Source organism: Lolium perenne, chromosome 2 (genome assembly GCF_019359855.2).
Source record: "Lolium perenne isolate Kyuss_39 chromosome 2, Kyuss_2.0, whole genome shotgun sequence".
In the NCBI taxonomy this organism is placed as follows: domain Eukaryota; kingdom Viridiplantae; phylum Streptophyta; class Magnoliopsida; order Poales; family Poaceae; genus Lolium; species Lolium perenne.
Window position 1 is genome coordinate 55,642,312 of NC_067245.2, and position 71,672 is coordinate 55,713,983.

The 71,672-nt window shown below is 44.9% G+C and overlaps 3 protein-coding genes across 14 annotated transcripts; 1 reads left to right on the forward strand and 2 right to left on the reverse strand.

Annotated features, from left to right (window-relative positions):
- The first annotated feature begins 12,503 nt into the window (after positions 1–12,503).
- LOC127332670 (3-oxoacyl-[acyl-carrier-protein] synthase II, chloroplastic) lies at positions 12,504–17,904 on the forward strand. The gene is made up of 13 exons (XM_051358989.2): positions 12,504–13,052; positions 14,099–14,304; positions 14,410–14,613; positions 14,730–14,840; positions 14,951–15,046; positions 15,119–15,164; positions 15,281–15,360; positions 15,614–15,682; positions 15,809–15,893; positions 15,982–16,136; positions 16,219–16,299; positions 16,959–17,018; positions 17,214–17,904. The coding sequence occupies exons 1-13, from the start codon at positions 12,857–12,859 to the stop codon at positions 17,328–17,330; spliced, it is 1,506 nt and encodes a 501-aa protein (XP_051214949.1). The 5' UTR covers positions 12,504–12,856; the 3' UTR covers positions 17,331–17,904.
- A 1,555-nt stretch (positions 17,905–19,459) lies between these two features.
- LOC127332673 (succinate dehydrogenase subunit 8A, mitochondrial) lies at positions 19,460–23,031 on the reverse strand. Its single transcript, XM_051358996.2, has 2 exons — positions 22,806–23,031; positions 19,460–19,756 (listed from the first exon to the last, which is right to left on the reverse strand). The coding sequence occupies exons 1-2, from the start codon at positions 22,902–22,904 to the stop codon at positions 19,679–19,681; spliced, it is 177 nt and encodes a 58-aa protein (XP_051214956.1). The 5' UTR covers positions 22,905–23,031; the 3' UTR covers positions 19,460–19,678.
- Positions 23,032–24,524: 1,493 nt separating this feature from the next.
- Positions 24,525–33,137, reverse strand: LOC127332671 (uncharacterized). 12 transcript variants are annotated; one of them, XR_007870601.2, is made up of 12 exons: positions 32,741–33,136; positions 32,489–32,668; positions 32,300–32,402; positions 32,187–32,208; positions 31,721–31,751; positions 30,841–30,993; positions 27,971–30,089; positions 26,426–27,728; positions 25,582–25,665; positions 25,305–25,421; positions 24,872–24,959; positions 24,525–24,660 (listed from the first exon to the last, which is right to left on the reverse strand). XR_007870601.2 is itself a non-coding variant. In XM_051358993.2 (10 exons), the coding sequence occupies exons 1-10, from the start codon at positions 32,797–32,799 to the stop codon at positions 25,357–25,359; spliced, it is 4,104 nt and encodes a 1,367-aa protein (XP_051214953.1). In that variant the 5' UTR covers positions 32,800–33,137; the 3' UTR covers positions 25,005–25,356. The 12 variants fall into 12 exon arrangements, 5 of the variants coding, with proteins under 5 accessions (XP_051214953.1, XP_051214954.1, XP_051214950.1 ...); XR_007870598.2 differs by having other exon boundaries at positions 25,285–25,421; XR_007870599.2 differs by lacking the exon at positions 24,872–24,959 and having other exon boundaries at positions 24,529–24,660; positions 25,285–25,421.
- Between the last annotated feature and the right edge of the window lie 38,535 nt (positions 33,138–71,672).

The following is a 71,672-nucleotide window of genomic DNA, read 5'->3' on the forward strand; positions in this document are numbered from 1 at the left end:
TCATGATCACGAAACCATGATCATCCATTAATCAACAAGCTAGTTATACAAGAGACTTACTAGGGACTCCTTATTGTTTACATTACACACATGTATCAATGTTTCGGTTAATACAATTATAGCATGGTATGCAAACATTATAATAAACACAAAGATATATTATAATAACCATCTTATTATTGCCTCTTGAGCATATCTCCAACATTTAACAATTGATGACAACTTAACATCGGTTTTTAAACTCAATAACTTGACTATTTGCCTACATAAGTCCACATGTGGGTAGGATATCAATATACCCACGGTATAAGGCTATACTCATATCCTATTCGTAACTTCACGGGTAGGGTATGTGTACAACTCATGGGTATAAAAGCATGCACATACCCAAACCATGCAGGTACGCTACCAGTAACCGTGGGTAAAATTGCCATCCTTAGAAGTGTGCTAGCGAGAGCATTTTCAACAATCTATCCATTTCTAGGTACCTAAAATGAAGTATGAGAAAAGAAGAATGAAGATTGCTACAAAAGATATGTTACCCTTCTACAACATCTTATCAAAAATTGATTACGCATAAGTCGATGTGCTTCTAGTTCTCAACTCATCGTGCATATATAGTCCGAACTTTCGAAGTGAACTTTCATGACATAATAATATGATAATTGAAACTTCCATATTCATGTCATACACATTTCCAATACATTTAAAATCCAAAAGTTTTGAATTTTGAGTCAAATCTAAGCCTAAAACCTCAAGCATAGTGTCTCATGAATACAAATGAAAGTCCATAACAAAAACATGAATAAAAACAAGCATACTAAACTGGAGTTCCCAAAGCATATAAATCCCCAATTTACATCAATTTTACAAGAGCCGTCTATTACACCCATCCGGTGAATGTCACATAAGGCTCCATTGCAATCATTGGGCCCATGTCACAATTAGTAGATTTTTGCTCAATTTTTCCATAGTAAAGTGGTGCGTCAAGGTGACTCGAGCTCCAGCTCTGCCCTACCTCCTTTCCTCCATGATATCCCTCCTCTCGTTGGTATCTTTGATATTCCAGTCATTCCTCTTGGTAACAAGCTCATTTCTTCCATATCATGTTGTCCGGTGATTCCTTGTGAGCATTGTCCCGTCCCTTCTTCAGCCCCTCATTCTCCGTCTTCCTCGCATTAGACTTAGTTCTTGATAGCGCAATAAAACTAGGAGTGTCACTCCTTCCCTCATCATCACTATAGTGTTCATCATCAATGTGAACGTGCAAAAAGTACCTAAAAGTCGCTTAGAGGGGTCAAAAATGAACATCCTTTTAAAATATTACAAAATTGGCTTGGATAAATAACAAAATACTCTTTTAGATTTCAAACATAAATCCTAAATATGCTAGGCTACACAAGAAGTGTACCGACGACTTAGGATAAACAAGACGTTCATAAGATATATATAAGAATTTTAATAACCTAAGTGATAAATAACATATACGAAGATAAAGTACTTCAATAAAAAGGTTATCACAACATAAAAAAGCACAATAGAGAATGAACTTGGGTGAAGGGAGAGGCACACAAAGTCAAGACTTATCCCGATGTTCACTACCTCGCAAGTAAACTAATCCCCGTTGGAGAGGTGGTGGTAACCACATATTTCTTTGAATGCCAACACATGCTCACCTTCTTCTCCTTAAGCCACCTCCACGAATTTAGGGCTCAATCACTATGGGTACCTTATTCCTCCACTCCAGAGATGTCAAGCTCCACAACCACTTCATGAACTCCACGAAGGAGAGGACCAACCTATTCACAATATCCACGAAGAGATCACCAGGGTAATAACTACCAAGCCTTCTAGGAGGTACACCATCCAAGAGTAACAAGCTCGCAAGCTCTCACTCTAACAAATCGACATGGATTGCTAGCTCTAGACCTACTCAAATGGTGTTTATGCCAGGACAACATATCCTGGAGTGGGTAGTCGTTTCACTTGAGACTATCTATGAACTCCATAGGAAGAAAATGAGGTTACTTTTAAATAAGAATTCAAAAAGACATATGAAAAAGTGAAACGACCTTGGGGGGTCTATATACAGTGGTTTTTTAGGTCAAGCCCGTCAGTCTGAGATCGAAACGGACGGCTGCGAATGATCGAGTAGGGAAAAAACATAGTGGCGCGGCCTAGGGAGGGCCCCGTGCCACTTGTGCTCATTCGGGCCTCGTGGGCCCTCTCTGGTACTTCTTCTTCTCATATTTTGTCTCCTGGAAAATATTGACTCCGGAAAAATCCTCGCTCCGTTTGAGTTCCGCAAGGTCCGTGAAACTTAAAAATGCACGAAACATGAATATGATATCTTATAACATGCAAATATGTTGGAATATATGACAATTAACTACAAAGTTCATATATGCATTTTACATGCATCAAGATCCCCAAGCTTAACCTATGCTCGTCCTTGAGCATAAAGGTGATAAAAACTAAACATAGACCTTGGAGTTTGTTGTTACTTGATACTTATTGAAGTTATGAACATTGTTTCGGAGAGTAGTATCATTTATAATCAAAACAAGAATAGCAAGTACTCATAACATAATGTTTCAGTGACATGTACTTTATGAATGTAAGAGGATAAGCAAAGCTTGCATAGAACTAAATGCATGAAGTAATATGCACAATTAAGCAAGAATGTCTATAAGCAAGCTTATGTAAGGAATTGTTTCTAACTTGGGTCAGAATAGATTCCTTTGACTCAGAAGGAATTGATACGTAGCATGTGCTAAATCTTCAAATTAAGATAAATATACTAGAACGAAAATAAACAATGGTATTTTGGGATATGCAGCTCATGTCAACGGATGGCAAGTGTGTGATCCCATTGCCCCTATCATATATACATCTTTATTTAGCACTTAACTTATTTATTTTCATTGACACTTTTTGCTTTTTTTTTCTCTCCAGGGACGCCGCTTATTTGATTGCACTTATTCATACAAATGCTACATTCTTTCTCCTTTTCATACCTATTTGTTTGCTTTTTTATGTTTATTTTTCTTTTGACTTTTGTTTTTTTAATCCTAACTTTCCACCCTTGGTTGGAGGGTTTTTACCTCATTTTTTTTGTGTGCAACTCTTTTTTTCTAACCTACAAGGGTTGTGATGCTTCAAGTTCGTGGATGACCCCCACTGCCTACTTCCCCATGAGCTTTGATCATACACAAAGAGATGATTTTGAAACAAACAAACACAACACATGCTGAATAATATGTAGGTATGGTGAACTCAAGTATAATATTAGTAATAACTTTTGCTCAAGGAGTTTGCAAAACAAACACCGCTTGTTATAGTGAAAGGCTAGCATGAGGAGAAAATTGGCCACTATAGGAAAATGTAATGCAGAAGTGTACATAGTACTTACACATTTACTAATATAAAAAATAAGACTTAAAGTAAACCTTCATGATGTTATACCACCATGCATTACACTTATACTACCATTGATCTCAAGTATAAACAATACAACCAAATGTAGCAACATGCATAGCTTTTTATGTAGCACTTTTAATCCCTTTACCCCTTTCTTTTACTATCATCCAAACTTAACTTTTTTTTATTCCAGTAGCTCATTAATATTCACTAAGAATACCTACAGGTGGTGGTCTCTTTATTCAAAACAAAATTGCAAAAAAAACATAAAAACTAAACATAGACGCTCCAAGTTTATGCAAAAGTAGAATGGTGCCCAAAATATAAAGTTAAAAGGTGTGCAAACCAAGAGTTTCATATGTTCAGTGGGGTGCTATGGGGGAATCCTAAGCTTATGGTGTTGAACATTACTTGAATGACTCCTTGTTTGATAGTCCTTCCTTCTTGTGAAAAAACTTCACCACAAAACTCTTTCCAGTCTCTTTTCTGAGTGGATGACATTAGTGGGCACAAAAGATAATATGCATGCTGCCATAAAACCTCCAAAATTTTGGTACTTGATATCCAGAGAGCGTATTAAGTTTCTATCATTCAAAAAAAATCAAAGGACTCATAAAGAATCAAATTGAAGCTCAAAAGAATGCTTAGAACAACAAAAGACAGAAAAAACAACAACAGTGTAACGACTTCATTTCGACCCCTTAAACATGTCACGATTTTTTTTCTGATTTTTGTGCTTACGGAGGACGTAAAATTGCAGCTTAAATATTTTTTCGGGATTTTAGGAGCTACCAAAAAAATTAGAAAAATCGCGCACTCAACAACAGCGTGCATAATTCAATAACTCCTCATATGTTTTATAACTTTAAAACATCTACGATGCGTAAAAATTGGCACTTTATTACTAACTATAGAGAACAAAATAAAACAAAATATCTTTCTACAAAAAGAACACAAAAGAAAACTCTCTTGCAAGAGCAAGAGAATAAAAGGAAACAAAAACACTGGGTTGCCCCCCCCCCCCCCCCCCCCCCCTAAAGTTATAGCCATATGGTTAGACTTCATACATTATTTCTTCATGATGAGGAAGTGTCATGAGGATACTTGTGCCTCTGTACTATAATATTCTTCATTGGAAAATGTTTCATACACTTCTTGTGTGGAAACTGAAACTTGACATTTCCTTCTTTGAAATCAATGACAACACTTGTTGTTCTCAAAATGGTATACCAAGGATTATAGGACTATAGGTTTTGCTCCCCATGTCCATAACAATAAAATCAACATGGAGAAATGTCATATGTAATTCAATCATAATATTATCAATTCTACCTAATGCATGCTTAGTAGAATCATCAGCAAGTAAGAGATCAATATCGCACTTTTCCATTTTCTCATCAAGATTGAGCAAATCATATAATTCTTTAGACAGAACATAAACACTTGATTCTAAATCTAATATAGCATGATACGTTTCTTTTCCAATAATAACTTGCAGTGACCAATTAGTCTTGTAGATCTTGGAAAATTTAGAGTACAACTACTCTCTAGTAAATTGTCATCCTTCCACCACTACAATGCCATATTTTTTGTTGAAGGAACTAGGGTTATCGCCACTTTAGGTCTTTCAATGTGTTGTAAAAGTCAAGACCACGTGCTCCCCTTTCCAATGTATTTTACCATCTGGTGAGGCCTTCGTCTCATCCACATGGTGAGTAGATGCCTTGCATATGAAACACACGTTGGGCAATATTGAATTGCAAATATCTTTGTATACAAATGCCAATTGACGCCAATAGAACCATCCCACATCCGAAATTCATGCTCAAGTCTCCTAGTCTCACATCACCTCTAACTTTTTTTTTGAGGGGGAATATGCTGTCTGCATCATACTCCCTTGTTTGTTTGTGTAACATTTTGTGGTGTGTATCTATACTTTTCCAAACCGGTTTCTAGACCGAGAGATCAACCAGATTGTGAACGGGGACTGCTGAGCGTCCCCCGGGGGATTAAACATCCGATCCCCCACCTAGCTAGCCGTTAGATGCGGTCAACCATGCGATTTCGTTCGTCGGATACGCCAATTACAACACGCATATACATGTTTGTCCATCTCTCACCACGTGGGTGGACCCAGCGCATCGTGCTCCAATTCTACCGGAAAAAAATAACAGAAGTCTGGCGTGACTGCTGCGCTGCCGACGCTGCCGCTACTCCGCCTGCTCGCAGTACCGTCACCGCCATCGCTCGTAGCACCTCCGGCAAGGCCTAGTAGCACTTCCGCTTGCCGCTTGCCGCTCGCATCATCGCTATTGTCGCCGGCAGCGCCGTCGCCCGCAGCACCTTCGGCCACGGCTCGCCGCACCACCGCCGCCTCTCAAAGCACCAACAGATTTTGCCGAAGCCGAAGAAGACGCCGGCGTGGTCGTTTGCAGCAACATCGCCGGCCGCTTGCAGCAGCGCCGGCGACCTCGAGTAGCAACGCCCACAGCCTAGAGTAGCAGTGCCGCTGGCCTATGGTAGCAGTGTCGTCGGCCTAGAGTACCAACGGCGATGGCCTAGAGTAGCAATGCATCCGCCCTATGGCAGCAACGTCGGCGGCCTAGAGTAGAAACGGCACCGGCCTATGGGAGCAACGCCGACCGCTCATGGGAGCAGCGCCGCCGGGAGGTTGTAGCAGCGGCGTCGCCTGCTCGTAGCAGCGCCGCCGGGCGGTTGTAGCAGCGGCATCGCCTGATTGTAGCAGCGCCGCCGGTGGATTGTAGCAGTGGTGCTAGGCGGTTGTAGCAGCGGCGCCAGGAGGTTGTAGCAACGCCGGCGGCGGCTTGTAGCAGCGCCGCCGCCAGCCGCTTCAAGGTGAGGAGGAGCAGGCCGTCGTGCGGCGAGAGAGGGAGCAGGCCGACTTCCGGCGAGGTGAGGAGGAGCAGGCCGTCGTGCGGCGAGAGAGGGAGCAGCTGGCCGACTTCCGGCGACGGAGGAACGGCAGCGTGTGGGAATCAGCAGGGGGCGCGGAGGAGTCTGCGAGGAATCGGAGTTGCGTCGCCGGAAGTCAGGGAAGAGATAGCGGTCTCGTTGGGGAAGAAAGAGCTAAGTCAGGGAAGAGATAGCGGTCTCGTTGGGAAAGAAAGAGCTAAGTCAGGGAAGAGATAGTGTGAACCCCACAGGGACACGCGTCTGGCGACGCGTCCGGAGGATCAGAACGCTGTTCCTCCGGAGGAACGTCAGCGTTTTCCATTGTGAACCACGAAGGGCCACATCACGTACGTTTCATGTTAAGCCCAAGCAAATGCGCTCACGGAAGGAAAATTTACCCTCAAAACTTCAATATGCTATATGCGCCTGTAGCTACCTTGCAAGCCCAAGCAAATGACACATGCTACGGCCGATATTTTCAGACACAGTTCCGGCCGGTCCGGCAAGCAACGCAGGCCACCACGCGTGCCCGTCCTACTTCATCCGTCGCAGAGACTCCTCCCTCCACGAACTCACAGCGGAGGCGAGGCCGTATCACACGTTGGTGATGGACGCACAGTAGGCGATTGTAGCAGCAGCCGGAGCGAATTGAATGCGGTCGGCCTCGTCTCCGATTAAGAGCATCTCCACTCGTCCCCCGAACAGGCCCCCGGCGAGCGTTTTTTCCATCCGGACGGCGAAATTCGGCCCAGTCGCGCCCCCGGTTCCTTGTTTTCGTCCGGATTTGGGCCTAAATCCATCCGGCGATCCCACGACATCCCCGGCCCCCCGGGGAGCGCTCGGGGACTCCGGACGAAACGAAAGCGCGCGAAACGGCGAGGAAACTTCCCGCGCGTCTGGTGGCCCCAACTTGTCGGCGAGAGAAACCGATCGTCGTCCTCATCGCATCGTCTTCCGCGCTTTGTAAAGCCTGCCGCCGGATGCATTCGCCGGCCACGCGGCGAGTTAATGTCGTCGTCTTCCGCGCACGCATCGTCTTCCGCGCGCACTAAAGGCCGCCGGGCCAGCTCGCCGCGGACGCGTCGCAATCCACGCGGCATTTAATCCCCGCGCCAGCCACGCCTATATACGCCGGTCCGCTCGCCGCGAGGCGTACCCCGTGCTTCACTCTCCCTCCACTCTCCCTCTACTCTCAAGATGGCGTTCTACGACGACGACGGCGCAGCCAACAACGGCTTCCCCCGCCGGTCGCTGCACGCGTGGGAGGGGCACCTCCTCCACCAGGCGGGGTACCCCTGCCCGCCGGACACGAGGCCTCCGGCGGCGGGTGGCGGCTTAGTGCTGGCGGCGTACCAATCCCGCCGCCGCCTCGGGGCCACGCCCTCGACGTCGCCATCGAGGAGGCGCGGATGACCTTGACGGACGAGGAACGCGCCGAGCCACGCCACCACCCCGACAACTACACGGCGTGGAACTCGTACTTCCTGCGGCGGTGGGAGCGGGAGCTGGCGGCCTACGACGGCCCGCCGCCTCCGCCTGCGCGCAACAACGCCGCGGGCCGCCGACGGTGGTGGAGCGCGCCGGGCCGGACACTCGAGGCCGTCGTCGAGCACATCGAGGGCGGCAACTCCCCGGTGCTCACGATGCCCCCTCTATCGGCATCGAGGGCATCGGCGAGCCGCCGTCGGGGAAGCGTCTGGCAGCCACGGCGCATGCCTGCCAGCTCGTCGTCTTCCGGATCGGCGTCAAGGTCATCCTTGGCGCCGGTGAAGAGGGAGGAGACGTCGTCGCCTTCGACGCCGGTGCGCGTCAAGAAGGAGCCAGCGTCTCCGCCGGCGACCAGAGGGCGCAGCAGCGGCGCCCTCGTCATCCGAGAACAGCCTTCCATCCGGACGGCGACGGCGAGCACGGTGTTCTACCGCCATTTGGGCATGTAGAGCGCCGTGTTTTAAAATTAGCGTTTGAATTCACCTTGCCGAATTCGAAATATAGTCGAATTCGGCCTCTATGTATGAACTCCGCCCGTTTTAGTCTAAATATCATTAAATTTAGTCTATATTCACCCGAATTTAGCCGAAGTTTGTCAAGTTTCCGTTTTTTAAATTCGCATCGTCGACTTCGCCTGGGCACGCGGCTGGGAAACTACTGCCCCCCACGCCAAACCTTCCTCCAATCCGGACGAAAATTTCTCCGGATTTGGGCGTGGGGAGCGCCAACGAGTGGGGATGCTCTAAGATCCATAGCGATACCACATCGGATCACTTCGACGGCCAAAGCTGAGCTTCTGCTTGCATTGGCATTGAAGCACCGGCCTACCGATCGATCCTATGGGGTGCAGACTGTGAATTCCGCTCGTGGCGCGGCGTACGTGCCATGTGAGGTGCCGGCCGGGGCTCCGCAAAAGAGAGGAAAGGAAACCCATGCTCGTGTTGCAGTTATTGCCTGTCCATGCTGCACTGCTGCCTGCCCCTAGCTGCTCTGAAGCTCCCAGGTCGTCGTCGTCGTCGTCGTCGTGCTCGTGCCCTCTGCCAAACAAACTCCCTGCGTACCTTTGGAGTGGAGGACCCCTGTCGCCAGGCCCCCCCTGCTAGCTGCGATTCAATGTGCAAGAAGATGCCAGGGACGATTGAATGCCGTTTAATTGACACACAACACGCCGGACACTATACATTAGGTTTTCTTCCAATGAAAGGAGATTACATGCACTGGCACTGTTGTACCAGCACGCCGCGCCTAGCTACTCGATCCGTCGATCCGCGCGGGCATTGATTCGGCTCGCGTACGTCAATGGAATGATACCTGTTCCTGCGTGTTAACTGCCATAGCCTCGGAGCTCCTAGCCATCCTACCATATATATGTCCATATGTGTGCTTGAGGGGAATCGTCAATCTGTCAATTGATGCTGAATACCAGTGCAGTACAGTCCCATCAATGTGGATATTGGCATTGAACCACCATTACTCGAGATTGACCTTAATCATCTCACCATTTTTGCTGTTGCTGAGAGAGTTGGAAAGGCACTCATAATTGGTGGGTTTTAGGTGGTGGCCATTCCGTCTCTCTCGCACGAAATTACTGCCAAGGCTGTCATCCGTAATCTTACCACGTGCATACCGTCTATTTCATCATCTATATGTACAGTATGCTGCTTGAATTCCATGGAGGAAAAAACGCTGTGCAGTCAGTCAGTAGGTTCACCAAATTAAGGACAGCCGATGTGATAAGTGGGTGAACCATAGGCCCATAAGCCCGCTGGTGCATGGCTCACAGGCCCATCAGCACGAACACGTATGCATCCACACTTCACTTCGTTCTCAAAAAAAAAATCCACACTTCACTTTTTTTTAAAAAAATGGGAGTGAAATCCTAGCATCATCAGTAGATGCACACGATGGCTTCATTTATTTTAATGTATGAGTTATTTAAAATCCTATATTTAACAACCAGATAAAGTTGAGACATGTATCAACCAAAGAAAAATGAGAAGTATCATAAAGCTATCCATTCTTAGTTCTACTAGTAGCCTAGAAAAAGAAGTCATGTGCAACCATCATTAGACGGTTGCATCCAGTAACCATATGCTTCTACTGATCTTAGGGGAATAGGAAAGCCCATAACATAATCTAGTGTGCAGCTCGACGAATAACGTACAAAATAATTTGTACCCTTCTACTTGTTAAAGATAATATCATTTTTCGCAAGTCCAAATGGACCAACATAAAGCTAAGACGTGTATACTAGCTTTATCCTTTGTATCCACCTTGTTTAACCTACCAAACATATTAGTAATATTAGTAGGTGGTGGAATATTATAGGTTAAATAAACTATACGCCAAACAACTTTTTACAAAAGGAGATGCAAAAAATATATGCTCAACAGTCTCATCTGAATCACAAAAACAACACTTCTGACATCCATTTCAATTCCGCTTCGCCAAGTTATCCTTAGTTAACAACACTTTGCTACGTAGGAACCACATAAAAAATTATTCTTTATGGAGATTTTCAGTTTACATAGATACTTGCGAAGAAACTTCGCATGATCATTCATCAAGTCCAAATACATAGATTTTACTGTAAATACACTGAATCTATGAGTTTTTAGACTTTATTAATAACTATCCACTGATTTAATACAACTTTGTACTAAATCAACAATATTTATTATATATCAGAGGGAGCATAGGAAATTAAGATTAAAATGATGGGCAGCAAATGCAGCAGTATAAAAATTGTTTGGCGTAAAAAGACACGCGACACCGGTCTCCGCCGCCCGATCCGGTGCGGCCACAGCTACAATACATGAGATCATGATGAGAACATCTCCGTGGCGAAGCTAGAGCAGGGTATCCCGATTGGGTTCATCTCTATTGCTTATGGTAAAACTTTCACTGAAGTCAATGACAGTACATATTTAATCAATGATTTGGTAAAAAAGAAAAAAATAGGTTCATTTGCAGCCAATGGTTGTATACCAGCTCCGTCACTGAAACATGGGTCAATGCATACATCCTTCGTCCTGTAGCACATCCCTCTATACTATCATATCGACTTATCGAGCGTTGTTCCGGTGGAAAAATAAACGAGTCGAGTATCGCCATCCATCCATCTTCTCACCAAGTAAAATGCCAAAGATAAAGCCATGGCAACAGAGTCTAAATCACAGCCCCCACCACAGCATCTCTCTCTCAAACGAAAGAAGACAACGTTGCTCCCTGTGGGCAATGTCTTCAGGCTTGACTAGAACAAAACGAAATCTGCCCCGCCCCCGCTGCATCACCCGCACGCAATCACTCTCTCGCAATCTCACCAACCAGAGGAAAACAATTATTTTAGTTCATGAGAAACAAACCCCCAAGTCACTGACACTTGCATATATTCTTTTGCCATGCTGGGGTCCCACTCTCGTCACCAGCTTCTTAATTTGTTACATCAACCCGACCATGGATTTGCAAAGATGTTCCAAGTTTTGGGACAAGGCGTTTTTTTTCACTCAGGTATATATGCTCCTGAATTTTGAAATGCATTTTAAATTTATTTTAAAATGCTAAAAAAAATCGACAAGAAAAGTAGCATGTATATCCTGACGTTCTAGACGTTCTATGTGCTCACAAAGTCGTTTCAAAAAAATTGATATATTTTGTATTATAATTTAAAAAACAAAATTCGGTGCTTAAAAAGACTATTCATGAAACATTTCTTTATCTTTTTTTTTTGCATAGGAGGACACACAAAAAAGTTGTTTGTCCACGAAACTTAGCCTGTGCACATAGAAATTTTTGTTGGAACTTTTTGACATTTTTAATTATTTTTTGTGGTGGCAGGAGCATATGTACATGGGTTCACAAGTGTATTTCTGCAAGTTTAGATGCCTTTTATATATAAATTGATACCCCTTCGCTCACTGATACAAGATGTTTCGGCAAGCTAATTTAATTTGTCAAAGTATTTTATATTAGTGAACAGAGAAAGCATATGCGTTCACAACCTTTGGCAAAGCGGTGATAGAGAGCTTATTTTTTCTCAATTAATTTAAATATTTTGATTCAATCTCTATGGTTAATGGTGTGTGTTGTAATTATCAAAGATACATGTTCGCATGATGTTAAGTTGGCTAACACGTACCACTCCAACTAGGGCAGGGCGCGGGGGGGTTCCTTTTGTCCCGTGCATGCTTGTGCCATCAAATTTATCACGTTTCATGGTTTGAGATCTATGCCGCTAGGTTTCACCCACCCCCCGCCGAGTTTCACGAATCTGAAATGAATTGGCACGCCAAGAAACCTAGTAATTTCGTGCATGAGAGGTCCCGTAGAACAAACACCACTCTCGAGGGAGGAAACCAAGTGATTTCGTGAACGAGAGGTCCCATACATGGAGCACTCTCGGTGTGATTTTTTTCAATATTGCCACGACTGTGTGTAGAAGAAACACACTATTAACGCCCGTCGTGGTGTAAATATGGTGCGTGTGAAGTGTGAACAATGTGCGTATTTCTTGTTTCTTTTTGGAAACAAACAACTAAAATGATTTATATAAATAAAATAATAAAGTCTTACCTGATAATGTATAGAATAAGAAAGTGGAAGAACTTGAAAAAATGGGAGAAGAAAACCCCAAAAAAATCTCCAAATTTTCTCCTCCTCCTATATTAAACTCCCCAACCCCCTCCCTCCTCTTCCTCCTCCGGAACACCACACCACAGCCAGCCTCCACTTCACACCTCGCTCCCGTCCCTCGAGCACCTGCCAATGTCGGCTCCCGCCCCCTCGACACGCCAGGCAATCCTCCTCCTCTCCTTCTGAGATCGCCGTGCTGCTCCCTGCTCCGCGTCGCGCCGCCAACTTCCTCCAATCGCGGCCCCTCGCCCCCGCATCTCGTCTCTCCTCCGTTCTTGTCTCCGACGTCCCGGCGCGGCTCTGTTTCCGCGCGGAATCTCAGCACCTCGCGTCTCCTTCGCCGTTCCGGGGATCCGCGAAGCCGCGAGCGGGTGCCAGGCATCGCCGGAGGGGGGGACGGACAATGGCGGCAGCTGCGCCACCGCTCTGCACGTGGCTCGTCGCCGCGGGCTCGCACGCCGACTGCGGCGCGGAGGAGAGCCGCAGCCACCAGCACCGCCAGACGCAGTGCCTTGATGGCGGCTCCGGCGCCTCCATGTTCGGCCCGCGCCGCGACCGCCGCCCCATCGGGGCCAGGCGCCACAGCTCGGCGCGCTCTGGTGAGATGCCAAGTCACCCTAAATCCCGCATTTGTCTCTTGTTACTCTTGCTTCACCATCGCACGCGAATCCGAGTAAATTTCCAGAGCATCGGTTGTATCGCCCGTGGTCAAGGTGCGGGTTTTATCCCGTTCTCGGCGTCACATTGTGCGTGTACACTCGTCATGATAAGGGGAGAGGGGAGATTATTCCTGTTTTGTGCCAAGGATCTTGGTGCAGTGGTTCATGTGGGGTTTTTGGTATCGCTGTCAGGATTCACACGTTTGTGCTGAATCGGCTGCATCGACATTGTTTTCCTTTATCTTGGCTGGCTCTGCTTGTTTGCACTTCGTACAAGCACAACGCGCCCGCAGGATTTGGGCCCTTGACTAGGGACAGAATGAGCTTGCATTAGTTAGTGTAAAAATTAAGTCCATTGTCTGAAAGCGTGTGAAAGACTCCAAAAAAAACTCCGAAAATTAGCCATAGAAACATAATACTGATTATCCACCAATCAGCAAACCAACTGTAATCCTACAATATTTTTCTTCTTCTGCATGAATTAAGTTGTCTATCAGTGGCTCATGTGTGCCTTTGATCTCGCTGTCAGCTTACATGCTTATGACTTGAATTCACACGATTCTGGTGAATTGACTGCCTCAACAATCAGCATTGTTTTGATTTAGCTTGGCTGGCTATGCTTGTTTTATGTTCTTATTAGCACAGGCTACACGATTCTTACTCTTGACCATATGTTTTTGAGTATTGACCTGAGTGTATAAAGAATGGGCTGCACTAGTACGAATATTGAGGCCATTAGTCAAGAGGTGCATGAAAGACTTTGAAAACCTGAAAACTATCGACTATTTTCTTCTTATAGCATGAAGTTAAGTTGTGTATGAGTGGGATGTGGCATGTAATGTCAAATGAGGCGCTTGACAGTATCTCTGTGGAGAATGTTACTTGTCTAACTAGGTCCGCTGGTTTTTGTTACATGTGCTGACTAAAGCAGAAATGGTCTTTTAAAAGTAGACAGGGCTCTAAATGAAATTCATTGCAATTTGCAGGAATGGCCATGGCTGTTGCTTTGCAGCCTGAAAGGGTAATCGTCGAGAAGAAGAGACCTGATGTTAAACAAAGGAGGGTGGTTGTCACTGGCATGGGTGTAGTGACGCCACTGGGCCATGATCCTGATGAGTTTTACAGCAACCTTCTGAACGGCAATAGTGGAATAAGCGAGATTGAGACTTTTGACTGCTCCAAATTCCCCACGGTAATACTTGGCTGACGGTTCCATTTATGTGCAATGGAGCAGGATCACTGTTGCAATCATGATGGATATTTTCATCCAGGGTTTGACATGTGGGTTTTTGTACAGAGAATTGCAGGAGAAATCAAATCATTTTCTACCGATGGTTGGGTTGCACCCAAGCTAGCTAAGAGGATGGACAAGTTCATGTTGTATTTGATTACTGCTGGTAAGAAGGCATTGGAAAACGGTGGGCTCACTGAAGAAGTCAGGAATGAGTTGGATAAAACCAGATGTGGGGTTCTTATTGGCTCTGCGATGGGCGGCATGAAGGTGTGAATTCCCATACTATAGTACTATACTAGTATAGTCATATCTGTAAAACGATGAGTACTTCTACAGATGCCTGTTTTCGATATTCATACAAGTTACGGTATGATATCATGCAGGTATTCAATGACGCCATTGAAGCGCTGAGGGTGTCTTACAGGAAAATGAACCCATTTTGTGTTCCCTTTGCAACTACTAATATGGGTTCTGCAATACTTGCAATGGATCTGGTAATATACAATGTCCTTTCATGCATGCTTAAAACGACTATAGTTATTATTCTCAAATAGAAAAAGGATAACAATTGTAGTTGATGGCTCATATTATCTGTGATGCATAGGGATGGATGGGGCCAAATTATTCTATTTCCACTGCTTGTGCCACCAGTAACTTCTGTATCCTCAATGCAGCAAACCATATCAGAAGAGGGGAAGCAGTAAGTAACTTCCTTCTTTGTAGGATCTACGAGGGAGTAACATCTTGTCTGATATTGTTTCTAACATTCCAGGATGTCATGCTCTGTGGTGGTTCTGATGCGCCACTCATCCCAATTGGTATGTGATCCTGATAAGAGTTAAAGCTAGGAAGCATAATTTCTAATTCCAACATTGTCGTTGTTTCTTTTAATTTTCCACTTGGCAGTTTTGAACCTTTAAACTATTACATGCAGGATTGGGAGGTTTTGTTGCCTGCAGAGCTCTTTCACAGAGGAACAGTGACCCAACAAAAGCTTCCCGGCCCTGGGATATGGTTAGTGTACTTTGCTTTGCAAAATCTGTTGTTCAATGTTGCTAAACGATTTGTTTCATACACATTGGCCGGTTCTGTCTTAGTTTGCAAGATCAATTTGTGGAGGAAATTTCACTGATTTGTTACTCTTGTAACTATCATTGTTTCACATGTCCAAACACACCAGCACTTTGCTAGCTTTTGGGATTTTCTGAAATTGAACTTAATGGCTTAGTTTTTGCATTTTGCCAAATTTAAAGTGTACCTTTTGCAGGGCCGTGATGGTTTCGTTATGGGAGAAGGGGCAGGTGTTCTAGTATTGGAAGAACTTGAGCATGCTAAGGTTCTCCACATACAGTTCCATTGACCCCTTTCATGTAGATCTGTTCCTTGTTTTTTGTTCAGCTGATTGACTTGGTACTAATGTTCAACTGTTCAACACTTTCTGGTATGTGCAAATGTTCTGCAGCAAAGAGGTGCAACGATATACGCTGAATTTCTTGGTGGAAGCTTCACATGCGATGCGTATCACATGACTGAGCCACATCCTGAAGGTGAAATGCACATTCGAACTTTGCCGTGCTCTTCTGTTTCATTACCTAAATATGAGCCCTGCCAACATTTCCATTTACTCCATATCAGGAACGGGGATCACTCTCTGCATTGAGAAGGCACTGGCTGATTCAGGGGTAACAAGGGAAGAAATTAACTATGTGAATGCCCATGCAACATCTACACAATCAGGCGATTTGAAGGAGTATGAAGCCATCGTTCGTTGCTTTGGCCAGAACCCTGAGGTGTATATATTACCTGATGCCAGAATGTTTGAGAAATTTCGTAAATCAAATCAAACAAATTATATATATTATTTTTGTGCAGCTAAGGGTGAACTCAACAAAATCAATGACCGGGCATCTTATAGGAGCAGCTGGTGGAATAGAAGCTGTTGCTTCTATACAGGTAAGGAAGTCATATTTCTGGACTATACTATGGATTATTACCATTATGGAGTTTTGAATGATTTCTTCACATTAATTATATCTTTCCGAGTATTGATCCAATATGGTGATCTCTAGTTCAATTGGTAGCAGTTGTAGAAAAGTAATGCTCCGCACTTGTCTGCTTGGTCTACATCTGTTAAAAGTTAGAGAAATGGGGCATATATAACCAGGTTATTTAGCAAGACTAGACAATCTGCATAGCCCTCTCCTATATCGTTGATCACTAACATAGGACATTTGAACTGGATCTGTATGAGAACAAAAGTTATCAAGTAGCAAGTGAAAGTTAAGTGTCGAGCAACAACTTCTATTCCACATGATACTACTATACTTCTCCAACTTTTTCGATAAGATTTATAAGCATCATTCATTTTAGTGTTACTCCCATTGTTGTGCATATTAACAAATATGAACTTGTACACATCCATCATTTGTAATCTGAACATTTCCACTTGCATTTCACTTCCATATAGTCAACTCACCTGCTTACTTGTTGCAATAACTTTCTGCTAGCGAAAATGAATGTCACCATGCCAGAGCAATGCATTGGTGTTAATGCGAACGTTTTCAGATCATCATGGCTATATTACTCATCAATCTTTGTTGTGTTCATTGCAGGCTATAAGAACTGGTTGGGTCCATCCAAATCTGAATTTGGAAAACCCAGAAAAAATAGTGGTAAGCTTGTTGGAAATTATAAGTTTTCCACTATAGATCTTCCCTTTTGACGATATTTATTGTTATTTGGTTGGTATATATCTTAAATAGATTAAGGCTTGCACAAAATAAGCTAGATATGAAATAACAGATTTTACCGCAATATTTAGAGCTCATTCCATCCAATGAATGTCCTGATCTCAATCTTGACCACAGGACGTCGGCGTGTTGGTGGGATCAAAGAAGGAGAGATGTGAAGTAAAGGTGGCCCTGTCAAACTCATTTGGATTTGGTGGGCACAACTCATCAATTCTGTTTGCCCCCTTGAAGTAAACTCGGGATGGTGATCTGCTTCCTTGTTGTTCAATTACGCCACGGAACTGGCAACTGGGACTGCATATACAAGACTAGTGGACTAGCTCGGAGGCTCTTCTGTACTGCTGCGGATGTTAGTTGGAGGTCCGAGCTGAGAAGAACATCATACTACTTAAAGTCAAGCGAAGAAAGTATTGAGGCCGCACAAGCCCAGCTATGTTCATATGTGCCGTCATCACAGGCACGTCCGTATCAAGCGAAGAATTGCGTGGTGGCCTATGGCCTATGTTTATTGTTTGTTGTTCAGTAAAGTATTGTTGGATAATCCAGACTTGCCTTCCCGGGCCGCTATTTTTCCCCTCACCGTCTGCCAGCCCCTTATTGGGCTCTTTCCTAGATCAGGTGATGAGAGACCCCTGTGGAGGTGCTGCTGGGTTTTGCTGTTGTATTGATGTTTTAGTGACTGCGCTTCATTGTAAGCATGTCTGAACTTCTCTGCTCTGCTCCTCTTCGTTGCTCTACTTTCTTTTTCCATGTAAACTAAGGTATAAGATTGGTGAACTGATTGGAATGATGCTCACTGAAACGTAAAGGCCTTGTTTGTCGGCGTCTTGATTTTTCCTGATTTAAGCGGGAATTGAACTGTTTCCTTTGAATTCATTACTACCAAACAGTTGTCGAAACTGTCTGAACAACATTTAGGTTTCAGAGGGCACTTTTAGCGTAGGCTGCAGAGAATTCGATTATCTGCATGTATGAATCCTTGGATTTAACAAAGCTTTCGCTAGCTGCATAAGAAATTGGTTCCTCATGCTGTGAAAGAAAATACAAACAGTAACCATGCTATTAGCCAACATTGATCTCCAGGTCGCCTGGTCATGATGGCGGCGGTAGCCTGTGGACCACGAGAGCCATGACAATGTGCAGCCTCCTGGTCTCTGCCATGTCGACATGTGCAACCTCCTCCTCACCTGTCTTGTCTTCTTCGGCTGCGGTACTTCCACTCGCTGGAGACTCAAAGCCTTGGCGGCCTTTGAATCAATGTTGATAGCTGTGGATGAAGGAGAGGTTCAGTGACATGGTTCCTAGATAGATGAGTGTAACGCTGTCATGGGGGAGGTGGTGTTTCGGCACATAGGTAGGTGCATATGAATCTATCATATAAAATATAAAAAAATTGAAATGTCAAAAAATTTCAAGATAAAATTTCGCGTGTATATTCAGACATTCTAATTTCGCACAGAAGTTTTCAGGGGAAACGAACATTTTATGTGGTATGTGTAAATAATACAAAAAAAATCCCGTAAATAGTCATGTGAGAACATAAAAAATTATCTTTTTTACACGCGACACAATAAATGTTCTTTTTCCCTGAAAACTTGTGTGCTGGCATAGAATGTCTAGATGTACATGCGCAATTTTATTTTAGAATTTTTTGATATTTTGAAATGTGTTTTCACACAGTGGGTTCATATGCACCCATGAGCCGAAATGAATCTTTGTCATGGGCCAATTAATTCATCTCTACTTGTGCTGTGAATAAAATAATCCTGGCATTTGAATCGGAATGAAATGCAACACCTATTAGATGACATACTCCCTCCGTCCACAAATAAGTGTACATGCGGGGTTTTTAAGATAAATTATGAGGTGGAGTGAAAAGTACATTGGGAACATGCATCTCTCCTCTTTAATTCTTTCACCTCCAATGAGCTAAGTGCTTGTAGAAAACAAGAAAAATATGTGCTCAATATTATTGGGTTTGATTTCCGTGCGATGAGAGAGAAGCAATTAAATTGCATTGGAAAGATAGGAGTACACTCTTTTGTGGACAAAGTTTATTGACAAAGTTTAGAGTCTAGATGTCCACTTATTTGAGGACGGAGGGAGTAGATGTGAACAGAGGTTCGTCCTGTGGTACCTTACATGTTAAGGTCATAAAGTCGGGACAGGCAGTTCCAGCAAATCCGCACGAAGACATTCAGACAGCACCAACAAAAGGTAAGAAGACCTGACTTGACAACGTGACTGTAACGGTATCGACTTGTTTAGTCCGATCATCACAGCAAAGTTCATGGCGCACTGGTTGATACACAACCACAGCCCAGAATGCTAGACAAATCACAGGCTTTAGAAGGACAAAACAATGAGATACCAGCAGTCATTTATACAGCACTGTGGAACGAAATGAGTTCTCCACAAGCATGTGCATCAGACATTATTTGCAGAGGCAGATTGTTCAAGGAAATGAAAAAAAAAAGCCATTACAAGGATCCATTGGAGAAGTTCTAGTGCTGGGAGATAAGTTCCATGTCTAGTTCACATGTTGATACGTCGATTACGGTGAAATTTTGTTGTGCTTTGCACTAGTTCTTGCCCATCATGGCTCTGTCCTGCTGCCTCAGCCTCTCACCTTCACGTGAAAGATAGCCCTGGAACTTCTCCTGCCAAAATGCAAAGAAAGATTGTTATGCTGCACCGTGGGTCCATAAAATTAAAAGAGTGCAGCAACTCACAAAATCTGGATAACTGTTTGAATGTAAGCTAAACAAATAAGAAAGATTGAAAGCAGTCATGTGCAAAAAAACAAAAACAAAAAATAGAATCAAGCAATATCGATAGCAATATAGATAAGTTGTGCAAATCGTCTGTAATATGCTCTTGATAGAGCCCACATTGCAAATTTAATACAATAATTACAGCAATCTATACCACAAAAAGACTCACTCGAGGCAGTGTCCAAGAAAAAAAATACTTTAGAAGTACCATGCATATGCCTTCACTAGCCTCAGTGCTACAAAAACAACCGGAGGACAGGTGACTGCATATCCGCAATTAATTGGTTCCAAGGGAAAATGACTTAAGAAATTAACCTTTCAAGGTTTAAGGGTAGATACGATAAGATAAAGAATGTAATATAGAGCGTCAAGGAACAAACAGATTTAATTTCAGCCTTATGATAAAAACTTGAATGATATATTTAATCAATATATCTTCACCACATCTTGTTTTACTGAAAGAGGACTTCAATAATCAGATTGATAACACAAGTTCATGCCCGGCTACTAACTGCACTCTCATAACAATGAGATGCCAAATCATCATATCTGTTGAAAGTAAAAAAACACTAATACAACAATGAGAAAGGACGTGAATGGGTTTTGTGTTAACAAGGTTCTAGACTCGGACACGATTAACCACCGTGACTTCATTGATGACTTTGGTAAACAATGCATTTTAATGTGTGATGGCCAGGTGAAGATAAATACCATGGATCATAGCTGTGGAAGTACACGACTGAATGAAAAAGACATCAAGCATGCAACCAGCAAATGTGTAGCTGAAAAGGTTAGATCTTGGCTTATAGAGGATGCTACTGTGAGACCTAAAGAGCTGAAAGAACGCGTCATGACAAATACAAGATCTTGGTCAGCGCCAAAAGGGTGTATTACGGGAAGGAGATTGCTATGTGCACACTCTAGGGTGATTGGGAAGAGAGTTTTGACAAACTGTACAATTTTAAGGCTGAGATTGATAGATCTTGCCCAGCCAGCGTATTTGTTAGTGATCACCATGAAATTGCAGGAGTTATCAGATTTCAAGAGGCTATTCATTATTTCATTGCATTGAAATTATGTGTAAATGGATTCTTACATGGCTGCAGGCCATGCTTGGCCATAGGTAGCACATTTTTAACAGGTAAGTTTAAAGGGATCTGGCAACAGCAATAACAGCATGTGTTGTAGACGGCCGCAATTGGATGTATCCCGTTGATTTTGGGGTAATTACACTCTGAAACATCAGATAATTGGTTGTGGTTCGAGGAAAGGCTGAAACATTCCATTGGCACTCCAGAGGGGCTCACTATTTGCAATTATGCACGGAAGAGCATAGATGGTGCAGTTCAGGATGTGTTTCCCACTGCTGCACATCAGGAATGCATGATGCATTTGGTAGCCAACTTCAAGAAAAGGTTCCATGGGAAGGTGTTCAATGGACATCTATGGCCAGCAGCTTATTCGTGGAATCCTTATCACTATAGCAAGCACATGGGAGCCATACAACAAGCAAAAGCAGAAGCAATTGAATACCTATGGAAGAACGACGTAAGGTTGTGGTCAAGGAGCCAATTCTCAACTTATTCCAAGGTAGACTACAAAATCAACAACCTTGCTGAATCATTCAACAATTGGGTGAAACAATACAAGGGACTGAATCTTGCAGACTTTTTTTTACAAGATTTACCACAAATTGATGGTGAAATGGGATTTAAGAAGGATTTCTAAGAAAATGCAAGGGATTATTTTGCCACACATCGTTAAAGAACTGAACGAAAAAAAGGGGTCTAGATTTGATAGTGGACAGAAGTGATGAGCACATTTCTCAAGTTAATCGCCTTGGTGCTAGTGGGTTTAGGCATGTTCTAAATCTCAAAGACAAAAGATGCACTTGTTGATAGTGGCAGCTTCCTGGAAAGCCATGTGTGCATACAATTGCACTAATTTGTAAATGAGGGGGATCAATTGCGCAGCAAGTACATGAATTGCACTAATTTATAAAATGAGGGGATCAAAGGGGCCCCCACCAATGTCCCATCTGCAAGCAATATGGACATCGATGTGGCACACTTCTAGGAATGGTGGCCCGGATCAAATGGTTGTTGTGCGTCTTGAAAGGTATGGTCAATTTATTTTGAACATTCTTCTCTCTATTTTGTGCATAAATCAATTCAGTGATCAATTTCTGATCTTGCAGAGGTCCACAAAAGAAAAGAAAGAAGAAAACAAAAACGATTGAAGATGGGAACAGCGAAACAGTATTTTTTATTTTATTGAAGCTCTGGGATTTGACTTATCAACCTCTCACCATGTCATGAAACAAGTTGAATAAAAACACCAGATAAATTGAATGGCAGAATTAAAATACTGACACGCCTGATTCTAATTCCTGAGTTTGGTGCTCAATGTCGAAACACTCTAGTTTGCAGTGCATTATTTTTGACTCAGATAAAATCACTAAAAAGGTTCAAATCTATAATCAATGGCGATAATACGCAGGAGATGTAAAGGTTGCATAACATAATCTGACATCGCACGCTTCATGCCCCGATGAGGCACTCAATCTCCTGCTAGGCACCCACCGATTAGTAAAAAAAAACCTTTGATGTCTGTACAATGAACAGGTTATTTGGACCCAAATATCTTCTTTTTTTTTTTTTTTGCGAATTCCTTTGATTTGGACCCAAATATCTGAGCCAGCCAAAGAGTTATCAACTTGCTCAATACACTATGGGGTCCTCAGATAACTAACGACTGGTCTACCGCATGAATTGAAACGAAACAATCCATCGTGCATAAGTAGGGATACTGTAATCACCCAAGTGACCACATTAATCCAACCGCATCTGCGCTAATCCAGATAACGCAGGGGAAGAGCAGATCCGGCGACACATGCGGGGAACCGGGGCGTGATTGCGGATGCGGGGCTGGTTACCTTGCCGCCGAAGAGGAAGATCCCGGCGAGGCCGACGGTGGCGACGCTGCCCCAGATGACCACGGTGGACGAGAGCAGGGACCAGTTGCGGTAGATCATCGTCGCCTCTTGTCTCGTCCTTGCCTCTCTCTCGCTGCTGCGGACGGTGGACGGCGGACGGCGGGCGGCGGATCGTCGGAGAAGAAAAGGCAGATGAGAAGAGTTTTGTGTTTTTTTTTCCTGTCTGGAGAAGGAGAGAAGAGAAGGATGAGCAGAGGCCTCTGGAATAGCCGGGCCTTACATGGGCTCTTCGTTGGGCCTTTGATCCGTACCGCCTACATACGTCCGACCAGCCCACGGCCCAGGCTACACCGAACCGAGAGAAGCATGCTACTGAACTGAAAAATCATCTTTTCTTTAAAAAAACATGCATAGGTGTGATCTGTTCCCTCCGTTACGGATGGATAGAAATAACTCAGCTTTATCTACATGTGATATAAAATACGAAATTATAATTATTTAAATATTTATCTTGATATACTAGATAATTAGAATTTTAAAATTAGTTTGAATATTTAATATTATTGTTTATGTATTTTTGCTGGATCTTTTAGAGGCTGGTCAGGCCAATAGTACGTTCAAGGCTGTGCGCATGGTGCATTAGTCCTACTCGGTACTCATTTATCGCTGCTATTTGGAAGCATGTCGTTGATGATTTTAGAACACCAACAACACTCTTCCTACTCCGGTGTGTGTGTGGTCCCTCTTGTATGTGTTCCTATTCACGCAAGCACACAATGCTGCCGCTTTCTTTCATATTGTTGTCCTCCTCCTACCTTTCCCTCTCTTTCTGTTGTAGCTTTTCATCGTGCAATTGCCCCCCTTCAAATGTGACAATCTTATCTTGAGTGGCAACACACGTCGTCTCACGGATGTAAGCCATCTGTATTTTTCTTTATGAGGAGATCGATGGAGTAATAGTGCTAAAAAAACATACAAGTAGTAATAATCTACTTTCTCCGTTCGCTATGTTTTAGATATTTCAACGTAGAGTAATACAAATCAAAATGAATGAACTTACACACTAAAATACATGTATACATGCATTTTCAGAAGAAGAAAACCCAAAACATCTTATAATAGTGAACGGAGTGAGTGTATGGATGTTTGCATGTAGTAAAATTTCTTAAGATCATTTGATCTCAATCAACTGGTGCAACGGCGTCAACAGGTGCCTTCCTACTCATTCGCACCGCATTGACAGTTAAGCTTTTTTTAAGAGATTGCCAGTTAAGTTGCACTTGCATATAAGTATATCCAGTCCTAGCAAGAGCAAACGGTACCGCACTACTAACAACTTAACTTGACAGCATAGCAACACGCACATGTCAGTATCCCTCCCTTATTTCTCTCTATTCTTTGCTTAAATGCAAAAGTGAAATGTGTGCCATGCGAGACATGATCTATCTACAACTACAAAGTCTATTCTCTAGGCTGGATGCAGTATGTAGACACTAAAAGGAACATGGGAGAGCAGAGCTACATACACAGTAAAGTGTGGTCTGAACTTGCAAGGCCTATCTATCTACAAGTTTCCAATCTTGATTGTTCATACTCCTTTCAGAAATATAACGCACATTCTGATTCTAAGAGTTTAAGATTTGGCCAGAAACTAATACTACATCAACATGTAGTTCCATGTGACATAAAACTGAGTTCTTTACTCGCACGGTAAAAGTACCTTTATATTTCCAAAAGGAGGATCCCATTCCAATTTCAATCTGGAAGAGCAGGGAACTGGACATAAGGAGTTTGCATGTCTCTCCTTGTTTACAAGTTTTTGATAGAAAACCATGGAAGAGCAGAGCAATCCAACCTAAAAATGTCGAGAACCTTTCTGATTCAGAAGCCTTTCTGCTTGTTATCATTCAGGAAAGGTAATATTCATGGGTGTTTGCATGTTGGCAGAGAATGCAACTCATCAACATGTTTCAAGTCCAAGAATTTAAAATGAGTTTGTCCGCAGTCATTTCAAATCAACTAATATACAAGATATGTTTCAGGAAAGAAAAAAAAAATAGGCTTACAATAAGCAGGAAAAGTGTTCAGGCGAAGGGGCAAGGAAGTAAAGCTCATGATGTCATATATCGCCTATACATGAAATGCCCCAGAAACCTGTAAAGGGATATGTAAATGAAATAAAATGGCAAACAATACACAGCTTTCAAGTGGATTTGTGATATATATATCGAACAACTAAACAGATGGAGTGGGAGATACAAGCATATCACAAAAACAATAAAAAAAATACAGTGTCTCTGGGCCAACTGAAAAAAAATGCAAAAATTTCTAGAAGTCCAATTCTACACAAGAGGGGAAAAAATAAAAGAGAAATCACTATCAAACAACAACAATGGAAGCGCTCAACTGGTAGCTTATAAGAATTACCATAGATACAAGATATGTATTTATATATGACAAGCTAGCACTGTCCGCGTACCATCCAAGAAAATTTGATACCTCGCCTAGTTTCAGAAGATATTTTATACAATCCAGCTCTGCTGCTTAAGGGTCACCTTAGCCTAGCATCGCCTCCTTTGCTTCGGAATGCAGGGAGGGAGAAGAATGAACGTGATCCTGCAATTTGTGGTGGAGATAGTTTCAGTGAAGCACTGCCAGAACAACTAATACCAATTTGTGCTAACAATGACGATAATTATAAAAAAAGACACCTTCATGGTTATGTGCTAATGGAGCAGCTTAACATAAGAATATACATGCCTAGATGTCTGTGTACCTTTAATTGGGCTACCTGTTAGTTGATCCTCCCTCAGTCTGAAATTTGCAGTGGGGTTTGGAATGGAGCTACGTAACGATGGTTCTGCAAATTAAGATCTTACGTAAAGTTGTGTACTTATTTATGGAGGAAAAGAAATGAAGAGCAAAATAAGTTGGTAACCAAAGCCTGAAAGGCTTATTTTAAGACTCAGAAGCTAGAAGTATTAAATCCACGAATGTGGAAGTGTCGTTCCAATCAGGAAAACCTTTTCAATACTGCATGCACATGATGATCTAGCTAGGGGAGCCCTGTTTTTGGATTACAGTTTTGATTTCTGCCCCTTTTAGGGGGATCCACCTTGCAAAGGGATAATTTTGGTCATACCATGTCAATATGTCATCAACAAGGACTTCGTCCCTTGTGTCATTCACAATGGGATTGACTATTTCTTACCCAAAAAAGTGTGGCAAACGGTATGTTAATGTCAAGAGATATAAACAATTTGTTCCATGGTAGTTAGCTTATCAGCAAGAGATACTCCCACCCTCACTTTACTTTGTCATATATAATACTGAATCCCACTTCTAAATTCTTAAAGAAGCTGAAGATGGTGTGCGTCGACTTGAAAACAAATGGTTAAGACTTCTCAAGTACAGTTATCCCAAAAATGAAGGAGCCTGAAAGACACTTGTATTAAAATAAAGGCTTACTAGTTTTTACTCTGACCTAAGTATGGAAAAAAGAGATGGACAGTGGACAAAAGGTGAATGGTATACACTGAATCATAAATTGGTTAAGAAGCATAACACACAAACAATACTCAAAGTGAAAGATACTGGAATAGCATGTGCAGAGTAAGAGCCTTGAAGGATACCTTGTTCGGTGAGAACTTCGTTCTCAACAAAACCATCATACGAAGAAAGATAGCCCATTCTTGACTTCCTGAAATCATCAGAAGATCCTATGGCCAGATCCCGGCCATCTTCCATATCATCATCACATTCCGAGGCAGTTGAAGCAGAAACCCAATCGTTTACTAAACCATCAGCACCCCTATTCTTCCTCCCAAATTTCAATAGTTTCTTAAACCCTTTTGTAACATCTTTGCGTGGCTGTTGAGATGCATTGGAAGCACTAAAAGGCATCTGAGCACTGCCCCACTTTTTTCTCATCCGGGAAACATCAGCATCTGTTATTTGATCTAGCGAATGAGAATTCCATGGTGATGGACTTCCAGTTGGTGAATCGACAAAAGCATCACCATCTGAGGTATCATTTGCGTAAGGCGATAGGTGTGGAAGGCGCGAGCTCCAGGGAGCTGGTAATTCACCAGGTAAGTCATGCATGTTTCCTGCAAACGCATTGAATTTGGTATTGGCTGCTTCCCTTGGAAAAGAAACATCGCCATTTTCTGATCCTGGGTCATCTGAATTTCCAAAATCATGACTTTGTTTTGGGGTCTCACTCTCTGAATCAGCAGGAAAATCACTTTCCCTAAGAGTCTCTTCAATGCTTTCGTATTCTTCATCTTTGGCTTCATCTGGGGAATCCTCTTGCTGATCTGGAAAATCGTCATCATCATCATTGACATTTGCAAACATCGGTGCACGGAATCCGGTTATACCGACAATAGGGTGAGCCCCATTGCCTTTCCGAAGAAAAGACTTTGGTGCACCAGATTTATGGGTGCTACTAGTAGTTCCCGAGGGAGCCCAGTTGTATATATCCTTGTTCACTGATGATGTGTCCCTTAATTCACTACCATTTAAGTTTTTCCGCATAGACTGTGACCCCCTTGATTGATGTTCATTCATAATACTCTTTGACTCTTCAATTTTACTCTTACTACGGGAAAAACTTTTTGGCTGAGCCCTGGCAGTAGCTCTATTATGACCAGCTGATTGCTTTGTACTTTCGTTTCTGAAGTCAGAGAAATTGGGAACTGATTGTGCAAGAGGATTGTCTGGTGGATTTTTGCGATTTGCATAACTAGATCTTATAGTCCTTGACGAATGCTTATGGTTATGGACAGGGGCAATGGATGTCTTTTGTGTGTAAGCAACTTTGTTTGAAAAATGCTTCCTGGAATCAGCACTCCTGGAAGAACCATCGCCAGATAGGTAGTCACTATTCATTTCATCTTCTACAAAGAAAGAATCTACACCCTGGAAAAGGCAAAGATGACAAGTTACAGCATCACACATGATTATAGCATACATTCTACATCTATACTTGCTGAAAATCAGATTTTCAGTACTTTACAAAACATTAACAACATGTTATGTTTAGTGGGAAAACCAGAGTACAGCACTTGGGGTATATGTTAATTTAACGAACTACCAGAATTTTCTGAATTGATATTTTCTGTTGAAAAAAGTACTACACTACTGTACATTGAATCTAATACCTGATCCTTATTTCGTATAGCTGATTGCAACGGAGGAATCTTCTGGGCACGAGAAACATATGCAGAGTCGGGGAGATCTGCAGACCGAGAGAATTTGGTCCGCATCTCAGCCTTGCTCCGTTCTAGGCTGTCATGCATTGCCTTTAGTATTGCTTCCTTCTCTTCTTTCTGCATCTTCCAATCCTCCTTTAGTTTTGCATCCCTCTTCTGCATATATTGATCATAAAACTTCCCTCTTGACTCTTCCAAGCTAAGCATGGCAAGTTTATCTGGTGTGCTATTGATGTTATACCCTTCCTTATCCACCATCTTCAGAAGCTCATTGGCATCAAAGTTATTAGTCATACTATCCGTCACAGTTTGGTTCCTGTCAATCTTCTCTGGAAGAACCTTTATAGGCTTTGGCTCACTTACCCTAGGTGTGTCATCAACCTGTGGATCTGTAGACTTTCCTCTCCTAGTGGTGGTTAGCTTGTGTGCGGCAAATAGTTTCTCCAGCTCATTGGCCTTCATTTGAAGTTCATCATGCCGATCATGATTCCCCTTCCCTGGTCTCGCCACCCTGGTCTGCTCCAAGGTAACAGCACTTCCATCATTTACTGGTTTAATTTTACCTCCTAGCAAACTCAACTCCTGCTCAGCATTAGATGATTGTCTGCTCAAGTTTGTTCCCTGGCGACCAGAATAATCTGATGGAGGAAGTATTTCAGGCCCAACTGCAGCCTTTCTCCGTACATTTTCTACCTTCCGTGGTAGACTTTTCCGCCGCAAGCTAGCATCATGACCTTCAATTTCTGTAGAGGGACCTCCATCCCTACCAGATGAACCCCTAAAATTAGTGCGGGAATTGGACGTGGCTTTTGATTTGGGATCAACACTACTTGACACCTTCCCAATTGTTCTAGAGGATCGATCATTCTTTCCGACCACAACTGCTTCAGCGTGTATCTCTTTTGAACGGAGGCGAGAACCTCTGTTACCTTTCTGTCCAACCTGTTCACTTGTAACTGGTACCTCATGAGCAACAGAAGTGATTTCCTTATCTACTATGCGTGCATGTTCCTCTGACGATGGGCTAGTTAAAGTATCATAATGTTTTGGCAAACCTTCCTCAGCTGTCCTTGGAGATGTTATTAGTCGGGTTCGACCAGAAACATTTGAAGCAACATGCTCTGATATCCTTGCGTCGCCTTGCCCTTGATTAACTCTCTGCTCCTTGTCGAAGGATGACTCACTCTCAGTGCTGGATGTTATAGCCATGTCATCTTCCAAACAAGATTTAGTCAGTTTTTTAGGAACCTCGGCAACAGCCGCCGATAAGGAGTATGGAGATGTAGTATTAAAAGTTGAGGAGGAGCAAGCACTTGTAGTAGTAGAATCCTTGGGTGTGTCACCATCCTTTTGAAATGGCCAAGACTGAGATGTTACTGGATGCTTAGCCCCACTAGCATCCTTATCAGCTCTTACTTTCGATGAATTGGCTTCCTGACTGGCAGATGTTGGTGTCCCAGCAGGAGTTCCATTTTCACTTCTGTCATTACAGCCACCAGTATCATTTTGACTTAGGTCAATGCTCATGTCACTGACACTGCTGAACCTCCTTACCAACTTGTCCATGGATGCAACAGAAGGCACCCTGCGGTGCTCACCTTTCACTGGAACCACCTTAGCAGTACCTGCTGAGTTGCTGTTACCAGAAGTTGGAGTCTGCTCCTTTTGCTTATTCTCAAACATGCTTATCCTATCTTGCACACTCAAACGCCTTGAAAGCTCTTTAGCAGGAGCAGGAGGGGCTTCTGTTTCATTTTCTTGTTTATCTACTGCCTGCTGAAGGGTTGACTTAGAGTGTTGTGCAGTGCTGGATCCTGGTGGAACCTCTACTGATTGTTGGCTGTTGCTTAATCTGTCGATATGCGGAACACTGGCACCACTTACAGATTTATTACTGGATCCGCCGTGATCAGCCTGTGGCTCATCTATAGACATGTCTGAACTGCAGGAGTCACGAAGATTCCCATCTTCGAAGCTCTTCCAGTGTGATGAAGCTGCTTGTGATGCATGCTGAGGATTGATGTCCGGACGGCGCTGGCAAAGTGACATGTATCTGTTGCATGCTTCGCTGGACATAACAAGTTCATGTTGTCATATGCATCTAAACATCGTTCATCAAGAAAGGCAACAAAAGACCAACAAAGAAACAAGGACTGGGACAGAAGATATATCAATGCACAATGTTACTAGTTTCATTTCCAAGAAAAGCAGAACCACAGATTCGTCCACAGTGCTCTTAAACCCCAGTGCTATCATGGTAACCACACATAATAATCATGTAGAGATTGAAAATTGCAAAGCTGATTCTTTTTATCACAGTCCACTTCAAAATGACCCCATGAGAACCTTCTCATGCAAACTTTCCCCACTTTCCAGAACAATAACTACAGGGGGTTTGAATATTTTCCTAAATTTAACTACCACAATCTAGCATCGCATTTTCTTAAACTAAGTAGAAAATGGAACTAAGTAGAACTTGGTGTGCAATATTAATGGCATTTGACAAAAACAGTGATAAACTTTCTTTTTACAGCTGCTTGCTGTTTCAAATCATAAATGAGATCTGCTTGTTTGACATAAAAAAGGACAACTTGAGCACATTAGTCTACTGCTGATGGGGAATCACTTGTGTTAAATACTTAAATCTGCACATCGACTTTCGCGATACCAAAATAGTCTATGGGATATGATTGTCGGATAAGCTGTTAACTGTAATCTCATTGAATTACATAACACCAACCAGCAAAATATTAAAATTATAATCATAAGGCTACGTGTCTGTAACTGAGTTCTGGGCTTGACAAGTTTCAAGCATATACCTCAACCGGTTGGCACCGAAGTGGTCTGCAAAAAGGAGAAGCTCAGAGACACTGTCATGGTTAAACCCTGCGGATGATGCCCGGGCACAAGACGTGACAAGGTCTTGTTTAAGTGCACTTAGACGGACATCAATCGCTCTAAGAAGCTCCTTCCTGGACAAAAAAATCCAGGGCATAAATAATGGATGGTTAAAGATATGTCAGCTTGCATCAAAATAGTTGAAACTGTAAATTACTTGATATTGCAACACAGCCTACAGACAAGACATGCATTCAAGCAGTATGTCTTATCTATCAAAACTCACAGCACATTGCATTGCTGCATCACTGCACGTCGATTATACTAGTACAATAAGATTGAGTCTTGTATGTGCATAAACAGAGGCATTAGAAAAATTGGATATCCATGGTCTTACAGTCAATAACATTAACATAAAACTACTAACAATTGATCTTTCTATAATCAACATAGAATGGTTAAAGGATGGACAGTCTGAAGCTCCAAAATATGGAAGCCAGAAATATGTCCATGAAAGGTCCATGTGACGTAATTAAAGAAAGCATATGCAACTGATCATCCTGGATAAATAAAATAATTTCATATAGCCAGACAAGTACATGGAGTATGAAACACAAAACATGCAAGGCTTATCAGGAAATACAGTTAATGAGTTTCATCTGTCTAATCTATTCCAGGAGGTACATACTAATTGTGGATCATCTTCTACTCACTTAAGTCAAGTTTATTTGGTAAAAGAGAGTTAAATGTCTACTCAACGAAGCACATACTAATTGTGGATCATCTTCTACTCACTTAAATCAAGTTTATTTGGCAAAGGAGAGGTAAATGAGGTGGAATTGAAATGAGAGATGAGCTTACTTTGTAATGTCTGCTGCTGCCGAGGCTTCAGCTGACAATTAGCACAACAAGAGAAAGAGATTATATTAATTATGTTCACAAGCATCACATACTGCCACACATGAATGTAATTATGGCACATTAAAACAATTATCGGCATGCACCAATGAACGGTGTTCTCCGTACCTTTCCTAAACTATTACCTGCTTATTAAATATATTTCCTAATTAGTAACTAAGTTTCATGTCAATATGTGATGATATAGTGGCATCAATGTATACAGCATTAAACAAGAGTCTCTAATTGTTCATGCACGCCAATTATCAGTTGCCAATTAAGTAAGAAAATAATCAAAGAACTTTCACTCGCTCCCCGGATAATATCACCGGTAGCACACTGAATAACTCCTGTAAGATGGACACAACTCTAATAATGAAAGTGTGTGACCAGTATGAGGTATGAACAGACATAAAGAATCGGGACATACCATCTCCACCCGAGGAAACACCCTGCAAACAGAATTACCAATTTTAGACAAATGCTACTACTGCACTACAAAAAAAAAACACGCTAAAAGAAGTGCTTGATTATTATTGATACCTGTGCTGCGTAAATCTTCCTAGCCCCTTCCAGCTGCGACGTTTCCGCCTCGAATGTATTCGCCATCTCCAGCACCTCCGGCGTGCTGACGAAGCGCACGAACCTTCAAGCAGAAGCGAATCAAAGCACTTGTGAGCATATTGGACATCGCGGAGCCGAAGAACAATAATAAGCCATATATGAAGAAACCTCTCGAGGGTGCCCTTGCTGAACCAGGCGGCGCGGCGGTCCAGCTGCAGACGGATGGCGGGCTGGGGCGGCTGGGCCGCCGCCTGCTCCTCCGCCGCGCGCAGGTGCGTGAAGAAGGGCTTCACCGACCCGGACGCGATCTTCTCCGTCCGCCCACTGCCCGACACCACCAGCTCGCACCTGCGCAGAAAGCAGCCACCTTTAGCTCACAGGAAGCGCGCGGGAATGCGAGATTCCTCCCCGCATCCTCACCTGGAGCGGCGGGGCGAGAGCTGGAAGAGCGCGTAGTCGAGCGGCACGTTGGGCTCCATGGCGACGCCGCCAGCGCCGCGGCCGGCGGCGAGGTCGGATCTGATGGATCGCGTGCGAGACCTGCTCCCCGCCTCCGGCGGAACCGACCACCCCGGAAGCGCCGGAAAGGCGGGTCGAGCCGCGCAATGCAGCTCCCGCGGCGGCGAGATCGCGCGGCGGCCGGTGCGTGCTGCGGCGGCGGGCCGGATCTCGCCCCCACGCGCGCCCGGAATCCGATAACGTGCGCCTGCTGGCTGCTGTGCTGTGGGGGAGGGAGGAGAGCGGAGTGGAAGAAGAGAGGACTAGAAAGAAAGCTGCTTGTTTGGTGGAGCTGGAGCTGGAGACTGGTGTGCTGCTCTGCTCTCTCTCTCTCTCTCTCTCTCTCCCTCCTCCGTGGGAACAACAGAAGAAGGTAAAACCAGGAAATGTAGGGGGTGTTTGGGTGAAATTAGCGGCTTTAATCTGGAGTTTTGGAGAAGCTTAGGTGCTTGATTAAGAGAGATTGTTCTTTTCTGGGAGTGTAATTGTGGCAAAAAAGGGAGTTGAAGCGAAGCTGCTTTCGTTTTCATTTCATTTTGTTTTTCTATTTTGCTTTGCATCTCCTTGGCTTTTCAGGATAACAACGGCTTTGAGTGGGCAGTTGGTATGGATCTGACCCTTCTGTCCTTCAACAGCAAACAAAACCAGGGGGATTGTTTTGAACTTTGGAGGAGGGATTTTCTTCAGAAAGAAGCCAAGATTTCTGCTGAGAACGTGTTACTGTACTTCTCTTTCAGTTACTCAAAACGTACTATGGCATGGCACCTTTTCTTTTCCCCTGTTGCTAGTGTACAAGTCTGGTCACCAATCTTCAGGCGACAAAAATGTGAGCGTCTGTTATTAGCATGTATCTCTCAATCTTTCAGCATCACCAAGTGAATACGATGTGGCCATGATGTAGTGCTTGGTGGTAGCAAGCGAATTGATGGATTTGCTAGACATAACCTACATAATTTCTTAAGAAATGGTTGCCTCATATAGCATTTGCGTGTTGTTGTGCCAGTTTAAGTTCTCCTTTTATGTGTGGCTATGCATATAGGGCCTGGCTCACAAGGGGTAGTGTTGCCACTGTCGCAGTGAACAGTGGTATTGAGCACCTAATATACTGGTATGGTCCTTCTCAAGGACAAGGAGAATCAAGAGGTCAAGATCTCGACAGTGACATCCCTTATGTATTTGGAAAGAAATTTATCAGTTTGTTTATGTGACTCTTAGATGACTTATAGTATGTGTTAATTATAGCTTGCATCAAAGTCGTGCATAACTGATAGTACAAATTAATGAAGAAGTTTCAGCTCCCAAATCGCCTTGCATATCTTCTTGCTACTCTAAACTTACCTAAATTGGTCTTCTGAAAAGAAAAAGAAAAACGATTTGTTTCCTAAGCTACTTCCCACAAATCTTGGTCTAACTGTTGACCGACATCTTCTGGTTCCTTGCTGATGAAAACAACGAGTAGACCAAGAAGAGAGAATCCCATGCGCAAAGTGTACGGATGGTGAACAAACAAGAATATATGAAGAGTAACTCTCAAATCATGAGGCAACGTGGATGAGAATTCTCCAAGTCTTGTCGGTGAAAACAACTCAAGAATCGAGAATGTGCAAGCGGTGGCTTGTCTATGAGTCTATGACAACTGGTATCCTACTTTATACACTAACAAAATTTACAGTAATATCTGAAGTGTAATATCAACTTATTTTGGGGTACAGATTTTTACGAAACATTGAAAAAACGTGAGAGGTGTGTTGGCTTCCCGGTACGTAGCGTACAGAATTTTCTAAAGTAAAAACAAAAAATCATATTTTGAAGTTTCAGGTTGAACGATTTTATTAAAAAAAACCACACAGTACATCTTGGTGTGAACTACATGAAAATATTTGTTAATAATCCTATCTGTATTTTTGTGTACAATTTAAATAAATAAAATGTGCAAGAAATTTTACATGTACGTAGTGAGTGTATATATACTTGTAGATTCTTTGTGAAACTCTTCAACATGTGTTTTCCGATTGTAAGAAAAGGCATCTAAGACAACCGAACTCATTGAGCAATATTTGTTACCTTTGTTTCTTTTTTCCCCTTTGGGACAACCGTCAAGAGTTTTCATTAAATAGATGAGATAATTGACTAGTTGGTATAGAAAAGGGCCATCAACAGTTACAAGTTGCTAGCTTGCCTGGGCTGGAGATCACACACCTGACAACATGGTGAACGCAAGATGCAAACACGTCAATGAAGCACTCGTAAACAAAGGAGCATCCCACCACGATGGAGAAACGTTGCATCTCCATTGGCCATACCAAATCTGGCGTGACTCTCACAAAGAGAGCACAAGAAACTCTTTTGGGAAGAACGAGGGACACTCGGTCGAAGAACTATATCACAATTCACACCTTACACATATGGGCTTGGCTAGAGATTGGACCGAACTAACATAAGAATAGAAAATGGAACTACCTAACATTTTTTTTGTACATGGGTAACCTCATAATTAATGATCGTGCTGCAACATTGCATTTGAGAATGTTTCCATACAAAAAATCTCCATCTGCGGGAGGACTTGGGATCCCAAACCTTAAGTACCTCAACATCATGCTTCGGACAAGATGGCTCTAGTAGAGGAAAGTGGAACAAGATAAGCCATGGTGAATTCAACATCTAGGTTCCCGAGGAAGCCTCTTCCCTTTTCAAGGTGGCAACATCAACGAAGCTGCGGAATGGCCGCATGAAAGTGCATGGAGCCCCCATGTGTGGTTTTGGTAACTAAGGCTATGGACTAATGTTTGCATTGAGTTATGTTTGTGGGATTTGTCCATAGACAATGCTTGGACCATACGTTGGCTTCATGGGAGCCCCCATGTGTAGTTTTGGTATTAATGAAAATTCCTATGAACTAATATTTGCATTGAGTTATGTTTGTAGGATTTGTCCATAGACAATGCTTGGACCATATGTTAGCTTCAAGGTTGAAATAAGAATATGAATTGATGACCAAGGCATTAATCAAGGAATGATCCAAAGATTAGTCATAAGAGAAGGTTGAGTCTATGGAAAGTATGTCTTGAAGAAGAAGATTGAGTGAGCTCTCATGTGTATCTTCAAGACGTCAATAAGATAATAAAAATGATGTGCAAGATCAATATGATCTATCTCGAAGAGGTCATATGCTTGAAACTTTCCATCCATATGGTGATCATGGATATGTGAAGATGCAACGAATAAGAAACCCTCCCATAGTGGATTATGGGGGAGTAATCGCACGACTTCATCAAGCAAGCACAACCAAGGAAGGTGTTTTGTCTTGATGCAATCAAGATCTTCGTCATCTAGCTCAAGTGCAATGTGCAAGGTTAAGGTTTCTTGATAGAGTTTATTTCTTAATGATATTGTGGTGTAGTTGGGAGACTGGTTTATAGGATAGTTGGTCGTAACATCAAGATTCAAGAGGCTCCCAAGTGAGTAACTTGATCGAGTTGTTCAAAGAGAGATCAAAACTTTGTATACTTGGCATCATATTTCTTTGTTGTTATTTGGTTCTTATCCATATGGTGTCTTAGAGCTTGTATTTATTCTCATGATAAGCTCTACTTCATCGAAAACGGATTTCGCATGAAATACTTGTTGCGTTTTCGATATTGATTTTTCCCTTATTCTTGTATTGAGAGGTTACAACTCTTAATTCATAGAAAAAATACCCCACTTGTTCTTAATATTTTCAACTAAATCGGAGTTTTCTAACTCAAGTTGTTGTGTTTTCAATGTTGGTAATTTTGCAGTTTTGTCTCTTATAGATAGGTTAAACCTTTCTTCATTTGGTTTTATACTCCTTTGTTGGACTATGAATTTTATTTGCATGTTCTTGAATAGCACGTTGTTTTAATTCAAACGAGCTCAAGATCATCAAATTCGGAGTCTGGGTGTAAAAGTTATGCAGTTTTTGGTTCTTGTTATCTAGTTTTGCCAAGCTAGTCCGGCCCGGACCATTTAGTCTGGCCAGCCGGAGTCGTACGGACTTGGCACGAGATAATTTTTGTGCGTGCAGTACCCTGCTCTGCCCCGATCGGACTAAGTGGCCAGAGTGGTCTGGCTATGCCAGACTTGTCCAGCCAGGCCAGCCATTCCGAGTAGCGGGAAAAAGGGGTCTTCTTTCCCAACATTCCTAAAATTTCTTGATCACGTTTTTTTACCTCCATTCTTGACAGTCTTGAGCTTTCTATCTCCCTCTCCCTCCCATGATTCTTGCATATATTTGAGAGAAAAGATAGAGGAGAAATCTCTACAACTTCACCAATCAAATCACTCTCATTGTGAGGGAATGATACGTCCAATTTGCATCACTATTTTATATCATAATTTATTGTTATTCATTGATATATTTCATATTTATAGGTGATACTTATGTTATTCAATCATTTTTTTCATCTTTGATGATTATTGGATAATTAACTGTCAGAGCCAGGATTCTGCTGGAAAAAGGACCGCCAAGACACCATATTTCTGAAGAACAACAATTTCCAGAAAATATACATAAAATCCTATTTTCCCAGATGACGGAGGAAGCCAGAAGGGGAGGCAGAGATGGGCCAGGAGGGGGCCAGACCACCAAGCCATGGCCGCGCCTAGGCATGGTCTGGGCGCTCTGGCCTACCCCTAACGTCGCCCCCTCGCGTATTTCAACCCCCCGACAAACCTAACATCGGGGGAGCGATCAGAGAAATATTCCACCACCGCTACAGGGCGGAGAACCACATAGAAAGAAAAGCTCTCCGGCAGGCAGAATTCTGCCGGGGAAATTTCTTCCCGGAGGGGGGAAATCGTTGTCATCGTCACCGCCATCAAGCTGGACTTCATCGGGATCATCATCACAATAATCTCCACCACCATAACCATCATCACCACCGTCTCCACGCCATCCCACTAGAACATCTTGGGTTTGATACTTGACTAGTTCATAGGGGAAACTTTCCCGGTGTTGATTACTCCCTGTAGTTGATGCTATTGAGTAAAACCATTGAATTAAGCTTTATGTCCAGATTATTGTTCATCTTTATATCACCTCTGATTATGATCCATATGATGTCTCGTGAGTAGTTCGTTTATTTCTTGAGGACATGGGAGAAGTCATGTTGTTAGCGGTGGAACTATGTTGAGTAATATGCAATGATTTGATATTTAAGTTGTGGTGCTATTCTTCTAGTCGTATCATGTGAATGTCGACTACATGATACTTCACCTTTATGGGCCTAGGGGAATGCATCGTGTATTTGGCTACTAATTGTGGGGTTGCGGGAGCGACGGAAACCCAAACCCCCGTTAGGAAACCGGTGCACGAGGGAGTGTAGGATCTCAAAGTTTAAGGATGTTGTTAGATTTATCTTAATTACTTTCTTGTAGTTGCGGATGCTTGCAAGAGGTATAATCACAAGTATGTATTAGTCCAAGTATGGAGTAGTGCATTAGCATAGGTTCACCCACACAACACTTACCAAACCATTGCGCATGACGAAATTCCCGTGTGTCATCAGGAACATTTGGGCATCATAAGTACAACAACCGGCTTGTCCTTTGCTATAAAAAGGATTGGGCCACTCGCTGCAAGTATTATTAGTGCATTTTATTTACTCGTACTTTATTTATTGCAATACCAAATACCCCTGCAAACCTGTTTGCTAGTGTTTACAGTGAATCCTCGATCAAAACTGCTCGTCAACACCTTCTGCTCCTCGTTGGGTTCGACACTCTTATTTATCGAAAGTACTACGATACACCACCTATACTTGTGGGTCATCAAGACTATTTTCTGGCGCCGTTGCCGGGGAGTAAATCGCTATTGAAAAGTAGAATTGGTAAAGGTAACTTTTACTGTAAGTGTTGTTTTTATTTCTGTTTGCTACTGCTTTATTTCATTATGGAGGCGTCTCCATCTGACTCCCTATTTTGGATTACTACTACCATTGTTACATTAGTAGATGAACCACCGTGTGCCCAATTGGATCCTTTTAAAATACCTATGAAAATTGTTGAACGTGTTATGAATAACTGCTATTTTGGAGATGGAACTGTCCATCCGGGTGATCATTTACTCTTTATACATGAATTATGCGAGTTGTTCAAGTGTGCAGGTATCTCAATGGACCAAGTTAAGAAGAAATTATTCTCTTTGTCACTCAAGGGAAGAGCTACGGAATGGTATAAGATGCTGAAGAATGACCGATCTATTGGACGGGAGGAAATTGTACTCTCTTTTATTCTAAATTCTATCCTCCAAGTGAGATTCTGTTATCACCAGAATTTGACCGAGTCAGAGGTGGGCCGCGATCAAGATGGATTTGAAGAATATACATGGAAGAAACACGTGAATCGGCCTATTATGCAAAGTTTGGGCTAGTTGGCCCGTGTATCTGTAATATAGTAGGATCCGTGTCGGTTAGTTAGAGTTTGTCTCGTGCACGGTGGGGATTATTCCCACGTTAGAAAGTCTACGGACTATAAATATGTATCTAGGGTTTATGAAATAAACAACAATCACATTCACCACAAATCAATCTAGGCGCATCGCCAACTCCTTCGTCTCGAGGGTTTCTTCCGGGTAAGCATCATGCTGCCTAGATCGCATCTTGCGATCTAGGCAGTACAGGTTTATTCGTCGTTCATGCGTTGCTCGTACTGAAGCCTTTTTGATGGCGAGCAACGTAGTTATCTTAGATGTGTTAGGGTTAGCATTGTTCTTCGTATCATATGCTGTCGTAGTGCAACCCTTAGGCATCTAGCCGCCCTTACACCTATCTTAGGTGTAGGGCGTGACACCGCTTGATCATTATTTAGTAGATCCGATCCGTTATGGTTGCTCCTTGTTCTTCAAGGATTAGTTTAATATCTGCATAGTTAGGCCTTACAAAGGGTTGGAGGATCCAGCGGCGCGTAGGGTGTAGTTTGCTAGCCCTAGACAGGATGTTCCGGGGATCAACCTCGTGTTGGTTTTTAGGCCTTGTCTAGGATCGGCTTACGATCACCGTGCGCGGCCGCGAGGCCCAATCGTGAGTAGGACGTTCCGATTATGCGGTGAAAACCCTAAATCGTCGTAGATCGTTTTAGCTTTATCTTGATCAAGCAGGACCACCATATATTCGTGCACCTCGTGCGAATCATGGGTGGATCGGCTCTTTGAGCCGATTCACAGGATAACCTGAGAGCCGATCGAGGCTCGTATTTAATGTTTACGTGTATGCCATGCAGGAAACTAAGCGAGGCATCTTCATCACCTTCCTGACCAGGTATAGGTCGGTGGCACGCCCTTGCACCAAAGGCATCGGACGTGCGTGCCGGAGTCTTTGCGGGCCGTCGCTCGGAGGGACCAGGGCCAGCCGCAGCCCTAAGTTGTTCCCGGCTCTCTGTGTTGCACTGTCGTTGCTCGCCGGTGGGTTTCGACCGCAACACATTCTCGCACGCCGGTGGGACAATCTTCGACATCAACCACATCGCCATCTACATCTGAGATGGCGGACGGCACTGATCACGTACGAGGATCTGACCGAGGAGCTCAAGAAGAAGTATGACGAGGTCAAAGCGATCCTCGAAGCCGACCTCATCGGCTCTTTTCACAGAACCCGTTCACATGGCATCAGGTGGAAAGGGTTCTCGCCTGATGGTGCGCTCGATGGAATAGACCTGTCCGCCCCGTCAGAAGAACGCACCAGGTCCCTGCGTCAGGAGATCAACTACATGGTGGCTCACTCGCTGCACCGCCACTCTGAGAACCTGGTGAACACTTTGGAGCGTGTCGCTCTTCGGGTGATCCAGGAGATCATGAGGCACCAGTACTCTCCGTCAGGACCAGCTCTCGGGACATACCAAGGAGAGATGCCACTCCAGTCCCGTCCACCGCTGCCATTCGCGTTGGCAGCACCAGAAGTGCCGAATTCACCGGCATTCGTCGTCTACAAGATCGGTGGTGACCCTAGTGACTGCCAGTTCTTGCATGAGGCGCCTAAGGAGATCCCTCACGGGTACATGTGCACATACGTGCGATCGCTAATCGGGCACTCACAAACCAGGCCGCAACAGCAGGGACTTCTGGAAAAGCAGGAGGAACTTCAGCGACAGACCTTGAGAAGCAGACGTGGCTAGCTAAGTACGCCACTCCAACAAACCTCCAGAGCGCAGCTCCTGCAGTTGGCTCAGAGCTGGAAAAGCAAGCATGGCTGGCTAAGTATGCTACTCCGTCGAATCTTCAGAGTTCGACTCCTGCAGCCAGCACCGCGGATCAAATCAGTACGATCCTGAGAGACCAGTTCGGCATGGTGCCGAAAAGGAGGACAATCGGCTATTCCAAGCCGTACCCCGACGAGTACGAGTTGGTCCCGCTACCACCCAAGTATCGGCTCCCCGATTTCTCCAAATTCAATGGATCAGATGGTTCCAGCTCCATCGAGCATGTGAGCCGATATTTGGCGCAGCTAGGAACGGCCTCAGTATCGGATCCACTACGCGTGAGGTTCTTCGCACAGTCCCTCACGGGATCGGCTTTCGGGTGGTATACTTCGTTGCCACCGGACTCGATCCGGACTTGGAAGCAGTTGGAGGAACAGTTCCACATGCAGTTTCACTCAGAAGCTTCCGAGGCCGGCATTGCCGATCTAGCTCAAATACGTCAGAAGCGTGGAGAAACCGTGGCAGAGTATGTCCAGCGCTTCAGAAATCTAAGGAACCGATGTTATTCGGCTCGTGTGACTGAAAAAGAAGCAGTCGAGTTGGCAGTGGTGGGCCTTGCATCACCAATCAAGGACATGGCCTCCCAAGCAGACTACCCTTCGCTGGCGCACATGGTTCGAAGCGTCGGCATATGAACAGCGCCACCGGACTTATACCGGGACAAATTCAAGCGTGCGGTAGTCCTGGTTGAGGCGAATGAAGACGAAGGCTCTGCGGGAGATCAAGAAGTAGCAGTGGCTGAATGGACTCGGGGGGCAACCCCCGTGTCCTGCAAATGGGTTAAGCCACAAGGTCCGCCCAGAGGGTTTGATTTTGACGTGACTAAAACTGAGCAAATCTTCGACCTCTTACTCAAGGAGAAGCAGTTGAAGATACCCGAAGGCCTCAAAATCCCCACGGTACAGGAGCTGAACGGAAAGCCATACTGCAAATGGCATAACTCGTTATCCCATGCCACCAACGACTGCAGGGTGTGGCGTCAGCAGATCCAAATGGCGATAGAACAAGGACATCTGATTTTTAACCAGTACGCCATGAAAGTCGACACCCACCCCTTCCCCGCCGTTAACATGGTGGAGTGCACTTACCCGGAAGGTTGCCAGCCAGGATCCTCGTTCAGCATCAACATGGTAGGACCTGGGCGCCACTCTGGCAAGGATGGAGACGAGGGCAGCTGCTCTCGTAGCAAGGACACAGAGGAGGCCGCTCCACGCGATCGGCTCCGGCACGACGGCAAGCGCTACATCACAGAGGGAGAAGTGAGGAATGTAAGATATCAGCGACCTCTCTCTGATCACCTCCTCAACAAGTACGTGAGTCAATATAGCCAACGCCGACGATCCAGCGACGATGATGATAGAGACCGTCTGGCTAGGGACGCCAGGAGACATCGTCGGCATGATCGCAATGAGGAGGAGTACGAGCGCCGTGCCAAGGAAAAATCGAGGGAGCAAGACGACGAGGATAGGCACTGGGACTGCCCCTTCTTCAGACACTGCTGGGATTCAGGAATGAGCCGATTGCCTACAATCGGCAACTGCCCAGAATGTAGACAGAAGAGGAAGGATGCAGCTAACGTGTCCGTGTTCAAACGTCTAGGGTCTCTCCCACCTCGAAGCAGACACGCTGAGTCCCCTCGGGTGGAAGATCTCGAGGATTTGGAGGACGAAGAAGAAGAAGAAGACAGGTACCACCGGCCAAGGTGGTGCCCTAATGGACTCAGCCGTTCCCAAAAGCGTAGGGTTCAGCGACTGCGCGGCTTGGAAGAAGCCGAAAGGTTATACCTGCACACGCTAAGGAAGGCGCGGCCTGATCTGGCCGCGAAAATTCAGCGAACCCTGGATGAAGAGGGTCGACCACAAAAAATGGTGTGGCGCCCCAAGCAAAGGAAAGCCGATGATGAGACATCGGCTGGCACAAACGTGGTGCTCATCCTTCCGACGGAGTTTAGTGCTCCAGGATCAGACGAGGCACCCAATTTGGACGACTGCGAGCACATCGACGTGACAAAGGATAGGGTTAGGTTGGTCTTATCCACCGGCCTGACCGTGTAGCAAGAACAAACCGATGAGCAAACGTGGCGAGGCCGATCCTTGGGATCGGCCCCAAAGATCTATGAAGGAACATTACAAAACCTTCATTGCGTGATTCAATATGGAGGCCGATTCCAGCAATCGGCCAAAATTATCCTCACCACATGTTCTGCTTGTGTTCAACATCGATCTGCTGGGCAGCGGTTTTACGTCGGCTAATGAGTTAGGAAGAATCAACATTGGTCCTACCGGAGCCGACGTACAAATACATGTGCCTTGGTTAGCTACAGAGCCGATATCTGCAGTTCCCTGACAGATTCGGCTCGAGGGGCATCTAATCAGACGAACATGTGCAGATGAACATGTGTGCAGTGAAATGTTGGGGGCCGATAGAAAAAATCGGCCAGTAAAAAAAAAATTCATGATATACAGCCGATGCACAGCCATCGACTCTAGTTCAAGACGCGGCTACACAGGATCTATTTGCTGTGTGTTCAAAGCGCGGATCGTCACCAAGTCCAGTTCAGCTGTGGGGCCTTCTGCTTCCTCGAGGGAGTAAACAATGAGAGCTTCCTCAGCTGCATTAAGCCGATCCTGGTGTCTGAACCTTCTCGTCGAGGATTTTCAACCCTTTATGCCAGTTCAGCAGTACTGTCTGAAGAAATATATCGGCTTTCAAGGGAAGAGAGGTGATCGGCTCTGGTGCATCTACCGTCGGCCTGGCTAAGTTGGCCACTGTCCCAGCTACGCTCGTAGGACCTCTGCATAGTGGCTGTCTCAATTACCTGAGTTCAAGGCCCTTGGTCTGATCTGTGCATCCTCACCAATATTCTCGCCTTGATTAAGGCTCGGGGGGCAGCTGGCCGGGTAGATGCTCTGTTTAGGAGCCGATTGGGGGTACCATCGGCTGATCCTTCGTCACAACCTTCTTCACAAAATGATGAATGCTCGCAGAAGAGGATCGCTGGAGCTGGTGGGAGAAATTTAAGGGCTCTCTTGAAAACTCTACATTACCCACCAGATTTCAAGGGCATCAGCTGAAGAATTGAAGGATGGTTTGTGAAGGACCGATGCGTTACTATCGGCTCATTAAGCATTGGCTAAGTGGACAAATCGGCAAAATCAGTATGAGGGGAAATCGGCTAAATTGGCTCAAAGGAAATCGGCAAAATCAAATTGGGGAAATTCTTCATTGATAAGCAAGATTTCTTACATAAAGAGCTGATTGCTCCCAAAAGGAAGTACTAGAGGATACATTGCCCCGTCTACTACTACTGATCCTATGCTGATGGTCCTATCTACGGGCCGTCACTGCCCTCGTCGTCGCCGTCGTCGCCGCTGTCGGCGCTACTCCCGGCGGGCTCGTCGTTGCTGCTCCAGCGGCCGCCGGCCGGGCCCTCATTGTCCTCATCCTCCTCGTCAGCGTCGTCGTCATCGCTGTCGAAGTCGCTGAGGTTCCCCGGCCAGGAGCAGAACCGTTTGGCCGGCGGCTCATCGGAGGAGGTGTCGTCCTCCTCCTCTTCCTCCTCCTTCTCCTCCTCCTCCTCCTCGGGAGAGGTGAAGTCGTCGCAGGAGAAGCGATCGTCATCGCTCTCCTCCTCCGTTTCCCCGTCCGCGAGGAAGCGGAGGTCACTTTCCCCGTCGGTCAAGGACTTGTCGTCCTCTGACCAGACGGAGAAATCATGGCTGGATTCCTCCCCGGCCTCGATGGCACGGCGGGTGTTGGCCGCATGGACCTCCGCCGGGTTCGGCTCCGGCGTCGGCTCGCGGGAAGAGGAGGACTGCGTGGAAAGATCCGATGAGGCAGAGGAGGAAGAAGACATGGTGGCGCAGGAGGGCTTTTGGAGTGCTAATGCGAAGGGGATGCGGAAGCAAACTGTTTGGAGCGGTTAAATAAAAGGGGATATAGTGGAAATTCAATGCCACAGCAGTTTCCGAGGAAGTGGTGCCTAAAAAAAAAACTGCCAGGTCACGCGGAGAAGTTGAGAAGGCAAGGCATCATGATGAAGGATACTGCGACGGTTCTGCCACGACATGACCCGACGAAAGAAAAGCAAAGTGATTTTGGAATTATCAATTCCAAAACCAGGGGGGCATGTGTTATCACCAGAATTTGACCGAGTCAGAGGTGGGCCGCGATCAAGATGGATTTGAAGAATATACATGGAAGAAATACGTGAATCGGCCTATTATGCAAAGTTTGGGCTAGTTGGCCCGTGTATCTGTAATATAGTAGGATCCATGTCGGTTAGTTAGAGTTTGTCTCGTGCACGGTGGGGATTATTCCCACGTTAGAAAGTCTACGGACTATAAATATGTATCTAGGGTTTATGAAATAAACAACAATCACGTTCACCACAAATCAATCTAGGCGCATCGCCAACTCCTTCGTCTCGAGGGTTTCTTCCGGGTAAGCATCATGCTGCCTAGATCGCATCTTGCGATCTAGGCAAAGACAGTTTATTCGTCATTCATGCGTTGCTCGTACTGAAGCCTTTTTGATGGCGAGCAACGTAGTTATCTTAGATGTGTTAGGGTTAGCATTGTTCTTCGTATCATATGCTGTCGTAGTGCAACCCTTAGGCATCTAGCCGCCCTTACACCTATCTTAGGTGTAGGGGCGGCACCCCGCTTGATCATTATTTAGTAGATCCGATCCGTTATGGTTGCTCCTTGTTCTTCAAGGATTAGTTTAATATCTGCATAGTTAGGCCTTACAAAGGGTTGGAGGATCCAGCGGCGCATAGGGTGTAGTTTGCTAGCCCTAGACAGGATGTTCCGGGGATCAACCTCGTGTTGGTTTTTAGGCCTTGTCTAGGATCGGCTTACGATCACCGTGCGCGGCCGCGAGGCCCAATCGTGAGTAGGACGTTCCGATTATGCGGTGAAAACCCTAAATCGTCGTAGATCGTTTTAGCTTTATCTTGATCAAGCAGGACCACCATATATTCGTGCACCTCGTGCGAATCATGGGTGGATCGGCTCTTTGAGCCGATTCACAGGATAACCTGAGAGCCGATCGAGGCTCGTATTTAATGTTTACGTGTATGCCATGCAGGAAACTAAGCGAGGCATCTTCATCACCTTCCTGACCAGGTATAGGTCAGGTGGCACGCCCTTGCACCAGCATCGGACGTGCGTGCCGGAGTCTTTGCGGGCCGTCGCTCGGAGGGACCAGGGCCAGCCGCAGCCCTAAGTTGTTCCCGGCTCTCCTGTGTTGCCCGTCGTTGCTCGCCGGTGGGTTTCTGACCGCAACAGATTCATAAAGATCAGAATCAAATATATAATTTATGGACTCAAGATGGAGAGAGTATTGCCCAAGCGTGGGGGAGATTGGAGTCACTAATGCTCAAATGCCCCATTCATGAGCTCCCCGGTAATATTGTTATTAATAACTTCTATGCAATGCTTTCTCTTCATGATAAGGATTTATTGGATGCTTCTTTGTTTTGGATCATTTACACGTATGAAGGAAGAAGCTAAATGGGATCTTCTCGACCGCATTCAGAAAAATACCGAAGGATGGGAGAATGATAAAAGAAGAAAGTCGGGTATTGATTATGATTATGAATGCATTGAATCTTTTATGCAACCTGATGACTTTCGTAATACTAGTGCTGTTTATGGTCTTGATTCTCAAATTCTTGCAAATTGTTTTAAGGCTTTTGCCTCTTATCTTGATGTTCCCAAAAAGGAGTGGAACAAGTACCATGCACCTTATAAAGATATTTTTAATTGTGTTCCTTCTAGAAATATTGAAGTTGTACTACTGATCGTATTTTGCTTGAACCTTATATTGAGAAAGTACCTTTCCCTGCAAAGGTAAAGGGACATTCTATTGTAACTAGTGTGGTTAATAAAAGTAAAAAGAAAGCTATAGAACCTGATGAGCAAATAACTGTTGAACCTGCGGGTAGCAATAGTAAAGGCCTTGGTTACTAAAAATGTAGAAGATGGACATATTATTTTTTGTGAGGATGCTTCTAATATTGTTTCACATCCTAGTAAATCCAAGAAAACTAGTGTTCATGTGCTTTCTGTCAGAATAGGTGATCATTGCTATTATAATTTATGTGATATTGGTGCAAGTTCTAGTGATATTCCTTATGAGCTTTACAGGGAAATTATGCATGAAATTGGTTCTTGTGAACTTGAAGAAATTGATGTGGTTATTCGGCTTGCTAATAGAGAGACCATCTCTCCGATTGGAATTCTTAGAGATGTGGAAGTTTTATGTGGTAAGATTAAATATCCCGCTGATTTTCTAGTACTTGGTTCAGATGCTAGTAAGACTTGTCCTATAATTTTTGGTAGAACTTACTTGAATACTTGTGGTGCTATTATAAACTGTAAGAAGGATAAATTCTTACTAAATTTGATGGATATTCTTATGAGTTTAATTTTTCTAAGTTTGCTAAAGCTCCTTATAAAACTGAATTGCCTAATGAAGATTTTAGAGTTGAACAACTTGCTTCTATTGCTCTTGCTCCTAACAATGCTTTGCAGCAATATATGGAGGATTAGAAAAGTGAGATCTTTATGGAGGAAAGGAATGAAATTGATGAGATTCTTCTTCGTCAACCGGAGATGCTTAAGCACGATTTACCTGTGGAAGATTTGGGTACCACATTACCACCGAAGGAGGATCCTGATTTTGATTTAAAACCTTTACCTGATGATTTTAAATATGCTTATATTGATGATAAGAAAATATATCATGTTATTATTAGTTCTAACTTTCAGGACAGGAAGAGGAAAGATTATTGGGAGTATTGAAGAAGCACCGAGGAGCTATGGGATATACTCTTGATGATTTGAAGGGGATTTCTCCTACTATATGTCAGCATGCTATTAATCTGGAACCGGATGCAAAGCCAGTTGTTGAACACTGATAACGCGTGAAGCACACGTCCGTTGGGAACCCCAAGAGGAAGGTGTGATGCGTACAGCATCAAGTTTTCCCTTAGTAAGAAACCAAGGTTATCGAACCAGTAGGATATGAAGGCCACGTGAAGGTTGTTGGTGAAGGAGTGTAGTGCGGCGCAACACCAGGGATTCCGGCGCCAATGTGGAACCTACACAACACAATCAAAATACTTTGCCCCAACTTAACAGTGAGGTTGTCAATCTCACCGGCTTGCTGTAAACAAAGGATTAAACGTATGGTGTGGAGAATGATGTTTGTTTGCAAAGAACAGCAGAGAACAATGATTGCAGTAGATTGTATTTCAGATGTAAAAGAATGGACCGGGGTCCACAGTTCACTAGTGGTGTCTCTCCAACAAGAATAGCATGGTGGGTGAACAAATTACAGTTGGGCAATTGACAAATAGAGAGGGCATAACAATGCACATACATATCATGATGACTAATATGAGATTTACTTAGGGCATTACGACAAATAACATAGACCGCTATCCAGCATGCATCTATGACTAAAAAGTCCACCTTCGGGTTAGCATTCGCACCCCTTCCAGTATTAAGTTGCAAGCAACAGACAATTGCATTAAGAACAATGCGTAATGTAAACAATACAAATATCCTTAGACAAAGCATCGTTGTTTTATCCCTAGTAGCAACAGCACATCCATAACCTTAGAACTTTTTGTCACTGTCCCAGATGCAATGGAGGCATGAACCCACTATCGAGCATAAATACTCCCTCTTGGAGTCACAAGTATCAACTTGGCCAGAGCCTCTACTAGCAACGGAGAGCATGCAAGATCATAAACAACACATATATGATAGATCAATAATCAACTTGACATAGTATTCCATATTCATCGGATCCCAACAAACACAACATGTAGCATTAAAAATAGATGATCTTGATCATGATAGGCATCTCACAAGATCTAAACATGATAGCACAAGAGGAGAAGACAACCATCTAGCTACTGCTATGGACCCATAGTCCAAGGATGAACTACTCACACATCAGTCCGGAGGCGATCATGGTGATGTAGAGTCCTCCGGGTGATGATTCCCCTCTCCGGCAGGGTGCCGGAGGCGATCTCCTGAATCCCCCGAGATGGGATTGGCGGCGGCGGCGTCTCTGGAACTTTTCTCGTATCGTGGCTCTCGGTAATAGGGTTTTCGCGACGGAGAGAATAAATAGGCGAAGAGGCAGAGTTGGGAGAGGCTCGAGGGGCCCACACCCTAGGGTGGCGCGCCCCCCCTCTTGGCCGCGCCGCCAGGTGGTGTGGGGCCACCTTGGCTCCCCTTCCTTTCCTCTTCGGACTTCTGGAAGGCTCCGTGGAAAATAAGACCCTGGGCATTTGTTTCATCCAATTCCGAGAATATTTCCTGTGTAAGATTTCTGAAACCAAAAACAGCAGAAAACAGGAACTGGCGCTTCGGCATCTTGTTAATAGGTTAGTGCCAGAAAATGCATAATAATGATATAAAGTGTATATAAAACATGTGAGTATTATCATAAAACTAGCATGGAACATAAGAAATTATAGATACGTTTGAGACGCATCAAGCATCCCCAAGCTTAGTTCCTACTCGCCCTCGAGTAGGTAAACGATAACAAGGATAATTTCTGAAGTGACATGCCACTATCATAATCTTGATCAATACTATTGTAAAGCATATGAAATGAATGAAGTGATTCGAAGCAATGGTAAAGGCAATGACTAAACAACTGAATCATATAGCAAAGACTTTTCATGAATAGTACTTTCAAGACAAGCATCAATAAGTCTTGCATAGGAGTTAACTCATAAAGCAATAAATTCTTAATAGAAGGTTTTGAAGCAACATAAAGGAAGATATAAGTTTCAGGAGTTGCTTTCAACTGCAACATGTATATCTCATGGATAATTGTCAACATAAAGTAATATGATGAATGCAAATAAGCAAGTATGTAGGAATCAATGCACACAGTTGACACAAGTGTTTGCTTCTAAGATAGAAGGAAGTAGGTAAAGTGACTCAACATAAAGTAAAAGAAGGGCCCTTCGCAGAGGGAAGCAGGGATTAATCTTTGTGCTAGAGCTTTTTATTTTGAAAACATAGAAACAATTTTCTCAACGGTAGTAATAATTCATATGTGTTATGCATAAGACATCCTATAAGTTGCAAGCCTCATGCATCGAATACCAATAGTGCTCGCACCTTGTCCTAATTAGCTTGGATTTCCATGGATTATCATTGCATTACATATGTTTCAACCAAGTGTCACAAAGGGGTACCTCTATGCCGCTTGTACAAAGGTCCAAGGAGATAGATCGCATTTGATTTCTCGTTTTTGATAGATCTCAACTCGAGAACATCCATACCGGGACAACATAGAAAACAGATAATGGACTCCTCTTTAATGCTTTAAGCATTCAACAACATGTAATATTCTCATAAGAGATTGAGGATTAATGTCCAAACTGAAACTTCCACCATGATACATGGCTTTGGTTGGCGGCCCAATGTTCTTCTCTAACAATATGCATACTCAAACCATTTAATCATGACAAATCACCCTTACTTCAGTCAAGACGAACATGCATAGCAACTCACATGATATTCAACAAAAGTGTGATAGTTGATGGCATCCCCAGAAACATGGTTACCGCTCAACAAGCAACTTATAAGAAATAAGATACATAAGCTACATATTCTGTACCACAATAGTTTTTAAGCTATTTTCCCATGAGCTATATATTGCAAAGAAAAGGAATGAAATTTTAAAGGTAGCACGCAAGCAATTTACTTTGGAATGGCAGAGAAATACCACATAGTAGGTAGGTATGGTGGACACATATGGCATAGGTTTTGGCTCAAGGTTTTGGATGCACGAGAAGCATTCCCTCCCAGTACAAGTATTTGGCTAGCAAGGTTGTTTGAAGCAAACGCAAGTATGAACCGGTACAGCAAAACTTACATAAGAACATATTGCAAGCATTATAAGACTCTACACTGTCTTCCTTGTTGTTCAAACACTTTTACCATAAAATATCTAGACTTTTAGAGAGACCAATCATGCAAACCAAATTTCAACAAGCTCTATAGTAATTCTCCACTAATAGGTTCAAACTACATGATGCAAGAGCTTAAACATGATCTATTTGAGAGCTCAAAACAATTGCCAAGTATCAAATTATTCAAGACCATATACCAATTACCACATGAAGCATTTTCTGTTTCCAACCAAATAGCAATGAACAAAGCGATTTTCAACCTTCGCCATGAACATTAAAAGTAAAGCTAAGAACACCAGTGTTCATATGAACAAGCGGAGCGTGTCTTTCTCCCACACAAAGAATGCTAGGATCCGATTTTATTCAAACAAAAATAAAAACATACAGACGCTCCAAGTAAAGCACATAAGATATGACGGAATAAAAATATAGTTTCACTAGAGGTGACCTGATAAGTTGTCGATGAAGAAGGGGATGCCTTGGGCATCCCCAAGCTTAGATGCTTGAGTCTTCTTGAAATATGCAGGGATGAACCACGGGGGCATCCCCAAGCTTAGACTTTTCACTCTTCTTGATCATATTGTATCATCCTCCTCTCTTGATCCTTGAAAACTTCCTCCACACCAAACTCAAACAAATCTTATTAGAGGGTTAGTGCATAATCAAAAATTCACATGTTCAGAGGGGACACAATCATTCCTAACACTTATGGACATTTCCCAAAGCTAGTGGGAATGGAACAAAGAAATCCACTCAACACAGTAAAAGAGGCAATGTGAAATAAAAGGCAGAATCTGTCAAAACAGAACAGTCCGTAAAGACGAATTTTTTAGAGGCACTTAACATGCTCAGACGAAGAAGCTCAAATTGAATGAAAGTTGCGCACATATCTGAGGATTACTCATGATTTTTCGCAGATTTTTCTGAGTTTCCTACAGAGAGATCTACTCAAATTCGTGACAGCAAGAAATCTGTTTCTGCGCAGAAATCCAAATCTAGTATCAACCTTACTATCAAAGACTTTACTTGGCACAACAATGCAATAAAGTAAAGATAAGGAGAGGTTGCTACAGTAGTAACAACTTCCAAGACACAAATATAAAACAAAAATTGCAGAAGTAAAATAATGGGTTATCTCCCATAAGCGCTTTTCTTTAACGCCTTTCAGCTAGGCGCAGAAAGTGTAAATCAAGTAACATCAAGAGATGAAGCATCAACAGAGGGGTTTGGAGTTTTATCAACTATGCATTGTATCTTGTCTATGTAAGAAACTCCTCTTTCGTCACTCTTATGCTTACTATCCTCTTCAAACAAATTTTCAGGAACAGTCCAAGCAAAATTATTTTCTAGTGCCTCATGCATTCCTAAGAGCTTACAAGGTATTGATACTTTAATCTCCCCCTCACAATTGACTTTATTAGTGTACTTTAGTCTATCTTTTTCCATCTTTTCAAGGATATTTGCAAAATTGGTATAAAAGCCAAGCCTCTTATGCTTAATAAAGACTTTCCTAGCTTCTTTAGCTACATCACCAAATTCTCTAAGAAGGGTTTCTAAAACAAAATCTCTTTTTTCCCCTACTTCCATATCAGAGAGTGTAAGAAACATATGTTGCATTATAGGGTTGAGATTAACAAATCTAGCTTCCAACATGTGTACTAAAGAGGAAGTAGCAATTTCATAAGTAGGAGCAAGTTCTACCAAGTGTCTATCTTCAAAATCTTTAACTGTACTAACATGAGTGAAAAATTCTTCTATATTATCTCTTCCAATGATAGACCCATGCCCTACTGACATATCCTTAAGAGTGAACTTAGGGGAAAGCATGATGAAATAAACAAAAGGTAAATGATGTAAATGCAAGTAACTAATTTTTTTGTCTTTTTGATATAAAGCAAGTGAATGGATCGTAGCAAACAAGAGGGGGGTGAATGGCGCTATGACAAGTTTTAGCCTTTTTCAATTTTAGCGCAACGGAAGGTAAAGGTGATAGCTTTTGCAATAGTGGTGTTCCTACAACGATACTAGGACAAGTGCAACAAGCAAAGGAATCAACAAGATAGTAAGAGTAAGGAGCGAGACAACCGGAGGGCGCGGAGGCGAGGCGAGGTTTGTTTACCGCAGTTCCTTCCACAATAGGAAGTACATATGCGTTGAGGAGGTGCTAGTCTCACACAAGAGACTAAACGGCCACACCACGAAGGAAGGCCTCACCTTTTTCCTCGAGAGAGCTCCACGAAGGTGCTCCCCCTCTTCCACTAAGGCACCGGTCGAGACGGTGATTCCTTCACAAGGTTGGGGCGAGCTCCACACACAAGGATGCTCCCAACACCCTATGGAGCTAGTACATCACCAAGCTAGCTTCCATAGCTGCACATCTCCAATGCTCCACCATAGGAACCCTTCTCCAATGCTCCACCAAAGGAACCCTTCCAATGCTCCACCAAAGGAACCCTTCCAATGCTCCACCAAAGGAACTCTTCCAATGCTCCACCAAAGGAACCCTACCACCAAGATCCACTAAGGAGTACCACGAATTGGTGAACTTTCTCTCGGTAGAATGATAGATCGGGGTCTCCTCCACCACCTCTCAAAGTATGAGCAAGATTGGTTGGGTGGATGAGGAGATCCCCTCAATTTTGAGCTCAGCAACAATGGAGGAGAGAGAGAGAGAAGAGCTGAATTGGGCTGGAGAAGAAGGGACCTTTATATAGGTCCCTCCAAATCCAACCGTTAGGTGCTGTTTTTGCCTAAGCGGTACTACCGCTTCTGGGAAGCGGTACTACCGCTCTGAGTTTGAATCCCCACAGAACTTGTCCACGTGGACACATCGCGGTACTACCGCTTGCGGTACCGCTCGAGGTACCGCAACAGGGTCCAAACCTTACTGGACTCGAAGCGGTACCATAGCGGTACGACCGTAACGCGTTACGGTACTTGAGCGGTACCGTGGGCGGTACTACTGCTCGCAAGCGGTACTACCGCTCAAGGTACCGTAAAGGTACCGTAAAATGTTCTGTGGGACAGTTTCGCGTGCAATCCTCAGAGCGGTATCTCGGGCGGTACCAGTAGGGGTAGCGGTACTACCGCTCCTGGTACCGGTAGTACCGCTATGGCTAAAATAGTTTTTTCCTCTTTTCCTCTCCTACCATGTTACCTCGCGACACACGCACAAAACCAGAAAGCCTAAGAACTACGCTTCGGTCTTCTGATCATAATGTGTTCAGCGAGGGCACCGTGCATCTTGCAAACCTATCAATGACAAACTTTGTGCACGGTTAGACTTGTTCGAGTGTTGTTATCAAACACACAAAACACGGGATATGGATCTTGCTCTTACAATCTCCCCCTTTTTGGTGTTTGATGACAACACACGAATTTGCAATAATTTATAGGATATTTGATTTGCAAAGGTAGATGAAGCTCCCCCTAGATGTGTGCATATTTAGAATATGCATTGGTATACAAATACACACATCCTAGAGAGAAACTCCCCCTAGATTCTACAAACCAAGCACAAGTGCTAAGAAGAACATATGACAAGATCATGTAGCACAAGTACACTATGGAGGCAAGTATATTTGCAAATAGGGGAGTTTGGGTGAACCTTTTCGTACCTTTGCCTTGAGAAAACCCAAACTCATAATAATAAGAGCCTCCATAGGATTGATGTAGCCAATCAAAGGATAAATAATGAAGACCATTAAGCTACGAACGATTAAGTCTTAATACAAATCGGGGGATCGGGAGATCCACAAATAGAGTAGCAAACACACATACGAATAAAGTTCTGAATAACTAGGGAAAGGTTTGATGCCAAGGCCGAAAGAACCAAAACGAAGCACCAAGCCCGTGGCATCCCCATGCAAATTCCCGTCCTACTAGATCAACTTCTCCCCCTTTGGCATCGAGACACCAAAAAGGGAGAAGGAGCATACTAACGCCCCAAGGGAATCACTCGTCATCATCATCCTCGTCATCGTCTTCTTCGTTCTCGTCACCCTCATCCTCGACGTCCTCCTCCTCTTCATACCCACCTTCATCATCGTCTTCTTCTTGAGCAAGGCCTTTGCCATGAGGTGGCTCGGCGATGGATTCCTCGGAGCTTGACCAAACGAGCTTCGACTTCCACTCACCGGGAGGAGTGATGTTGTCCTCGGAGCCCTCGGAGACAGGAAGTTGCATGTGCCTCATCATCGCCTTTTGGTGTTGGCGGATCTTCTTGTTGTCGTGATGAGCTTGATACATCCTATCTTCAAGATCCCTCTTGAAGCAAAAGGACTTCTTGAGGCGAGCGGTGAGCTTGGCGAAGAGGCCCTTGGTCTTGACGGAGTTGGGCACATAGTCGGAGTCTTCGCTATCGGCTTCGTCTTCGTCCTTGTCCTTGGGATCTCCCTTGCCAAACCTTGGAAGGTCATGGTCCTTAACAAGAGGACTCTTCTCCTTGTGGATAGTGTTGCGGTCAGAAACCCACCGGCGAGCAACGACGGGCAACACAGGAGAGCCGGGAACAACTTAGGGCTGCGGCTGGCCCTGGTCCCTCCGAGCGACGGCCCGCAAAGACTCCGGCACGCACGTCCGATGCTGGTGCAAGGGCGTGCCACCTGACCTATACCTGGTCAGGAAGGTGATGAAGATGCCTCGCTTAGTTTCCTGCATGGCATACACGTAAACATTAAATACGAGCCTCGATCGGCTCTCAGGTTATCCTGTGAATCGGCTCAAAGAGCCGATCCACCCATGATTCGCACGAGGTGCACGAATATATGGTGGTCCTGCTTGATCAAGATAAAGCTAAAACGATCTACGACGATTTAGGGTTTTCACCGCATAATCGGAACGTCCTACTCACGATTGGGCCTCGCGGCCGCGCACGGTGATCGTAAGCCGATCCTAGACAAGGCCTAAAAACCAACACGAGGTTGATCCCCGGAACATCCTGTCTAGGGCTAGCAAACTACACCCTACGCGCCGCTGGATCCTCCAACCCTTTGTAAGGCCTAACTATGCAGATATTAAACTAATCCTTGAAGAACAAGGAGCAACCATAACGGATCGGATCTACTAAATAATGATCAAGCGGGGTGCCGCCCCTACACCTAAGATAGGTGTAAGGGCGGCTAGATGCCTAAGGGTTGCACTACGACAGCATATGATACGAAGAACAATGCTAACCCTAACACATCTAAGATAACTACGTTGCTCGCCATCAAAAAGGCTTCAGTACGAGCAACGCATGAACGACGAATAAACCTGTACTGCCTAGATCGCAAGATGCGATCTAGGCAGCATGATGCTTACCCGGAAGAAACCCTCGAGACGAAGGAGTTGGCGATGCGCCTAGATTGATTTGTGGTGAACGTGATTGTTGTTTATTTCATAAACCCTAGATACATATTTATAGTCCGTAGACTTTCTAACGTGGGAATAATCCCCACCGTGCACGAGAAAAACTCTAACTAACCGACACGGATCCTACTATATTACAGATACACGGGCCAACTAGCCCAAACTTTGTATAATAGGCCGATTCACGTATTTCTTCCATGTATATTCTTCAAATCCATCTTGATCGCGGCCCACCTCTGACTCAGTCAAATTCTGGTGATAACACATGCCCCCCTGGTTTTGGAATTGATAATTCCAAAATCACTTTGCTTTTCCTTCGTCGGGTCATGTCGTGGCAGAACCGTCGCAGTATCCTTCATCATGATGCCTTGCCTTCTCAACTTCTCCGCGTGACCTGGCAGTTTTTTTTTTTTAGGCACCACTTCCTCGGAAACTGCTGTGGCATTGAATTTCCACTATATCCCCTTTTATTTAACCGCTCCAAACAGTTTGCTTCCGCATCCCCTTCGCATTAGCACTCCAAAAGCCCTCCTGCGCCACCATGTCTTCTTCCTCCTCTGCCTCATCGGATCTTTCCACGCAGTCCTCCTCTTCCCGCGAGCTGACGCCGGAGCCGAACCCGGTGGAGGTCCATGCGGCCAACACCCGCCGTGCCATCGAGGCCGGGGAGGAATCCAGCCATGATTTCTCCGTCTGGTCAGAGGACGACAAGTCCTTGACCGACGGGGAAAGTGACCTCCGCTTCCTCGCGGACGGGGAAACGGAGGAGGAGAGCGATGACGATCGCTTCTCCTGCGACGACTTCACCTCTCCCGAGGAGGAGGAGGAGGAGAAGGAGGAGGAAGAGGAGGAGGACGACACCTCCTCCGACGAGCCGCCGGCCAAACGGTTCTGCCCCTGGCCGGGGAACCTCAGCGACTTCGACAGCGACGACGACGACGCTGACGAGGAGGATGAGGACAATGAGGGCCCGGCCGGCGGCCGCTGGAGCAGCGACGACGAGCCTGCCGGGAGTAGCGCCGACAGCGGTGACGACGGCGACGACGAGGGCAGTGACGGCCCGTAGATAGGACCATCAGCATAGGATCAGTAGTAGTAGACGGGGCAATGTATCCCCTAGTACTTCCTTTTGGGAGCAATCAGCTCTTTATGTAAGAAATCTTGCTTATCAATGAAGAATTTCCCCAATTTGATTTTGCCGATTTCCTTTGAGCCAATTTAGCCGATTTCCCCTCATACTGATTTTGCCGATTTGTCCACTTAGCCAATGCTTAATGAGCCGATAGTAACGCATCGGTCCTTCACAAACCATCCTTCAATTCTTCAGCTGATGCCCTTGAAATCTGGTGGGTAATGTAGAGTTTTCAAGAGAGCCCTTAAATTTCTCCCACCAGCTCCAGCGATCCTCTTCTGCGAGCATTCATCATTTTGTGAAGAAGGTTGTGACGAAGGATCAGCCGATGGTACCCCCAATCGGCTCCTAAACAGAGCATCTACCCGGCCAGCTGCCCCCCGAGCCTTAATCAAGGCGAGAATATTGGTGAGGATGCACAGATCAGACCAAGGGCCTTGAACTCAGGTAATTGAGACAGCCACTATGCAGAGGTCCTACGAGCGTAGCTGGGACAGTGGCCAACTTAGCCAGGCCGACGGTAGATGCACCAGAGCCGATCACCTCTCTTCCCTTGAAAGCCGATATATTTCTTCTGACAGTACTGCTGAACTGGCATAAAGGGTTGAAAATCCTCGACGAGAAGGTTCAGACACCAGGATCGGCTTAATGCAGCTGAGGAAGCTCTCATTGTTTACTCCCTCGAGGAAGCAGAAGGCCCCACAGCTGAACTGGACTTGGTGACGATCCGCGCTTTGAACACACAGCAAATAGATCCTGTGTAGCCGCGTCTTGAACTAGAGTCGATGGCTGTGCATCGGCTGTATATCATGAAATTTTTTTTTTACTGGCCGATTTTTTCTATCGGCCCCCAACATTTCACTGCACACATGTTCATCTGCACATGTTCGTCTGATTAGATGCCCCCCGAGCCGAATCTGTCAGGGAACTGCAGATATCGGCTCTGTAGCTAACCAAGGCACATGTATTTGTACGTCGGCTCCGGTAGGACCAATGTTGATTCTTCCTAACTCATTAGCCGACGTAAAACCGCTGCCCAGCAGATTGATGTTGAACACAAGCAGAACATGTGGTGAGGATAATTTTGGCCGATTGCTGGAATCGGCCTCCATATTGAATCACGCAATGAAGGTTTTGTAATGTTCCTTCATAGATCTTTGGGGCCGATCCCAAGGATCGGCCTCGCCACGTTTGCTCATCGGTTTGTTCTTGCTACACGGTCAGGCCGGTGGATAAGACCAACCTAACCCTATCCTTTGTCACGTCGATGTGCTCGCAGTCGTCCAAATTGGGTGCCTCGTCTGATCCTGGAGCACTAAACTCCGTCGGAAGGATGAGCACCACGTTTGTGCCAGCCGATGTCTCATCATCGGCTTTCCTTTGCTTGGGGCGCCACACCATTTTTTGTGGTCGACCCTCTTCATCCAGGGTTCGCTGAATTTTCACGGCCAGATCAGGCCGCGCCTTCCTTAGCGTGTGCAGGTATAACCTTTCGGCTTCTTCCAAGCCGCGCAGTCGCTGAACCCTACGCTTTTGGGAACGGCTGAGTCCATTAGGGCACCACCTTGGCCGGTGGTACCCGTCTTCTTCTTCTTCTTCTTCGTCCTCCAAATCCTCGAGATCTTCCACCCGAGGGGACTCAGCGTGTCTGCTTCGAGGTGGGAGAGGCCCTAGACGTTTGAACACGGACACGTTAGCTGCATCCTTCCTCTTCTGTCTACATTCTGGGCAGTTGCCGATTGTAGGCAATCGGCTCATTCCTGAATCCCAGCAGTGTCTGAAGAAGGGGCAGTCCCAGTGCCTATCCTCGTCGTCTTGCTCCCTCGATTTTTCCTTGGCATGGCGCTCGTACTCCTCCTGATCATGCCGATGATGTCTCCTGGCGTCCCTAGCCAGACGGTCTCTATCATCATCGTCGCTGGATCGTCGGCGTTGGCTATATTGACTCACGTACTTGTTGAGGAGGTGATCAGAGAGAGGTCGCTGATATCTTACATTCCTCACTTCTCCCTCTGTGATGTAGCGCTTGCCGTCGTGCCGGAGCCGATCGCGTGGAGCGGCCTCCTCTATGTCCTTGCTACGAGAGCAGCTGCCCTCGTCTCCATCCTTGCCAGAGTGGTGTCCAGGTCCTACCATATTGATGTTGAACGAGAATCCTGGCTGGCAACCTTCAGGGTAAGTGCACTCCACCATGTTAATGGCGGGGAAGGGGTGGGTGTCGACCTTCATGGCGTACTGGTTGAAAATCAGACGTCCTTGTTCTATCGCCATTTGGATCTGCTGACGCCACACCCTGCAGTCATTGGTGGCATGGGAGAACGAGTTATGCCATTTGCAGTATGGCTTTCCGTTCAGCTCCTGTACCGTGGGGATTTTGAGGCCTTCGGGTATCTTCAACTGCTTCTCCTTGAGTAAGAGGTCGAAGATTTGCTCAGTTTTAGTCACGTCAAAATCAAACCCTCTGGGCAGACCTGGTGGCTTAACCCATTTGCAGGACACGGGGGTTGCCCCCCGAGTCCATTCAGCCACTGCTACTTCTTGATCTCCCGCAGAGCCTTCGTCTTCATCTGCCTCAACCAGGACTACCGCACGCTTGAATTTGTCCTGGTACAAGTCCGGGTGGCGCTGTTCATATGCCGACAGTTTCTGAACCATGTGCGCCAGCGAAGGGTAGTCTGCTTGGGAGGCCATGTCCTTGATTGGTGATGCAAGGCCCACCACTGCCAACTCGACTGCTTCTTTTTCAGTCACACGAGCCGAATAACATCAGTTCCTTAGATTTCTGAAGCGCTGGACGTACTCTGCCACGGTTTCTCCACGCTTCTGACGTATTTGAGCTAGATCGGCAATGCCGGCCTCGGAAGCTTCTGAGTGAAACTGCATGTGGAACTGTTCCTCCAACTGCTTCCAAGTCCGGATCGAGTCCGGTGGCAACGAAGTATACCACCCGAAAGCCGATCCCGTGAGGGACTGTGCGAAGAACCTCACGCGTAGTGGATCCGATGCTGAGGCCGTTCCTAGCTGCACCAAATATCGGCTCACATGTTCGATGGAGCTGGAACCATCTGATCCATTGAATTTGGAGAAATCGGGGAGCCGATATTTGGGTGGTAGCGGGACCAACTCGTACTCGTTGGGGTACGGCTTGGAATAGCCGATTGTCCTCCTTTTCGGCATTATGCCGAACTGGTCTCTCAGGATCGTACTGATTTGATCCGCGGTGCTGGCTACAGGAGTCGAACTCTGAAGATTCGCCGGAGTGGCGTACTTAGCCAGCCATGCTTGTTTTTCCAACTCTGAGCCAACTGCAGGAGCTGAGCTCTGGAGGTTTGTCGGAGTGGCATATTTAGCTAGCCACGTCTGCTTCTCAAGATCTGTTCCCGAAGTTCCTCCTGCTGTTCTAGAAGTCCCTGCTGTTGCGGCCTGGTTTGTGAGTGCCCAGTTACCGCAGTCTGGCACGTATGTGCACATGTACCCGTGAGGGATCTCCTTAGGCGCCTCATGCAAGAACTGGCAGTCACTAGGGTCACCACCGATCTTGTAGACGACGAATGCCGGTGAATTCGGCACTTCTGGTGCTGCCAACGCGAATGGCAGCGGTGGACGGGACTGGAGTGGCATCTCTCCTTGGTATGTCCCGAGAGCTGGTCCCGACGGAGAGTACTGGTGCCTCATGATCTCCTGGATCACCCGAAGAGCGACACGCTCCAACGTGTTCACCTGGTTCTCAGAGTGGCGGTGCAGCGAGTGAGCCACCAGGTAGTTAATCTCCTGACGCAGGGACCTGGTGCGTTCTTCTGACGGGGCGGACAGGTCTATTACATCGAGCGCACCATCAGGCGAGAACCCTTTCCACCTGATGCCATGTGAACGGGTTCTGTGAAAAGAGCCGATGAGGTCGGCTTCGAGGATCGCTTTGACCTCGTCATACTTCTTCTTGAGCTCCTCGGTTAGATCCTCATACGTGACTGGAGTGCCGTCCGCCATCTCAGATGTAGATGGCGATGTGGTTGATGTCGAAGATTGTCCCACCGGGCGTGCCAGAATGTGTTGCGGTCAGAAACCCACCGGCGAGCAACGACGGGCAACACAGGAGAGCCGGGAACAACTTAGGGCTGCGGCTGGCCCTGGTCCCTCCGAGCGACGGCCCGCAAAGACTCCGGCATGCACGTCCGATGCTGGTGCAAGGGCGTGCCACCTGACCTATACCTGGTCAGGAAGGTGATGAAGATGCCTCGCTTAGTTTCCTGCATGGCATACATGTAAACATTAAATACGAGCCTCGATCGGCTCTCAGGTTATCCTGTGAATCGGCTCAAAGAGCCGATCCACCCATGATTCGCACGAGGTGCACAAATATATGGTGGTCCTGCTTGATCAAGATAAAGCTAAAACGATCTACGACGATTTAGGGTTTTCACCGCATAATCGGAACGTCCTACTCACGATTGGGCCTCGCGGCCGCGCACGGTGATCGTAAGCCGATCTTAGACAAGGCCTAAAAACCAATACGAGGTTGATCCCCGGAACATCCTGTCTAGGGCTAGCAAACTACACCCTACGCGCCGCTGGATCCTCCAACCCTTTGTAAGGCCTAACTATGCAGATATTAAACTAATCCTTGAAGAACAAGGAGCAACCATAACGGATCGGATCTACTAAATAATGATCAAGCGGGGTGCCGCCCCTACACCTAAGATAGGTGTAAGGGCGGCTAGATGCCTAAGGGTTGCACTACGACATCATATGATACGAAGAACAATGCTAACCCTAACACATCTAAGATAACTACGTTGCTCGCCATCAAAAAGGCTTCAGTACGAGCAACGCATGAACGACGAATAAACCTGTACTGCCTAGATCGCAAGATGCGATCTAGGCAGCATGATGCTTACCCGGAAGAAACCCTCGAGACGAAGGAGTTGGCGATGCGCCTAGATTGATTTGTGGTGAACGTGATTGTTGTTTATTTCATAAACCCTAGATACATATTTATAGTCCGTAGACTTTCTAACGTGGGAATAATCCCCACCGTGCACGAGACAAACTCTAACTAACCGACACGGATCCTACTATATTACAGATACACGGGCCAACTAGCCGAAACTTTGCATAATAGGCCGATTCACGTATTTCTTCCATGTATATTCTTCAAATCCATCTTGATCGCGGCCCACCTCTGACTCGGTCAAATTCTGGTGATAACAGATAGTGACGTTGGGGCGGCATTGTTGAAGAAGATCTCCACGGCCCTCTTGATCCCACTTGAGACAAATGAGCCTCATGAGGTAAGGAGCGTACTGAGGAAGCTTGCGAAGGAATGCACAATCACGCATCTCATGCCAAATGTAATCCATGACATCCAATTGCTTGCCGCGGCCCCTCAACTCATGAGTGCGCACAAGGAGATTCACAAGGAACCCATGCACCTCATCATGGTTGGTATGCTTGGGGTTGATGGTGCTGTGGTAGATGCAGTTCATGATGTCGTAGACAGGTAGAAGGCCTTTGGTGCTTCCACACAACATCCTCCCTCGAATGTAGAGATCGACCATTTTCTCCTTGGCCATTGGCTTGGCTTGGAGATGAATCCGGAAGGTGTTTGAGTCGTCTTCGGGGAGCTCATAACCAATGCTTCTAGCAAAGTCTTGCCATGAGGCCTCCATCACATGCTCCCTTGTCATCCACTTTAAGGTGCGGTAGCCTCCTTCATCCTCAAGAAAGACAACCGTGGCATAGAATTGGCAAATTACCTCCTTGGAGAAATCATGAGAGAAGGTCATCAGAGGTATAAGTCCTTGTTCATCACATATCTCTAGTGCTTCTCCAAAGTAGTCGAGGTTGGAGTTGAGCTTGTCCATGCTGATGGAGTATTGGGGGCAACATTTGAACTCTTTGGCCCCATAGACCTCATTGTAGATCCTCTCTTGGTTGACATGATGAAAATAGTTATTGGGGCATTGACGAGCATTTCTTGGCAGCAAATAAGGATTAGCCCCTCGCACTTCCATGAACTGGCCTTTCTTGATATCAAGCATTGATCTTTGAGGGCCCCTTGCCCCCGCTGCAGCTTCCCTCTGTCGCTTGGTGGTCCTTGCCGGTATGATCTCCTCTTGCTCGTCTTCATCTCGATGATGACGAGAGGATGGCTTGACCTTGCCACCACGGGTCTTAGGTGCTCCTGTGAATAGCAAAGGTTTGGGAGGGAATAGGGGATAAGTGCACAAGCCATGAAAATGAAGATCAAATAGGACACTAACAAGCAACATTGGTGATACTAGTCAGAGCGGTAGTACCGCAATTCTGATCCGGTAGTGCCGCTTTGACCGGTAGTACCGTTCGAGGATAAGCGGTACTACCGCTTAAGCTCAACACATCCAGATCGAGATCGAGTTCATGGCAAAATCGATCTAGTGTCACACATTGTTGCTAGCTAGTATCCCCGCACATGTAGAGCTTCCAAGAAGGCTTCTCCACCATAAATCTCCATCAAACCCTAGCCTATGCATCTAGGGAGTTCAACACACCCTAGAGAGAGAGATTAGGGTTCATACCGGAGGACATGGCGGAGAAGGAGGTGGGGAAGCTTCTCCACGGAGGATATTTGGCCGGCGGCGGCTGGAGGAGGAGATCGGGGCCGGTCTCCTCGAGGTCTTGAGGTTGGGAGCTTCTTTGCTTCGAGGTGGGCAGGGGATTTGTGGTGGTTTTGGAAAAAACGACCTGCCCGGTACCTCTAGTCAAAAGATGCAAGCGGTAGTACCACTCGTAAAAGCGGTAGTACCGCTTAACAGTACATACCGGTACTTAGGGAGGTAGTACCGGTCTGGGGATAATGTTCAGTTTCGTCAGATAACTTCCCCATAGCGGTAGTACCGGCCTGAGAAGCGGTAGTACCGGCTTCCAAACTCAAAGACACTCAGATTTTGGTGTAGACTTGTGCTTTTAGACTGAGTTGGCTCAAGAGATAGATGATGGCTTAGGATTAGATGACGGAACTGTTAAGGTACTACTCAACCAAGCTTGCAAGAGTCAAATCAAGAAAATCCAAGCTTGGATGAATCCCCCGTGAAGAAACAAAGAGAAAAGAAGAAACGAAAAAAAGAGAAAGGAAAAGAAAAACAAAAAGGAACAAAAACTCCTCGAGGAGGAGGTTTGGTGGCCGAAGCCACCGTGTAAGAGTTTGGTAGTGTGAGGTCGCGTAGAGACCTAGGACTCACGACTACAACTCAACATGAAGCTCATAGTCACTTGATTGACGAATAGCATATGCTTTGGGTTTCTTTGTGCATCATGGGGGGAGGGATAGCTCAATAAATTTAAACCGCACTCCCCCTATGTTCATGCGTGCTTTACATCTAGACATATGGCACAAGAGTGGTATGAGTGTCCACTTATGACACAATGTTCGGATGAGAAGCACAAAGGTAGAGAGGCAAACCTTGACGATCATCGATAGAGAGTGAGTCCATTGTCTTGTCGGGCACATTTGGAAAGAATTGATACTTGGGATTGCTATACCGTTGGACCCCATCATATCTTGCTCTTGAGTATGTCTTGTACTTTGCTTGAATTATGAAAGAGTCATGACATTTAGCACCCCGACGAGAATAGATCAAGAGGATAGGTTCTTGTGAGGTTCCTTGATCTTCATCATGATTTGGGTCCTCGCCATGACATCATTGTTGTTGATGCCGAACTTGAGGTTGTGGAAGAGGTGACCTAGCACTTGGTTATCCAATGGAAAAGACTTGGCCTTGTGGTGTAGATGGCTCCACATAGGTGGAACTTCGTCCTTCCCCGGTACTCATAGAAGGTAGCTTTTGAGATCGGCGAGTGCCAACACTCATCCTTCCTATGGTAATCGGGGGAATTGCATCTCCTTTCTCACAAGAAGCACTTCGCCTCCTTCAAAGAACTATCATATCCATCGAAATGTCTCATCACTCAATACCACAAACCACACAATAGACTCATACTCCATCATCATGTTTGAGTGTCTTCTTAGGTTTGTCTCTCACTTCCGGCAACCCTATGAGGTTAGGGTATGAGTATGGCTAGGAGCAAAAAGTGGATTCCTTCTTTGCCAATGAAGATATCCAAGATCTTGAGCACAAACTCCGTTCCATTGTTGCTTCTTCTTGCAAGGATTTTGTCATAGAAATTGTATTGAAATTGTTTGAGAGACTTCATCATGGTTCATTTCCTTCAACACAATTCCTACAAAACAAAATCTCTACACAAAGAAGCAAATTCCATTAGTCCTAGGCCGTGGCCTTTTGAAGAGACTAGCTCCACAAGAGGACCACTAAATTTTCATAATAGTGGGTACAAAGACCCAAGAGTGTAAAGCAATGAACAAAGAGCACATATGTAAGAGTCTTAACAAGGTAGGTCTTGATCACCACCTTGTCAAGGCTCCAATACCTTTAAGCTTGTTCGTGTTGTCGTCATGAGAAAGATAGAGATGAGTGACTTGATGACGACAATGAATTCCTTGCTTCCGGACATAAGACTTGTGGCTTCAAGATTAACCACCCAATAAGCATCTCCGAAAGCAAGGCCCCTCATGGATCAAGAGTTGGAGATAGGAGCCCATTTTTCAATGGGCCCTATCTTCACATTCTTTGCTTCATTGATCCTTCTTCCTCTCTCAATCTTCTTTGGCATAATTGCCACTTCTCCTTCATTGCATAAGTCCTCGTGGGCTTCAATGACTCCTTCCAAGATATGAATTTGGATTTGGAGACTCTCAATCTTGGACCTCAAGTTGTTAGCTTCATCCTCATGATCCAATAGAGCTTCCTCAAGAAGAGAATTCCTTCTCAAAAGTGAATGCTTGTGTCTCTCTAAAGTGGCAATGTCGTCCTCATGATTACGACAAGTGTAATCCTTGCTTGAGCGTTTGTATTCTTCTATGGCTTCATCTTGCATAAGCTTGATCACCATAAGTTTGTCCTTGCTTCTCTTAAGATAAGCAATTTCATCCTCATGGTTACAACAAGTGACCTTTTCTTTGCTCAAGCGGATCCACTCCAACAAGGATTCATTTTGCCTCTCATTCACTTCAACTAGCTTGGCCTTGTGTTTCTTTAGAGTGGCAATCTCTTCTTCATGATCACAACATTGCACCTTCTCTTTACTCCAGCGATAGTATTCATCTAAGGCCTCCTCTTGAGTTGAGATGACATCCAAGAATTTTGCATTGTGTTTTCTCAAGAAGCAAACTTCGTCAAGAAGCTTGTCACAACATGAATTAGGACCTTCATCTTCTTTCTTCTTGGCAAAGGTTGCAACATCCTCAATTGAATATTCATGATTTTCTTCAAGATAATCCTTCTTTGCCTTGAGCTTGTCCAACCAACCAAGAGCATAATCTCGGTCCTTGATGAGTTGGGAGATGAGAGAATTGTTGAAGTCTCCAAGAATAAGAGCACTAGCTTCAAGGGTCATATGCATGCACACTTCTTCTTCATAAGCTTGGGTGAGAGAGATAAGCTCCAATTCCTTCTTCTTTTCAAGCCCTTCATTTTCCACCATATGGTCTTCATCTCCAAGCATATTAGTTCTAGACTTCTCAGTGGAGGAGATCTTGGTGACGTCGTTGTTGAGGGATAGCTTGGAGAGTCCTTTGGAGAGAGATCTAAACCCGCTCTTGCGAACGAGCATTCCATCATGTTCATCTCTTCTCTCATAGACACACTCCGCAACAAGATGCCTTGTGTCGCCACAATTGTAGCAAGATGGTATTGAGCTTCGTCTCTTGATTCCATCCCGAAAACTCTTGGCTTCACTTGCTCCATAGTCCTTCATCTTCAATACAAAGTTGAGCTTGCGGGTATTGTGGGTGTGAGCAACATGGTCTTCCGCATTCTTCTTAGATATGGCCATTGACTTCGTCATGCCCATGTTGTTCACTTAAATAAAGCAAGAGCTTTGGATGTTCTCATGTCCGAGGAAGAGCATGTCAAGTTCGTCCCAAGCTTCCTTGGCGGTCTTGAGCGAGCGGATATGAGCGCGTCCCTTGGGAGTAATGGCCAAGTGAATCATGTTGATGGCGATGGCGTTGGGTTGGTCGTCCACCACTTCCCTTCTTGTCAAGTTCATTGGGTCTTGTGGTGAATATCCCTCTTCAATGACGCGCCAAAGCTCGGTAGAAGCACTGCGCACATGAGAACGCATTAAGAATTTCCAATCACCATTGCTATTATATTCAAGTAGTGGTGGTGGTCCATGAGGCAAAATGCGTGGCATGGGTATTGGGAAATTTATGGCACAATCACTTGGTGAAAACACCGCATGAATATCTCTTAATTGTCCCGCAATCGGAGATTCATCCTTCCCCTTTGATGAGGTGTCAACGTCCTCGAGATCCTTTTCTCGAGGTGGATTTTTTGATCGCTCAACAATTCCAACACAAGGAAAAGTGTTAACTTGTGGTGGGGAAACATCGACACCTCTCTTAGTATCTACGATGGGGTTTGATTTTGGAGTAATCAACTCCATCATCATACCCTTCAATTGAGATACAATGGATGACTCCAATTTCTTGAGATCATCCAAAGTAGTCGGAGTATTATCGGCATTTGATGATGGAGATGATTGCTCACGGGGAAGGACTCCATTCGCAACCACCTCTTGTTCGGCCATTTCTTAGGCGGTAAAGCCCGAGCAAGAAAACCTTGCTCTGATACCACTTGAATGGATCGTAGCGAACAAGAGGGGGGGTGAATGGCGCTACGACAAGTTTTAGCCTTTTTCAATTTTAGCGCAACGGAAGGTAAAGGTGATAGCTTTTGCAATAGTGGTATTCCTACAATGATACTAGGACAAGTGCAACAAGCAAAGGAATCAACAAGATAGTAAGAGTAAGGAGCGAGACAACCGGAGGGCGCGGAGGCGAGGCGAGGTTTGTTTACCGCAGTTCCTTCCACAATAGGAAGTACGTCTGCGTTGAGGAGGTGCTAGTCTCACACAAGAGACTAGACGGCCACACCACGAAGGAAGGCCTCACCTTCTTCCTCGAGAGAGCTCCACGAAGGTGCTCCCCCTCTTCCACTAAGGCACCGGTCGAGGTGGTGATTCCTTCACAAGGTTGGGGCGAGCTCCACACACAAGGATGCTCCCAACAACCTATGGAGCTAGTACATCACCAAGCTAGCTTCCATAGCTGCACATCTCCAATGCTCCACCATAGGAACCCTTCTCCAATGCTCCACCAAAGGAACCCTTCCAATGCTCCACCAAAGGAACCCTTCCAATGCTCCACCAAAGGAACTCTTCCAATGCTCCACCAAAGGAACCCTACCACCAAGATCCACTAAGGAGTACCACGAATTGGTGAACTTTCTCTCGGTAGAATGATAGATCGGGGTCTCCTCCACCACCTCTCAAAGTATGAGCAAGATTGGTTGGGTGGATGAGGAGATCCCCTCAATTTTGAGCTCAGCAACAATGGAGGAGAGAGAGAGAGAAGAGCTGAATCGGGCTGGAGAAGAAGGGGCCTTTATATAGGTCCCTCCAAATCTAACCGTTAGGTGCTGTTTTTTCCTAAGTGGTACTACCGCTTCTGGGAAGCGGTACTACTGCTCTGAGTTCGAATCCCCACAGAACTTGTCCACGTGGACACATCGCGGTACTACCGCTTGCGGTACCGCTCGAGGTACCGCAACAGGGTCCAAACCTTACTGGACTCGAAGCGGTACCGAAGCGGTACCACAGCGGTACGACCGTAACGCGTTACGGTACTTGAGTGGTACCGTGGGCGGTACTACCGCTCGCAAGCGGTACTACCGCTCAAGGTACCGTAAAATGTTCTGTGGGACAGTTTCGCGTGCAATCCTCAGAGCGGTATCTCGGGCGGTACCAGTAGGGGTAGCGGTACTACCGCTCCTGGTACCGGTAGTACCACTATGGCTAAAACAGCTTTTTCCTCTTTTCCTCTCCTACCATGTTACCTCGCGACACACACACAAAACCAGAAAGCCTAAGAACTACGCTTCGGTCTTCTGATCATAATGTGTTCAGCGCGGGCACCGTGCATCTTGCAAACCTATCAATGACAAACTTTGTGCACGGTTAGACTTGTTCGAGTGTTGTTATCAAACACACAAAACACGGGATATGGATCTTGCTCTTACAGCAAGCAAACAAGACAGAAAATAAAATAAAGTAAAGCAAGACAATAAACAAAGTAAAGAGATTGGATGTGATAGACTCCCCTTGCAGCGTGTCTTGATCTCCCCGGCAACGACGCCAGAAAAAGAGCTTGATAACGCGTGAAGCACACGTCCGTTGGGAACCCCAAGAGGAAGGTGTGATGCGTACAGTAGCAAGTTTTCCCTCAGCAAGAAACCAAGATTATCGAACCAGTAGGAGATAAAGGCCACGTGAAGGTTGTTTGTGAAGGAGTGTAGTGCGGCGCAACACCAGGGATTCCGGTGCCAACGTGGAACCTGCACAACACAATCAAAATACTTTGCCCCAACTTAACAGTGAGGTTGTCAATCTCACCGGCTTGCTGTAAACAAAGGATTAAACGTATGGTGTGGAGAATGATGTTTGTTTTCAAAGAACAGCACAGAACAATGATTGCAGTAGATTGTATTTCAGATGTAAAAGAATAGACCGGGGTCCACAGTTCACTAGTGGTGTCTCTCCAATAAGAAATAGCATGTTGGGTGAACAAATTACAGTTATGCAATTGACAAATAGAGAGGGCATAACAATGCACATACATATCATGATGACTAATATGAGATTTACTTCGGGCATTACGACAAATAACATAGACCGCTATCCAGCATGCATCTATGCCTAAAAAGTCCACCTTCGGGTTAGCATCCGCACCCCTTCCAATATTAAGTTGCAAACAACAGACAATTGCATTAAGTACGGTGCGTAATGTAAACAATACAAATATCCTTAGACAAATCATCGTTGTTTTATCCATAGTAGCAACAGCACATCCATAACCTTAGAACTTTCTGTCACTGTCCCAGATTCAATGGAGGCATGAACCCACTATCGAGCATAAATACTCCCTCTTGGAGTCACAAGTATCAACTTGGCCAGAGCCTCTACTAGCAACGGAGAGCATGCAAGATCATAAACAACATATATATGATAGATCAATAATCAACTTGACATAGTACATCGGATCCCAACAAACATAACATGTAGCATTACAAATAGATGATCTTGATCATGATAGGCAGCTCACAAGATCTAAACATGATAGCACAAGAGGAGAAGACAACCATCTAGCTACTGCTATGGACACATAGTCCAAGGATGAACTACTCACACATCAGTCTGAAGGCGATCATGGTGATGTAGAGTCCTCCCGGTGATGATTCTCCTCTCCGGCAGGATGCCGGAGGCGATCTCCTGAATCCCCCGAGATGGGATTGGCGGCGGCGTCTCTGGAACTTTTCTCATATCGTGGCTCTCGGTAATAGGGTTTTCGCGACAGAGAGAATAAATAGGCGAAGAGGCAGAGTCAGGAGAGGCTCGAGGGGCCCACACCCTAGGGCGGCGCGCCCCCCTCTTGGCCGCGCCGCCAGGTGGTGTGGGGCCACCTTGGCTCCCCTTCCTTTCCTCTTCGGACTTCTGGAAGGCTCCGTGGAAAATAAGACCCTGGGCTTTTGTTTCGTCCAATTCCGAGAATATTTCCTATGTAAGATTTCTGAAACCAAAAACAGCAGAAAACAAGAACTGGCGCTTCGGCATCTTGTTAATAGGTTAGTGCCGGAAAATGCATAATAATGATATAAAGTGTATATAAAACATGTGAGTATTATCATAAAACTAGCATGGAACATAAGAAATTATAGATACGTTTGAGACGTATCAAACATCAACGTTGTTTAATTCCTAAGATGAAGGATGTGGTAAGAAGTGAGGTATTGAAACTTCTTGATGCTGGTATTATTTATCATATTTCTCATAGTAGATGGGTTAGTCCTGTGCATTATGTCCCTAAGCAAGGAGGAATTACTGTTGTACCTAATGAGAAAAATGAACTTATTCCTAGAGTAGTAGTTGGCTACAGGATGAGCATGAATTATAGAAAAGTTAATAAAGTTACTAAGAAAGATCATTATCCTTTACCTTTTATTGATCAAATGTTAGAAAGGTTGTCTAAGAAAACTCATTTTTGTTTCCTTGATGGTTATTCTGGGTTTTTTCAAATTGTTGTTAAAAAGCAA

Bases quoted from the DNA above. Each gene is read 5' to 3' on its own strand.
- LOC127332670 (XM_051358989.2), top strand. From the start codon at position 12,857: ATGGCGGCAGCTGCGCCACCGCTCTGCACGTGGCTCGTCGCCGCGGGC. The intron at 13,053-14,098 runs GTGAGATGCCAA...TGCAATTTGCAG, and splicing joins CCACAGCTCGGCGCGCTCTG to GAATGGCCATGGCTGTTGCT. The intron at 17,019-17,213 runs GTAAGCTTGTTG...TCTTGACCACAG, and splicing joins AAAACCCAGAAAAAATAGTG to GACGTCGGCGTGTTGGTGGG.
- LOC127332671 (XM_051358990.2), bottom strand. From the start codon at position 32,799: ATGGAGCCCAACGTGCCGCTCGACTACGCGCTCTTCCAGCTCTCGCCC. The intron at 32,403-32,488 runs GTTTCTTCATAT...TTCTGCTTGAAG, and splicing joins AGCAAGGGCACCCTCGAGAG to GTTCGTGCGCTTCGTCAGCA. The intron at 30,090-30,840 runs GTATATGCTTGA...TGTTATGTCCAG, and splicing joins TTCGGTGCCAACCGGTTGAG to CGAAGCATGCAACAGATACA.
- LOC127332673 (XM_051358996.2), bottom strand. From the start codon at position 22,904: ATGATCTACCGCAACTGGTCCCTGCTCTCGTCCACCGTGGTCATCTGG. The intron at 19,757-22,805 runs GTAACCAGCCCC...GCATTTTGGCAG, and splicing joins TCTTCCTCTTCGGCGGCAAG to GAGAAGTTCCAGGGCTATCT.